Raw genomic sequence first — 72,089 nt, 5'->3', positions numbered from 1 at the left:
ATGAGAACCAGCCAGGGATGCATTTTCAACGCCCCTGGCTGGGCGCCAAAATTTCTCACACCCTACGCTGGGCGCTGAAGTTGCTGCCTGGCCTTTTGGTCAGGCACAGCAGCCTCGGTGCCCACGCATGATCGAAGAAAATGGGTAGTAAAAAAAACTTTTCGTGAAAAAATTGCTACGAGGGCGTATGAAAAAGCACTCGATTCCAAAAGCGACTCATATAAAAAAAAAATAACTCTTTGTGTCGTTGTTAGGCCTCCTACGACGACAATGCTCGGCATCAAAACCGAACATGTTAATAACTATGAATGTCACATGGGCAAAGTATTCAAAAAATAATGTTCAAATAGAGTTTTCAAGGAAAAATGATGTTCGAATAAAAAATAAATAAATCCGAGTCTAGACTAGGCTATGCCAAAGTACAATCTAAATCCTAAGTCTTAGTTGTCTTATCCATAGAATCGGTCCTAATGCTTGGTGTCGTTCTGCAAGTTAAAAGGTTAAACCATATTGAGTCTCCCTTCCTAACATTTAAATCAATAAGCACCCATATGTAATTGTCATCCCTTGCTAAGAATCTACGGCCTCAATACTCTCTCTCACCAATAAAAAGAATATATTATAGTATTTGCAAAATGGAAACAGTCACATTCTGAAAATCATTCCCCCATAGTCGCACAACCCCCAAAGTGAACCTAAGGTGTCAATACCAATTAGCAAAAATGAATGGCCTCAAGGCTTATGATCACATGGGGTCACGACTATCATAGTCCTCTTGAGCCACTCGCCCCTTGAATTATTCCTAAGTACGGACTAAAAGATTTTCCATGAATACAACATGACAAACCATGAAAATACCCAAATCGGCATGCCATAAGGCTACCATTGGGGTGAAGCAATACACACTAAGAGAGAAGCCGCACTAATGATTCTAGTCTTGCAAAAATAAAAATTCGATCTCCCCAATTAACTACCTTGCCAACATTAAGCAAAATGGCGCATGACAAACAAACACCCAAGGGTTAAAATCTAAAGTGTCAACCAACGAAAGTTATGGTCAAATTAGCCTAAGTCTGGGAGTTGCTTGGTCAAGTGTTATAGGCTTACGCCACGTCATTATTTTGAGTCTAGGCCACCTCCTTGTATTCATACACGGGTTATAATCAGAAAGATTAATAAAAGTTCGAGTCTAAATCACAACTTCCAATTAAATCCCGAAAACTGTAAAAAAATATTTTCGATGTAATTCTTTCGTTAAATTTCAATAAGGTAAAAATAACATTTTGAATCTACGCTATTTGCACATTTTAAAAAACGACTAAATACGCTTGCAAAGTAAGACAATTAAAAGGTCCACCCTAGGCCTATTAAAGCTAAAGGTCCACCCTAGGCCTACTAAAGTTAAAGGTCCACTATAGGCCTACCAAACGAGGCTCACTCAGTCTCGCCTCGTGACTCAAAGACCACAACCATCTACCTTTTAGCCTAAATAAAAAGGGGGGAAATCCCGAGCAAAGAAAGAAAAAAGACAAAGAGAAAAGAGAGAGCGAAAAGAGCGAGCCATGGAACACTTATCCCGTACCTCCCAAAGTGCAACATTTACCCAAGTAAACGAAGGAAAAGAATTGAGTCAACCAATCCAAATCATAAGATTCTACGATGTCTACCCTTTCCAATCCTTATTCTCTTAAACGCCTTCGCTCTAGGGCCCCTGTTCAGCTCATTTAACCCATCCATGTTCTCATTGCCATAACCCAAGAAACCATTACCTCGACTCTTGTTCTTGAACTTGTTATCAACTGCAAACCACGTACGGTCATTGACACGTGCGTCATACCCATTATTTCCAAAGCCCAAACCTGTGCTTACACCACCATTAGCATAATGACCATATAACTTGTGTGGATACATCGTGTTGATATACCCTTGAGCCGTCCCCATGCTACTCATTGGCCTTGATTGATGTAAACTCGTGACACTAGCTTGAGGCTGCAAATTGTGAGTCCTAGCAGATATAATCCTCACGCTTGACCAATACCTATACAAATTATCCTATCTCATTCAACCCATCTTTCAAACCGTCTTGAGTCACGAGTAAAAAAAAGAAGACAAATTAAAAGTACAAAAAGATAAAAAATAAAAAAGCAAACTTTGCAAAGCGCCCCTAAAAGTTCGTCTAAAAAGAAAAAGAACCATTTAGCGCACCAAAAAAGATCCGCCCAGAAATCATTTTCAGCGCCCAGGGCTGGGCGCCGAAATCTTCAGCGCCCCAGCCCGGGCGCTGACTCTCTACTTGCTAAAAATTTGTCCAGAAGTGCTCGTCATTTTATCCGCACATACACGGAACCATAACGAACACTTGGGGGGGTACAGCTGAAGGAAATAATGCCCTTGGTCCAAGTATGCATTCTATGTTAAGTCTAATAAGTGCGGTTCAGTATTAATTAATAAGTTAATATTTCAGTGAGATCAAGTGAGCTGAATGCCTAGCTAGAGGCCGCTTCAGTTCAAGTGGAATTAATTATATTAATCCACAGCTTACTCTTGACTGAACCCGTAGGGTCACACAAATAGTACGTAAACGGATCAAGTATTTAATAGGCATTAAATACTCCATCTATGGATATTCGGAATCGACGGATCTTGGTTTCAGTGGGAGCTGAGATCGTCACAGGCAAGAAATGAATACTCCGGAAACGATGATATTGCCGGAAACGGAAATATGGATTGTATCGGAAATATAAATATTATCCAAGTCGTAGATGTTGCCGGAAACGGAAACATGGTACGTATCGGAAAATATTATCGGAAATGGAAATATTGCCGGAATCGGAAATATTGCCGGAAACGGAAATATTATAAGAATCGGAAATATTATCGGAATCGGAAAATAATTCCGGAAACGGAAATATTAAATATTTGTTCGAAACGGAAATTAATTCCGGAATCGGAAATATTAAATGTTGTTCGTATCGGAAATGAATTCCGGAATCGGGAATTTAATCGGAAGCGTGTCGTACGAATTAGCATCGGACGAGGCCGGCTAGACGAAGGCCCAGCACGAAGCCAGGCCATCGCCCAGCGAGCCGCACGCAGCAACGCACGCCTCGACCAGGCCCAACGCAAGGCCAGGCCCAGCCAAGGGCGCGCGCGCGCAGCACCGCACATGGGCTGTGCGCTTGTCGTGGGCCGCAAGGCCTGCGCGGGTGCGCGGCTTGTACGATGCGTGTGCGGGAAATCCTAATCCTATTAGGATTCGTGCGAAGATTAAAATCCTAATCCTATTAGATTTGCTTTGTTATTTAGAGTCCTAATAAAGTTCTAATTAAAAAATCCACATCCTAGTAGGATTACAATTCCTTTTCCATACCTCTATAAATAAGGGCCTAGGGTCATTATTTGCATAGAGTAATTCAAGTATTCAAAGTGATTTTTGAGAGCAAAAATTCAGTCATTGCCTACAATAGCCGAAAATTCTAAGTACCTTAAGGGCGATCCTAGTTGGTCAAGCTTAAGGCGGATCCGGACGTGCTGTGGACTATCTACGGAGGGACGACACTTGGAGTCCTAAAGACTTGTTCTTGTTCGGTTCGGGCGCAGCTAGGGAAGGCACGCAACAAAGTGTATGCATCTAAACTATGCTAAATGATTATGTGTAAATAATATGCTTTCCTGGCTTTATGGTTTTTCGCATGATTTATGAATTGTCATATGTATTATAACCTAACACTGATGGCTCTAAGGTGCTTGTTCAACACATAGGAAATTTTTTCCAAGGAAATCAGATTGAACTGAATCATGTCTTACATGTCCCTGGTTTTCAATTTAATTTGATATCTGTTCCTAAACTGTGTAAGGATATGAACTGTACAGTAACCTTTACTGACAGTAAATGCTTACTTCAGGGCCTTTCAATAAACAAGCCTCTTGTGCTTGATGAATTGATATCTGGTCTATACAGCCTCTCGGAAGCTTTGATCAAGCCAAGGTCTTCTTCTATCCTTCCTGGTTCTTCTATTCATGCTTCAATAAATTCTGCTAGCTTCAATGCTGTACAAAATGCAAAATTGTGGCACTTGAGATTAGGTCACATGCCTTTTGACAAAATAAAGAGTGTCAACGGTTCGGGCGCAGCTAGGGAAGGCACGCTACAACATGTATGCATCAATACTATGCTAAATGATTATGTGTAAATAATATGCTTTCCTGGCTTTATGGTTTTTCCGCATGATTTATGAATTGTCATATGTATCATAACCTAACAGTGGTATCACGAGCCTCTTATTATTTTCATAATCTAAAATTGCATGAACATGGTTAAATATTACAAATTTGCAAGAATTAAAAGGGGTGATTAATTTTCGTAATTGTTAATTAATTGCAAATTGCGTTTATTTAATTATACGTACGCAGTTTTTCGGCAGTTTCTTCGTTACTCATCCAAATCGAGTGATTTTTGTTTCAATTCCGCATGTAAAAGGCATTCTAAAATTTAGCCTAACTATGACTTTTCGGAGGTTTTAGTTTTTCGAATGCAAAATTTCGTAAATTTAAGATGTTAAATTAAATATTTGCGATTCTTGTTGATAAATCTTGAATTTTTGATTGACCTACTGTATATGTTTAACAAGTTTGAATGCCTAGCCTTGTTAATTATGCAATCTAATTTGTAATTATAATTAATTTGTTGAAAATTCGAATAATTTAGAATAATTTGATTTTCATAATTAATTAATAATTTAATTAGATACCTATGATTAAAAACCACCATAAAAATTGTAAATTTATGTTAAATTTTAAATTTTTATGACCTAGACTTGAATCCATGGAATCGGAAATCAATTAATTAATAAATTTTCGATTTTTCGCCCTAAAATTATGAAATTAATATGATTTATTAATTTGTCATTAATTTTGAAAATAAAATTTTTAATTTTTATGCGATTCGCTCATATAACTTGCACGCACAAAGCAATGGACGCTACGTGTTACCCTTAAGGGGTGTTGTATAGTGCGGGTATGCGACGACGAGCAAGAGAGCTCGTCGCCCATGCGGTACGAATGCAGCGAGCAAGGGCATGGTGCACGAGCATAAGGCAGCAGCCCTGCCTTGTGTCGTGGGCTGTGAGCAATGGGCGTGTGGGCAGGGGCGAGAGCAAGGCATGAGCAGTCGCGTGTGGGCAGCAAGCGTGCTGCGCCACAGCGCGCACTGCCTCGCGCAACCATGCGGAGCCTGGCGCGCAGCGAGCGCAAGCTCGCGTGCCACGAGCGCTACGCACAGCGTCGATGGCTCGCGCGCAGCGAGCGCCAGCTCGCATACTGCTGCCTCGTGCGATGAGCGCAAGCTCGCGTGCGGGAAAGGCAGGCGCGCAGCGAGCGATGGCTCGCATAAATCGAGCGCTGGGGCGCGCAGCGAGCGATGGCTCGCGTGCATCGAGCGCTGGCGCGCGCAGCGAGCACCAGCTCGCGTGTTCGATTGATGCCTTGCGATGGTGAGCAGCAGCAATGCGACGCAGCGCATGGGCTGCGCGCACATGGCCAGCGATGGTTGTGTGCGTGTGGCCCATGGGCGTGCGTTGCGTGGGATTGTTGCGTTGTGATTAGATCGTTTTGAAATTTTAATTTGAAATTTTCAGTTTACGTAATTTTAATTAATTTTAAAATTAATAATTTAAATTATTTTCTTGGATTTTAATTTTGAATATTGTAATTATAATAAATTTTATTTTTTCTAATTATTTTACTAAAATTAAAATCATGAATTAATTTAAATACGACTGAAATTAAATTAAATTTATGGATTCAATTATAAATTTATATGAGCTTTAAATTTTAATTAAATTTGTATGTTTCCGGTTAGACTAGAAATACATTTTATGTTTAAAATTAGTAAAGCATATGAATTTATTGGTTTAAGTGGGAGCCCTTTTTAGTCATATACTCTTGATTAGGTCTACAAATCCTTAAGGTTAAAACAACTTGATTAGAATTAATAAGGACTGAATAATTTGTAGATTATTGGTGCCCTTGATTAATTGCTGCAAATGTTTATGTGATGCATAATGTGTTTTACTAACCAGCTATGTGGGCCATTCATGATAATGAATGGGTGAATGGTATATATTGTATATGTACTGTTTTGCAGGTTATGAAGTGACTAGTATGGCCCAAATAGGATAGAAAATATGGTCTGCGTACCATTAATTTGAATGTAATTGGTCTAAAGTACCAAAGTTGTTTTTAATTATAGCTTATCCTATTTGAAGAAAATGGTGCCTCCCACGGAGATTTTCAAGGCGGACTTTGAAGTTAAAGCTTCAAGATGAAGTCGGGCCATACTGGATCACATTTATCTTATGTATGTTTTAAGTTATTTATTGCTTTTAAATATGTCTTAAAATGCATGAGATCAAAGCTTGATTATGTTGCATGATTAAGGATTTTAGTTCACTTAAAATCTAACCAACATAGTAAGAGCCTTAAGTTCCAAACTTAAAAATTGAGTTAAAAGGTGCCATGCCAAAATATACACTTGCTTGGATATCCTTTACATCAATCTAGTAATAGTTTTCGCTCAGCGAGGTGTTACTTATTGGTCCTAAAGGGGCAAGGTACACAAATAATTGTGAGTACATGTTAGTTTTGGTGAAACTCAACGATATAAGTAAGGAGTCCTTTTATGTCGTGGCAAAATCGATAGGTTTACCTAATAAGTTCTTAGACGTACCTATCAACCAAGAATAGTTTCTAGACTATTAGCAAAAGGCTTTTGCTTACCTAAGATGTTTTAGAATTGAGTCGACAAACTGTGCTTAGTTCTTCGATGATTTTAGGATCTTGGAATCATTTTATTCACACCTGCCGGAACACATAACTTGAATAAAATGCTTAATGAACATTGAATTATGCATGTATGCTAGAATTTAAGTTTATTAAGAGAAACTGTGAATGGTTATTTATTTGTTTATTCTTTTCAATTGTAGTTTTAAATATGGCAAACAACAATTCATTCAACATTCGATCAATTCTCGAAAAGGAGAAGTTGAGCGGGAAAAACTTCCTTGACTGGCAAAGGAACTTGCAAATAGTTCTTATGCAGGAAGAAAAGGAGTATGTCCTAAAAGAGGCGATGCCCGAAGCCGCAGGCGACGGGGTCACTCAGGCAGCCCTCAATCGTTGGATTGATGCCAACAAGGATGTGAAATGTCTAATGCTCGCCACCATGAGTGCAGATCTGCAGAAAACGTTCATCAACTCAGATGCTTTCACAATCATCAGTGAGTTGAAGAACATGTTCCAAGATCTGGCTCGAGTCGAAAGATTCGAGACTCATAGGCAAATTCTTGAGACCAAGCTCAAGAAAGGCGAGCCCGTAAGTCCACATGTTCTCAAAATGATTGGACTCATTGAGAATATGAGTCGGCTGGATCAGCAATTTTCTCAGGAAATGGCTATAGACACCATCCTCCATTCTCTTCATAGCGGGTATGATCAGTTCAAGCTGAACTACAAGTATGAATAGTCTGGACAAAACGCTCACTGAGCTTCACGTTATGTTGAAAACCGCTGAAAAGACGCTCAAAAGTGATAAGCAGGATGTGCTTATGGTGCGTGGGGGAAAGTTCAAGAAATCTGGAAAGAAGAGGAATGCTAAGAAAGGTGGCAGCAAGGCCAGCCCAACTAAGCAAACTGGCGCCAAATCTGTAAAGAGGAAGGTCAGTCAACCCACTTCTGAATCCGAATGCTTCTACTGCAAGAAGAAGGGGCATTGGAAGAGAGATTGCTTGAAGCTAAAGGAAGATCAGAAGAATGGAACATTCGTTCCATCTTCAGGTATTTTTGTTATAGACTGTATACTTGCTAATCCAACTTCTTGGGTATTAGATACAGGTTGTGGCTCACACTTATGTTCCAATCCACAGGGACTAAGAAGAAGTAGAAAGTTAAGCAAGGGAGAAGTCGACCTACGAGTGGGAAATGGAGCACAGATTGCTGCATTAGCTGTAGGAACTTATTATTTGTCGTTGCCCTCCGGGCTAGTTTTGGAACTGGAAGAGTGTTTCCATGTTCCAAGTCTTATTAAAAACATCATTTCTGTTTCTTGCTTAGATGCTAAGGGATTTTCCTTTTTAATAAAAGACAATAGTTGTTCGTTTTATTTTAAAGAGATGTTTTATGGATCTGCTAGATTAGTCAATGGACTTTATTTATTAGATCACGACAAACAAGTATATAACATAAATACCAAAAGGGCCAAAAAGGATGATTCAGATCTCACCTATCTGTGGCATTGTCGATTAGGCCATATAAACTTGAAACGCTTAGAAAGACTTCAAAAGGAAGGAATTCTAGAACCATTTGACTTAGAGGATTATGGTAAATGAGAATCATGTTTACTTGGCAAAATGACAAAGCAACCTTTCTCTAAAGTTGGAGAAAGAGCAAATGAACTATTGGGTTTAATCCATACAGATGTATGTGGACCAATGAGTACAAATGCTAGAGGTGGTTTCAGCTACTTTATCACTTTCACTGATGACTTCAGTAGATATGGTTATGTCTACCTAATGAAGCATAAGTCTGAATCCTTTAACAAATTCAAGGAATTTCAGAGTGAAGTAGAGAATCAATTAGGCAAGAAGATTAAGGCACTGCGGTCTGATAGAGGCGGTGAATATCTGAGCTATGAATTTGATGACCATCTGAAAGAATGTGGAATTCTATCAGAATTGACTCCTCCTGGAACACCACAATGGAACGGTGTGTCGGAACGGAGGAACAGAACCTTGCTAGACATGGTCAGGTCAATGATGGGTCAGGCCAAACTTCCATTAGAATTTTGGGGACATGCACTAAATACAGCTGCACTCACTATAAATAGAGCTCCGTCTAAAGCTGTCGAAAAGACTCCATATGAGTTATGGTTTGGAAAGCCTCCAAATGTGTCTTTTCTTAAGATTTGGGGATGTGAAGTATACGTCAAACGATTAATTTCAGACAAACTTCATCCAAAATCTGACAAATGTATCCTTACAAAGGGGTATTACTTCTACAATACATCTGAGAACAAGGTGTTTGTTGCTCAAGATGGTGTCTTTTTGGAGAAAGATCACATTTCCAAAATGACAAGTGGGAGAAAAGTAGACCTCGAAGAAATTCGAGTCGAACAACAAACTCTAGAGAATGCTCAAGATGACATTCAGTATGAAACTCAGAGATCTTTAGAAGAATCTGGTGAGAATCATGGTCAATCTAGAAATGTTACCCCGCGTAGATCGCAAAGATATAGATCTCAACCGGAAAGGTACTTAGGTATTTTGACGAACGAGAGCTTTGACGTTCTATTACTTGAAAGTGATGAACCTGCGACTTACAAACAAGCTATGACGAGCCCTAGCTCCAAGCAATGGCAAGAAGCCATGCAATCTGAATAAGACTCCATGTCTGAAAACCAAGTATGGGATTTGGTCGATTTGCCAGATGGCTACCAAGCCATTGGAAGCAAATGGTTTTTCAAACTGAAAAAGGACAAGGATGGGAAACTTGAAGTTTTCAAAGCTAGATTGGTTGCAAAAGGTTACAGGCAAGTCCACGGTGTGGATTACGATGAAACCTTTTCACCAGTTGCAATGCTAAAGTCTATTCGGATAATGTTAGCAATCGTTGCATATTACGATTACGAAATATGGCAGATGGATGTCAAAACTGCTTTCTTAAACGGCGTTTTAACAGAAACTGTGTTTATGACACAGCCTGAAGGTTTTGAGGATCCAAAGAATGCTAAAAAGGTATGCAAGCTAAAGAAGTCAATCTACGGATTGAAGCAGGCATCCAGGAGCTGGAATATACGTTTTGATGAAGCAGTCAGTGACTTTGGTTTCATCAAGAACGCAGACGAATCTTGTGTATACAAGAAGGTCAGTGGGAGCAAAATTTCTTTCCTAGTATTATATGTCGACGACATATTACTTATCGGAAATGACATTCCTATGTTGAACTCTGTCAAGATTTGGCTTGGGAAATGTTTTTCGATGAAAGATCTAGGAGAAGCACAGTACATATTGGGCATCAAGATTTACAGAGATAGATCTAAAAGGATGATTGGACTTAGTCAAAGCACTTATATCAATAAGGTGCTTGATAGGTTCAAGATGGCAGACTCTAAGCGAGGCTACCTACCCATGTCTCATGGAATAACTCTAAGCAAGACTCAGTGCCCAAAAACACTTGATGAGCGTAGACGAATGAATGGGATTCCATATGCATCATTGATTGGTTCAATAATGTATGCTATGATATGTACACGCCCGGATGTTGCGTACGCACTCAGTGCTACGAGCAGATACCATTCAGACCCAGGAGAGGCGCATTGGACTGCTGCCAAGAATATTCTGAAGTACCTAAAAAGGCACAAAGATGACTTCCTGGTCTATGGTGGAGATGATGAATTAATTGTTAAAGGCTATACGGACGCAAGTTTCCAAACCGACAAAGATGATTTCAGATCACAGTCTGGGTTTGTCTTCTGCCTCAACGGAGGTGCAGTAAGCTGGAAAAGTGCTAAGCAAATCACCATTGCGGATTCTACAACTGAAGCGGAGTACATTGCTGCACATGAAGCAGCAAAGGAAGCTATATGGCTAAGGAAGTTCATAGGTGAACTTGGTGTAGTCCCCTCCATTAAAGGACTAATAGCCCTGTATTGTGATAATAACGGAGCTATCGCACAGGCAAAGGAGCCTAGACACCACCAGAGAGTCAAGCATGTACTTCGTAGATTTCACCTTCTACGAGAGTTCGTTGAAAGAAAAGAAGTCGAGATAAACAAGATTGGAACTGATGACAACATATCAGATCCATTGACTAAACCTCTGCCGCAGGCGAAGCACAACTCGCACACTGCAGCCATGGGAATCAAGCATATTGGAGTATGGCTTTGATATCCCTGTTTAATGTTTTAAAGTTTTAAAGTTTAAATCTTTGTAAAACATTATTGGTTAATCATTCACAATAAATGAAAAGAATTCATTTTTCCATTTAATTTGTGGTTTATTAAATGATGAGTCCCTTCAATTTGACGATATATTCAAGATAGACTGTCAGGACCAGTCCTGTGACTAAGAAATGTCTATCAAGTGAACTTGAATGTCAAAGGTTGAAAATGGTCCCTAGTCGGAGTTTTCTATAAAATTGGACACATAGAAAATGTTAGACGATTAGAATACAAGATGACTAGTAGTTCTGTTTCTTGAACTATGTGGACATGGCAATGTCATAATCATTTGCGTAGATACTTACTTTGGGAAGACTAGTATCGGACAAGACCTATGAAACTTTACTGTAAGAGATGAAAATCTGTCATAAGTAAATTTTATTAAAATTATTAGACACTAAATCCTCAATACCTGAGTGATTTGAGATTACTTGTTTGAGAACTGGTTGCTTTGACGTTGACCAACCGTCGCACCGTAAAAGGAGGCTATAAAGGCAACGCTCAGGTAATCACCTATCAAACGAAGTCTAATCTCAAGATCGCAAGATTGGGATTGTCCTCCCATAAATCGGGATGAGATGCTTAAAAGTTGTACAAGGCCACTCGGAGAGCTAGAAACTGTGAAATGCATGGCCGTGCTCGGATGAATAATAGGCTATGATTATCTGTCTATTTGTTCAGTTGAACTCTGAAACCGAGGAATACCTCTGGACATAATAAGGATGACAACTCTTACCTTATGTTCAAGAGCAAGCATCGAGCGACAAAGGAATTAGGAAATGCACACTTGTCCCTAAGGACAAGTGGGAGACTGAAGGAAATAATGCCCTTGGTCCAAGTATGCATTCTATGTTAAGTCTAATAAGTGCGATTCAGTATTAATTAACAAGTTAATAATTCAGTGAGATCAAGTGAGCTGAATGCCTAGCTAGAGGCCGCTTCAGTTCAAGTGGAATTAATTATATTAATCCACAACTTACTCTTGACTGAACCCGTAGGGTCACACAAATAGTACGTAAACGGATCAAGTATTTAATAGGCATTAAATTCTCCATCTATGGATATTCGGAATCGACGGATCTTGGTTTCAGTGGGAGCTGAGATCGTCACAGGCAAGAAATGAATACTCCGGAAACGATGATATTGCCGGAAACGGAAATATGGATCGTATCGGAAATATAAATATTATCCAAGTCGTAGATGTTGCCGGAAACGGAAACATGGTACGTATCGGAAAATATTATCGGAAATGGAAATATTGCCGGAATCGGAAATATTTGAGGAAACGGAAATATTGTCAGAATCGGAAATATTATCGGAATCGGAAAATAATTCCAGAAACGGAAATATTAAATATTTGTTCGAAACGGAAATTAATTCCGGAATCGGAAATATTAAATGTTGTTCGTATCGGAAATGAATTCCGGAATCGGGTATTTAATCGGAAGCGTGTCGTACGAATTAGCATCGGACGAGGCCCGCTAGACGAAGGCCCAGCACGAAGCCAGGCCATCGCCCAGCGAGCCGCACGCAGCAACGCACGCCTCAACCAGGCCCAGCGCAAGGCCAGGCCCAGCCAAGGGCGCGCGCGCGCGCAGCACCGCACATGGGCTGTGCGCTTGTCGTGGGCCGCAAGGCCTGCGCGGGTGCACGGCTTGTACGATACGTGTGCGGGAAATCCTAATACTATTAGGATTCGTGCGAAGATTAAAATCCTAATCCTATTAGATTTGCTTTGTTATTTAGAGTCCTAATAAAGTTCGCTTAAAGACCTTCTTTCTGAAGGAAATAATGCCCTTGGTCCAAGTATGCATTCAATGTTAAGTCTAATAAATGCCGTTCAGTATTAATTAACAAGTTAATAATTCAGTGAGATCAAGTGAGCTGAATGCCTAGCTAGAGGCCGCTTCAGTTCAAGTGGAATTAATGATATTAATCCACAGCTTACTCTTGACTGAACCCGTAGGGTCACACAAATAGTACGTAAACGGATCAAGTATTTAATGGCATTAAATACTCTATCTATGGATATTCGGAATCGACGGATCTTGGTTTCAGTGGGAGCTGAGATCGTCACAAGCAAGAAATGAATACTCCGGAAACGATGATATTGCCGGAAACGGAAATATGGATCGTATCGGAAATATAAATATTATCCAAGTCATAGATGTTGCCGGAAACGGAAACATGGTACGTATCGGAAAATATTATCGGAAATAGAAATATTGCCGGAAACGAAATATTGTCAGAATCGGAAATATTAAATATTTGTTCGAAACGGAAATTAATTCCGGAATCGGAAATATTAAATATTGTTCGTATCGGAAATGAATTCCGGAACCGGGAATTTAATCGGAACCGTATCGTACGAATAAGCATCAGACGAGGCCTGCCGGACGAAGGCCCAGCACGAAGCCAGGCCATCGCCCAGCAAGCAAAGACGCGCGCCAACGCCCAGCCCAAGGCAGCGCCAGGCCCACCGCAAGGCAGGCCCAGCGCGCCAAGGCAAGGCTGCCCAGCGCGGGCTGTGTGGGCCGAGCGCACGCGTGCGGGCGCCCTCGTGGCTCCGTGCTTGTGTGTTTGTGTCCATGCACAATTCCTAAATCTATTAGGATTTGGTGTATGATTAAATTCCTATTCCTATTAGGATTATTTAATTAATTAGAGTCTTTGTAGGATTCTAAGTTTAATTAAATCGTATCCTACTAGGATTCCAATTCCCTTTCCAAACCTCTATAAATAAGGGCCTAGGGTCATAATTTATAAAGACGATTGAAGTATTCAAAAAGGTAAGTTTTGAAAGAAAATTCAGCCACACTCTTGCACAATAATAGCCGAAAATTCCTAAGCACCTTAAGGGCGATTCTAGTTGGTCAATCTTGAGGCGGATCCGGACGTACTGTGGACTATCTACGGAGGGACGACACTTGGAGTCCTAAAGACTTGTTCTTGTTCGGTTCGGGCGCAGCTAGGGAAGGCACGCTACAAAGTGTATGCATCTATACTATGCTAAATGATTATGTGTAAATAATATGCTTTCCTGGCTTTATGGTTTTTCCGCATGATTTATGTATTGTCATATGTATCATAACCTAACAGTGGTATCACGAGCCTCTTATTATTTTCATAATCTAAATTGCATAAACATGGTTAAATATTACAAATTTGTAAGAATTAAAAGGGGTGATTAATTTTCGTAATTGTTAATTAATTGCAAATTGCGTTTATTTAATTATATGTACGCAGTTTTTCGGCAGTTTCTTCGTTACTCATCCAAATCGAGTGATTTTTGTCTCAATTCCGCATGTAAAAGGCATTCTAAAATTTTGACAAAAATAATAATTTTCGGCCGAACCCAAAATTCTCAAATTCGAAGCCTAACTATGACTTTTCGGAGGTTTTAGTTTTTCGAACGCAAATTTTTTGTAAATTTAAGATGTTAAATTAAATATTTGCGATTCTTGTTGTTAAATCTTGAATTTTTGATTGACCTACTGTATATATTTATCAAGTTTGAATGCCTAGACTTGTTAATTATGCAATCTAATTTGTAATTATAATTAATTTGTTGAAAATTCGAATAATTTAGAATTGATTTGATTTTCATAATTAATTAATAATTTAATTAGATACCTATGATTTAAACCACCATAAAAATTGTAAATTTGTGTTAAATTTTAAATTTTTATGACCTAGACTTGATTCCATGTTAATCGGAAATCAATTAATTAATAAATTTTCGATTTTTCGCCCTAAAATTATGAAATTAATATGATTTATTAATTTGTCATTAATTTTGAAAATAAAATTTTTAATTTTATGCGATTCGCTCATATAACTTGCACGCACAAAGTAATGGACACTACGTGTTACCCTTAAGGGGTGTTGTATAGTGCGGGCATGCGACGACGAGCAAGGGAGCTCGTCGCCCATGCGGTACGAATGTATTGAGCAAGGCTATGGTGCACGAGCACAAGGCAGCAGCCCTGCCTTGTGTCGTGTGCTGTGTGCGATGGGCGAGTGGGCAAGGGCGAGAGCAAGGCAGCGAGCAGTCGCGTGCAACGCACACTGCCTCGCGCAGCGATCGAAGCCTCGCGCGCAGCGAGCGCTGGCTCGCATGCGACGAGCGCTACGACTGCATCGAAGCCTCGCGCGCAGCGAGCGCTGGCTCGCGTGCGACGAGCGCTGGCGCGCGCCCAGCGATGATGAGCAGCGAGCGTGCTTCAACGATGCCTTGCGATGGTGAGCAACAGCAGATGCGACGCAGCACATAGGCTGCGCGCACATGGCCAGCGATGGCTGCGTGCGTGTGGCCTATGGCTGTGCGTTGCGTGGTGATGTTGCGTGCCTTGAGTTACGATTAGATCGTTTTAAAATTTTAATTTGAAATTTTCAGTTTACGTAATTTTAATTAATTTTAAAATTAATAATTTAAGTTATTTTCTTGGATTTTAATTTTGAATATTATAATTATAATAAATTTCATTTATTCTAATTATTTTACTAAAATTAAAATCATGAATTAATTTAAATACGACTGAAAATAAATTAAATTTGTGGATTCAATTATAAATTTATATGAGCTTTAAATTTTAATTAAATTTGTATGTTTCCGGTTAGACTAGAAATACATTTTTATGTTTAAAATTAGTAAAGCGTATGAATTTATTGGTTTAAGTGGGAGCCCTTTTAGTCATAAACTCTTGATTAGGTCTACAAATCCTTAAGGTTAAAACAACTTGATTAGAATTAATAAGGACTGAATAATTTGTAGATTATTGGTGCCCTTGATTAATTGCTGCAAATATTTATGTGATGCATAATGTGTTTTACTAACCAGCTATGTGGGTCATTCATGATAATGAATGGGTGAATGGTATATATTGTATATGTACTGTTTTGCAGGTTATGAAGTGACTAGTATGGCCCAAATAGGATAGAAAATATGGTCTGCGTACCATTAATTTGAATGTAATTGGTCTAAAGTACCAAAATTGTTTTTCAATTCAAATATGGTTTGCGTACCATCAAATAGTTGTAATTAGTTTAATTATAGCTTATCCTATTTGAAGAAAATGGTGCCTCCCACGGAGATTTTCGAGACGGACTTTGAAGTTGAAGCTTCAAGATGAAGTCGGGCCATACTAGATCACATTTATCTTATGCATGCTTTAAGTTATTTATTGCTTTAAATATGTCTTAATTATGCATGAGATTGTGGCTTGATTATGTTGCATGATTAAGGATTTTAGTTCACTTAAAATCTAACCAACATAGTAAGAGCCTTAAGTTCCAAACTTAAAAATTGAGTTAAAAGGTGCCATGCCAAAATATACACTTGCTTGGATATCCTTTACATCAATCTAGTAATAGTTTTCGCTCAGCGAGGTGTTACTTATTGGTCCTAAAGGGGCAAGGTACACAAATAATTGTGAGTACATGTTAGTTTTGGTGAAACTCAACGATATAAGTAAGGAGTCCTTTTATGTCGTGGCAAAATCGATAGGTTTACCTAATAAGTTCTTAGACGTACCTATCAACCAAGAATAGTTTCTAGACTATTAGCAAAAGGTTTTTGCTTACCTAAGATGTTTTAGGATTGAGTCGACAAACTGTGCTTAATTCTTCAATGATTTTAGGGTCTTGGAATCATTTTATTCACACCTGCCGGAACAATAAAATCGAATAAAATGCTAATAACTTGTTTGAATTGCATGATTGCTTTAATTTCAAGTTATTATTCATGATAAATGTTTAGACTTTGCATGCTTCAATGTATATTTTAATTATTGTTTATAATTAAATATCTTGCACTGCAATAAATCCTTTTAGAAAGGTAACAGTAAATTTCCTCGATTGGTAGTGAATCCAAGAACGATTCACGGAAATGAGAGAAAATGAGCAATTTAAAATGTACGTTTCTTATAGCGACTTTATGGTTGTTTTCGAGTATCAAAATCGAATGGCAAACCAATTGGTGCTTGTGAATTCAAAATACATTGTAGTTTTGAGATCATAAAGCATTGAGCTTAAACGCTCAGCTTTACCAATGGTTAACAACCTAAAATCTTTTTCCATTTAATTCTCGAATGAGTCTAGTCCCTAGACATTCGAATAGATCGATGCTTAGAGAACTTTAGAAGCTTCTGGTAAGATCATCTAGTTGAAACAGAATATTCAACATAAATTAAATGGTAAGAACCTTGTTGGAGTGACATTGGACATGTCTAACAAAGTATAAAAGTCAACACAAAAGAATTCAATTCTTAAGACTATAAGAAAGGGTACAAGAAATAGGAAAACGAGGAACAAATGAAAGGAATTTACGATTCCGTTTCTACCTATAAGTTTATGTTTAAAGAGAAGTGACCTAGCAATCAAACTTCCTTGGTATCATATACCGCTTGAGGTTCTTACTTCGGTAATAACTCAAACAATGGAAGCTAGGATACACTAATGACCTACAAGTGGGAAATGAAGCATGGCAATGCTACATTAGTTGTAGGGTCATCTAGTTTGTTTTAAGTCCTTTCAAAGGCTGGAACTTAATGGCTATTTTGTTCCATAATCAACATACCTAAATTTTTGTTTTCAAACACAGAAAGACTCACATTCAAGAAAAACAACTCTTTAAAGAACTTTACTAGGTTCAAATCAACCCCTTGATTTGAGTTCCACAAATCTTTGGCATTGTTGCTTAGACCATATCAACAAGTTAACATTCAAAAGCTCTATTTTGATGGACTTTAGAAAGTTTATTGATTTCTAGATCAATTTAAGACGAATAGTCTTACTTGTTGAAAGTAACAAAAGATATGAACTATTGTTAGAACACCTAGACAATAGAGTTTAAAGCTAAAGAAAGATTTTATGACTTTATTATTTCACATGGATTTGAGTGAATATAGGTTTATTTACTCAAATGTGATATAAGTTGAATCTGTTTGGCTAGCAAGACCCTTTGGAGTTAACCATTGACAAGGACGAGCTATAGAGCATCGTGATTTGAAATTGCAACATGGATTGGAGGCCATGAGTTGTTGCGTGGAAAATTAAATATTAATTTCTATGTTCTAAGATACAACTGGAAAGTCTTCCACATATCTGTGAACTGCTTGGATAAGTAAATCCAAACAAAGCATCACTAGCAACCTAAACAGTTGAAGTAAAAGTACTTATTGCCTGAGAAGCAATAAAACATGGTTGTTTATGTTAAAGAGTTCTTTACTGAACTTGGGTGGATCATATGTCTGCTGACTTGATAGTTCTTCATTGCAAAATGCGTAGAACCACTCTTGTAGCTAGACAGAATAGATCAAAAACTAAACACACTCGAAAGATCTTATCATCCTATCTCGAAAAGACATTCGATGAAAAGGATATTAAGATTGGCAAAGAATGATAACTAAACCTATGCAACAAGTGAGAAGCAACACTCACATTGTAGCACTGGAAATCAAGCATAGCTTTGAAATTCCATGAACTGTTTTAAAGATGGGTTTGAGGCCCATGGTTGTAAAACAATGGGGTTGAACATTTATCATATATGAAATGTATTTTCATATTCCATTTAATCTTGGTTTAGTATTAAATGATGAGTCCCTTCAATTTGACGATATATTCAAGATAGACTGTCAGGACCAGTCCTGTGACTAAGAAATTTCTATCAAGTGAACTTGAATGTCAAAAGTTGAAAATGGTCCCTAGTCGGAGTTTTCTATAAAATTGGACGCATAGAAAACGTTAGACGATTAGAATGCAAGATGATTAGTAGTTCTGTTTCTTGAACTATGTGGACATGGCAATGTCAATAATCATTTGCATAGATACTTACTTTGGGACGACTAGTATCGGACAGACCTATGAAACTTTACTGTCAGAGATGAAAATCTGTCATAAGTAAATTTCATTAAAATTATTAGACACTAAATCCTCAATACCTGAGTGATTTGAGATTACTTGTTTGAGAACTGGTTGCTTTGACGTTGACCAACCGTCGCACCATAAAAGGAGGCTATAAAGGCAACGCTCAGGTAATCACCTATCAAAGAAGTCTAATCTTAAGATCGCAAGATTGGGATTGTCCTCCCATAAATCGGGATGAGATGCTTCAAAGTTGTACAAGGCCACTCGGAGAGCTAGAAACTGTGAAATGCATGGCCGTGCTCAGATGAATCATAGGCTATGATTATCTGCTTATTTGATCAGTTGAACTCTGAAACTGAGAAACACCTCTAGACATAATAAGGATGACAGCTCTTACCTTATGTTCAAGAGCAAGCATCGAGCGACAAAGGAATTAGGAAATGCACACTTGTCCCTAAGGACAAGTGGGAGACTGAAGGAAATAATGCCCTTGGTCCAAGTATGCATTCAATGTTAAGTCTAATAAATGCGGTTCAGTTTTAATTAACAAGTTAATAATTCAGTGAGATCAAGTGAGCTGAATGCCTAGCTAGAGGCCGCTTCAGGTCAAGTGGAATTAATGATATTAATCCACAGCTTACTCTTGACTGAACCCGTAGGGTCACACAAATAGTACGTAAACGTATCAAGTATTTAATGGCATTAAATACTCTATCTATGGATATTCAGAATCGACGGATCTTGGTTTCAGTGGGAGCTGAGATCGTCACAAGCAAGAAATGAATACTCCGGAAACGATGATATTGCCGGAAACGGAAATATGGATCGTATCGGAAATATAAATATTATCCAAGTCGTAGATGTTGCCGGAAACGGAAACATGGTACGTATCGGAAAATATTATCGGAAATGGAAATATTACCGGAATCGGAAATATTGCCGGAAACGGAAATATTTTCAGAATCGGAAATATTAAATATTTGTTCGAAACGGAAATTAATTCCGGAATCGGAAATATTAAATATTGTTCGTATCGGAATGAATTCCGGAACCGGGAACTTAATCGGAAGCGTACGAATAAGCATCGGACGAGGCCTGCCGGACGAAGGCCCAGCACGAAGCCAGGCCATCGCCCAGCAAGCAAAGACGCGCGCCAACGCCCAGCCCAAGGCAGGCCCAGCGCGCCAAGGCAAGGCTGCCCAGCGCGGGCTGCGTGGGCCGAGCGCACGCGTGCGGGCGCCCTTGTGGCTCCGTGCGTGTGTGTTTGTGTCCATGCACAATTCCTAAATCTATTAGGATTTGGTGTATGATTAAATTCCTATTCCTATTAGGATTATTTAATTAATTAGAGTCCTTGTAGGATTCTAAGTTTAGTTAAATCGTATCCTACTAGGATTCCAATTCCCTTTCCAAACCTCTATAAATAAGGGCTAGGGTCATAATTTATAAAGACGATTGAAGTATTCAAAAGGGTAAGTTTTGAAAGAAAATTCAGCCACACTCTGGCACAATAATAGCCGAAAATTCCTAAGCACCTTAAGGGCGATTCTAGTTGGTCAATCTTGAGGCGGATCCGGACGTACTGTGGACTATCTACGGAGGGACGACACTTGGAGTCCTAAAGACTTGTTCTTGTTCGGTTCGGGCGCAGCTAGGGAAGGCACGCTACAAAGTGTATGCATCTATACTATGCTAAATGATTATGTGTAAATAATATGCTTTCCTGGCTTTATGGTTTTTCCGCATGATTTATGTATTGTTATATGTATCATAACCTAACACTTTCACCACTAGACACAGTCATAATCGCCAACAAGTAGTAAAGGCAGTAAGCTTGCAATAAAGAGAATTGTTCTACGGCATTGCCCCATCGTTCCTTCAAACTCAGGGCACCCGTTCATGGTAATTCAAATGCTTGCTAATCCCCTTTGAAAAAAAATCAGACATTGTCAATAGGACTTGGCACTTAACCAAGGCTCACCCTACTCAGACATATGACACGGGCATCTAAAATCAAAATCTAAAAGCATCATTAATGAGAAGACATAATAGCAATTGGGGTCTAAAAATTGAAATGAAAGAGCTGGGGAAAGAACTAAGTATACCTTGACCTTTCGTGCAGACATACACCAGGTAAGTCTAAGTCAATTTGAAAACGAGATATATTCCCGCAATTATGGAAAAGATGGCCCTAAAAGCCCAAAGCATGTGCCACACGGGCACAAGTAATATCTTGACGCGTGCACCCTGGCTTCCAGCAAATCCTTAGACACCATTCCAAAAATCGTAACAGTATTTTTTCACTCATGTAATCCTGTACGAACCCTTCTATAAGTCAACTTACTTAGGACACCTCGGATTGTACACAGTAGGACTCGGATTTCAACTAATTTTCAAAGACTTCTTCGAACATAATAAAGTATCGTTGGTTTAAGCTAAGTATATCTCGATGTTGCAAGTGAGTCAAAAGATTTCTAAATATGGTTATGGGTAAAGAAAGACACCTAGCTTTTGGTCAAGGCACACTTCAACATGTGACTACCTTAACCATGGCAATGTCGCACAATACGACATTTACAAGAGAAGTAGCAAATCACTACTCGAACATACCTCGCACTAAACGAGTCTGGTTCAAACTATTCATGATCCATGTCACCATGAATGCATAAAAACGTATGCAAAGCATTATAGCACCAAGCCCATACCGTAGCTATAGTTGGAGGCTCGAGAAAAACACTCTAAAAATGCTCGAAATGTCGATTTTATCACAAATTCTTAACGTTAATGCTATACACACGTCATTGGGGCACAACCCTAAGGTCAATCGTGTAAAACGAACCTTAGAATGGCTACAAACCCTCTCAAATTCTAAGCACTACTTAGAATATATAAAGTCACCCCACTAACAAGGGTAACTGAAAATCGCGAGTCACCAAAACTCTGATCAAACTACTGCACCTAACGCTCGCCCTATGAGCGCCCGTTACACAGTCTACGTCGTTCCAAAGCAAAAGCGAAAGAAAAATCAAGGATAAAAACAAGAAAGAAACATCTATGAATCCTCGCATTGAACGAAGTAATAAGCCGTGCAAACCCACGCAGAAGGTGCTACACTTGTTCGAACACCTGAACGAGGCGTGATGAAGTACTCCAATGCAAAAAATAATAATGATATCCCAACACCTGGAGGAATGTTCTAAGACACGCTGTTAGGCCACACAAGCCTACGTTGCACCATAAGTTCAACCATCCCACGGTACAAGTCTAAAAAAAAGAGAGTAAGGCATATTGCTCTAATGCGGGCACGACCAAAGAGCCTGTGTAAAAGAGGCAAAGACTACTTATCGCCCAAATTCAAAATTCAAGCCACACGACTTCTACATTTAAAGGTAGAAAAATATTACCTGCCACGGAAGGGATAGCTCGCACCTACACGAGCGGAACCCCAAGGAATCTTTCTCGAAAGAACCTACAAAAATCGTACGCCAACAGGAAGCATCCCAGCATGCATACTTGGGGGCTCCAAGCTTCGAAACGACCATAGCAAAATAAAAATCTCGAAGCAAATGTTTGAACGATAAAAAAGGGCACGATGCTTGAGCCCACTTCATGAATGGGCCTGAACCCTATCAAGCTTCTAAGCAAACTATTCAAAATCAGTCATTGCTCAAAAAAAAAAATGGTTCAAACAAATTGATTAATGGACCGCACACAACGTCCATTCTATGAATGCTCGTTCGCACATACATATCATCTTTTCTAAGTATCGAACATTTACGAACGCGTTCAAAAGAAAAAAAAAAAGGAGAATGAACGAACAAGAGGCCAACTGTGTCATCAAGAAACCTCGCCAGAAATTATTTTCAGCGCCCAGCGCTGGGCGCCGAAATCTTTAACGCCCAGGCATGGGCGCCGATAATGATCCCAGACCCAAAAAAACAGCTCTGACTTCTATAGGGCCCTGCCATATTCATTCGGCTTGAAAATTGCCGATTTCTTAACTGAAGTCGCACTCCACGACTTCTCCAAAATAGCACACCACTATAAAGGTCACTCGCACATACGAGCATGACCCCAGACATGATTAAAAGACGTTATAAGCTACGTACCTCTCTTGGCAAAAAATGACCGACGAGCCCAATTGCTTGGGGGCTCGCGAAAAAATATATACTCCAACAAAGAGTGTGCAAGGTTAAAATCATGTTCCCGGACTACGCTATACACAGTCCCGTGTTTGGATAATCTAAAAAAAACGGTATTTTAAAAAAATATCGTTAACAGAAATATACACAGTGTGGGCCCACTTATAGGACACACTTAATCAGGAAATATTGCGACCCACCAACAGGTTGCAAACACAAAAGCCCTTCTACATAGGCAAAATGAAAAGAAAGTAAGAAATTCAAAATGGGCTCGCCCACCTTCAACGGGCGGGGTCTGCGTTACTAGCCGCGCAGGTCCTCAGTTTTCGAAAAATAAAGTCTTCAAATTTAAAATAGGCTCGCCATCTTCAGCCGGCGGGGTCTACGTCACAAACCGCGTAGGTCCTTATTTTCAAAAAAGCACAAACAAATTTCAAAATAGATTCGTCCACTTCTATCGGACGGGGTGTCCACCCTTAGCGGACAGGTTCGCCATCTTCAGCCGGCGGGGTCTACGTCACAAACCGCGTAGGTCCTTATTTTCAAAACATCAAAACAGATTCGTCCACTTCTATCGGACGGGGCGTCCACCCTCAACGGACAGGCTCGCCCACCTTCAACGGGCGGAGTCTACGTCACAAACCGCGTAGGTCCTTATTTTCAAAACATCAAAACAGATTCGTCCACTTTTATCGGACGGGGCGTCCACCCTCAACGGACAGGCTCACCCACCTTCAACGGGCGGGGTCTGCGACACTAACCGCGCAGGTCCTTAGTCGCTGCAGCGATAACTTTTTCTGGTTTTCCCTTTTCCAAAAAATCAAAGGATTGGTTTTTTCGTTTTTCTACAAAAGAACGATGTGCTGGATTTTCCTTCGTTTTACGTCCCATAAAAACAAGGGGGTTTTCTCGTTTAGCTAGCCCTGAAAATGAGAATCTTTTAAAACATTTTTACCTCGTGGTTGGGCTTGGCCAGGCCCAATTACACTTTATAGCTTTGATTTCGAAAACATCTGTAGCTGCTCCCAATGACAAAGTGAGGGGGGTTTCTAGGCTTCTTTAGATACTTCCAATGACAAAGTGAGGGAGTTTCTATACTATTCGTTGACAAATCCCAATGACACGTGAGGGATATGTCGACACTTCAAGTGATGACCCTTAAGTCAAATGTTATCACTCGGGGGCTCGTGAGACCCTCGCAAAAGCAGGTCACCATGACTTGTGTGGCGCACTCCGTCTAATACTTTGACCATCGTCTTACTCCAAGACTCAATCAAAGTGGGGGCTAACTGTAGACACCTACTTTTGTCCCCATTCCCGAAAGGGAAGGTTCGATGATGAGAACGTAAATCTCCACTTGACAACGCATCTCCTATAAAATAACGAATCTCAATTCCCCTTTTCATTTCACCCGAAACCTGCTATTTATAGAAACCTGCTATTTATGGAAACATGCTAAAAATAGTAACTGCCGTAATGGGTAGTTGTTAAAAGTGGCAAGTCATAAAAGATAGAAACCTGTCAGAATTAGGTGTTGCCCTCCAACATAAATCCTAAATGAGATAGAAATTGCGAGAGACTCGTATTCCTAATACGATTCGAAAATAAGAGTCACGTATTGATTGAAATCCTAACGAGCCTAGAGTTCGTAACGGGCCCAGATGCATTCCATCATAAAATTAATACGCACTAAAAGAATCGATTAAGTCTCATACACTCCGGATTCTAAGAGTCCGAATCTGACAAAGAAACGGCCCAAACATCAATTTCAACGCCCGGTCCTGGGCGCTGAAATTGCCTGGATCGTATTTCCAAGGCCCAGTGCTGGGCGCCGAAATCTTTAACGCCCAGCCCTGGGTGCTGAAAATACCTGGGACGTATTTTTTCCTAAGTCTTCGTGGATTAGAGTTCTACAATTCTATCTTTCCACGAACTCTTTTCTATAAATAGGGCCCTAAGTTCGACGTGAAACGCAACACACAATTATTATTCTGAGTATTGACTCTAAACCCCTAAGCCTAAGCCTCACGCTGCCAAACTGATCACGCGTTCTGTCGCAATCGATCCATAAATGGAACAGAACGTATCCTGTCCCATAACTTGAGATTCGTTAAATAAAAGGAGAAATAGCAAAGTCAAAGTGGTTAGTTTTCTGAGAACCGTGACGCACCTCTCAAGGGTATGATTTAATTGCTTTCCTCGCCTTTTATGAACTGTTAAACTAATTAAAACTGATTGTTCTATCACGCCTAATAAAGATAATATGTTGGGAAATTGGATTATCATGCTAGGTCCCTTAAAACAACCTAAATCAGATAATCGCGTTCGATCTAGTACTATATGTTGCATGTTGTTAAAATCAACTCAGATTAGTTTAATAGTTAACTCATGTCCCTTCAATTATTTATGCTGAGCTAGTAAGGATATCCTGCCTCTGGAGTTATCGAATAGCGAGTACTCCTCTCGGTAGTTACAGTCCCCCGAACCCTCAATCTCTACCTTGCGGGTGTATGTTGAGAGATTCCCACACCAGGGATCACAAGGGAACCTACGGCCGTCGTGGTCAAACATAATTGCACTCCCTTTATGTCACGATAACCGGATTTTGTCAGTTTTTCTCATTGTCATTAAAAACTGAATGGCGACTCCTATGTTACTAGTCAATTGGGTGTAAACTCACAGGAAATCCAATTACACTTGATTTGACAAAAAGAAACGCCACACCCACGAGGGACAAGGTCACGCATTAGCCTCGTGCTTTTTCGACCCCCTCACAAGGGCATCGTGCGAATTAGCATCGGACGAGGCTTGCCAGTCGAAGGCATGCGCCCAGCAAGCCAAGCGCCCAACACGAAGGCCACAGCCTCGCCAGGCCCAGCGCAAGGCCAGGCCCAACAAGGCCGTAGGCGCGCGCGCTGGAGCGTATGCTCGTGGGCTGCGAGGCAGCGCCCACTTGTGTGAGCAGCAAGGCCTGCGCGGGTCCGTGCGTCCCTCGTGGTCGTGTGACATTCGTGTTCGTAACGAATCCTAATCCTATCGGAATTCGTGCAATGATTAAAATCCTAATCCTAATAGATTAAAATTTATTATTTAGAGTTCAAATAGGATTCTAATTAATAAATCCATATCCTAATAGGATTATAATTCCTTTTCATAAACTCTATAAATATAGGCCTAGGGTCACATATTTAACAGACGATTATTGAAGTATTCAAGGTAAGATTTTAAGCAAAAATCAGCCAAACACTTGCACCCAAATAGCCGAAAATCTAAGAACCTTAAGGGCGATTCTAGTTGGTCAGTCTTAAGGCGGATCAGGACGTGCTGTGGACTATCTACGGAGGGACGACACTTGGAGTCCTAAAGACTTGTTCTTGTTCGGTTCGGGCGCAGCTAGGGAGGGCGCGCTACAAAGTGTACGCATCTAAATTATGCTATATGATTATGTGTAAATAATATGTTTCCTAGAATTATGGTTTTTCCGCATGATTTATGTTTATTCATATGTATCATAACCTAACAGATCGGCCACTGATCTAGCTTGCATGGAAATCAGATAATAGCACCACATACGCACATATTGAAAATAAGTAAATCCCACTAAAAGTAAAACCCGGAGCAATGCCCGAGCCACAAACTAGTTTACCCTGAAAAGTGGCCTCAATCATCGGTTTTTTTGACGGCCATAAATAGAATTTATTGTGTGTAGTGTTCAAGACACGAAACCGTAAATTCCTCGCATTCCCTTATCTCTTCTTTTTTAAAGCACAAAGTTACAAAAAAAGACTTCTTCCTTATTACCAAATTCCCTCTCTTTTCTAGCCTTTCGGTGCAACCAACCAATCCCTATTCCTACTCACTTTAATCCATGCCATAAATCATGACATCTTGTATTTTTAACCTTTAACTCCTCATAAAACAAACTTACTTGTTTGGTTCCATAAATAATTACACAATATGTACGTTACATAGACGAGTAAACTCATGTCTAATGCATGTATGTATCTAAGTGTTTCACTCTATTGATTTATGGAAAAAAAGAAGTAAGGATTGTAGTTGTAAGGCCAAAATAAAGTGTCCCTCACTCCTATTTATGTCAAAACGGCGAAAATTGAAAACACCTAAACTTAGTAACATACATAAGGATTATCCTACCTTCTCATGATTATGAATGACCCTCAATATTGCTCAACTCGTTCGCCTTACTAACACTACGTAGTATGATCATCACGATATATTTTCCATACTTAATATATCTTAGTGGTAACTACCTAACAATAAAACTAGATCATAGATCATTACAAAATATGTTTATCGTATGTAATATTATCTAATCAAATTTGATAATTTTTTCGCAACTATTATACTTGCACCGGAAAAATTATCCTATTTACCTTTTTTCAAAAGGTCTTACCCATAAGTTTATATTAAATTTATTGTACATTGATGTAACTTTCACCCAATTTTTAACATGTTTTAATTAATTTTTGATATTATGAAAAAGAGTGATACGGATAATAACATTTTAAAGGGTTACATAATTACCTTTCTACATAATTACCATTAAAATATAGATAATATATCGAAATAACTTTTTAGCATTTAAGTTCATTTTAACTCCACCTGACCCCTGAGTCTTGACCGTTTTTATTATACACTCCTAAATACGAATTGTGATATATATGTATTTTTTTAATTGATTTTTTACGGTGTCTTCCTATTGTTTCGTTTAAAAAAAATGAAAGAAATTGTGCGGTTGAGCAATAAATAATTATTCCTCATGTCTTTTCTTGAAAGTGAGTGTTTTCACTGTGGCAAGTCGCAACCTTAATATTCCCTCCAATGCTTCAAAATCCAATCATAGCATTTACCCAACTTCATTATTGTTCGATCTTCTCCTTGTTCAATTATCATTTCCTCTCTCTCTCTCTCTCTCTTTTCCCTCTTTTGTTAGTTTACAACAATGGCAGTAGATGTGTATTCCGATAACTTTGCAGTAGGCATGATTAGTCCCAGACTCTCTTTTTCTCGAGATCTGGACGAAAATGAATCAAGTAGTAGTACTACTACTACTAATCCAATATTAATCAACGACGACTACCCCTGTAAATTGGATCTCTCGCTTCTTGATTCGACGTTCGATTTCGCTTTCAATGTAGATACCAATGTCACATTCCAATCTTCATCAGCAGATGAGCTCTTCTCCGATGGCAAAATCATACCCACTTCCTTAAAGAAGGAAGATGAGATAATAAAAGAATGGGAATCTCAAGTTGTTTTTCAAGATAAGTTAGTAACAACGCCTTGTTTGTATCACCAACCTACAACATTGAAGAAGAAGAGCCTGAAAGAGTTCTTAGAAGACAGTATTGAAGAAGAAGAAGAAGAAGAAGAGGAACCGGCCGCTACGGTGAAACCGTTTTGGAAGTTTAGGAGGAGTAATAGTCTAAACTGTGATAGAAATCAAAGAAAAGGGTTAATTGGTTCTTGGAAAATACTAACTAGGAGTGGTTCAACAGGTAAGTTTTTGGAGAAAATAGTCGAGGAAGAAAAGCCTAATCTTAAATTTCAGTCAAAGTTGTTTTCAAGATTTACCAGAAATAACAGCTTGAATTCTGAGAATGTTACTAACAATAATAATAAGAAAGGGCTAATTCGGTCGTCTTCAAAGATCTTGAGAAGAAGCCATTCAACTAGTGATTATTATTTCTCCAAATCAGATTCGAGTTTGTTTAGAAGGAGTAATTCAACTGGTTCTGCACCAAACAAGCTGAAGAAACAACAATCTTTGAGACAACAACAACAACAACAACAACAATTTGATGGCAATGGTAAATTGGCTCAAAAAGGAAAGGTAAAGGATAATAGTACAAGTTATAATGGTTATGGTAATAATTATAATCATAGTAATAATAATAATAATAGTTTGAAGATTAATCCATTGTTAAATCTTCCATCTCCATACATTTGTAGAGTTAGTGTAGATTTGTTTAGTTTTGGTTCATTATTTTGTAATAATGGTACCAAAGATAGAAAGAAGAAGAAATGATTTTTTATTTATTTATAATTTTACTACTTATTCTATGTATAGTTATTTCTATTTTCTAGTGCATGCCACGACTACGAAAATGTTTATATATAAAACTTACTAGTTTTGTTGTTTACAATTTACAAACGACAGTGGCAACGTGAGGCCTTAAATGACAGCCTGAGCCCTGAGGTTTCCATCAGTTTTTTTTGTCAATTGAGTGAACCATTGAATTATTTTTAATGGAGGTTAAACTTGAATTGAATAGGGAGATGATATTTGGCCAAGAAATTACTCTTACCGCAAAGTATAATATCAAGATTGCCCCAATTTTGTTAATACCGCAATGATATTCGCATAAGCCTCGAGACTCTCAAGTCTCAACTATACTTGGGGCCTTGGAGGTCGATCGACGTGAGTCTCACCATGGTTGGGGGGCCCAATCCGTGAAAGGGCAAACATTCCTGGTCCATTATCAATGACCTGAAAAATGCAAGATGAGAGCTTTGAAAATTTGTTTGAAGCAAGTAACCCAACTGAGTTGTTGTTTTCCCAAGTACAAGTCATTTGACCATATGTTTCAAGTTCAAAAAGGGTGTGTCGCGATGAAATGTAACATACAAATTATCTTAAATACAAGATCAAAAGTGGCTCATATTACTAATTAGTTTAATTTTTAAATGAAATCTTATTGGACTTGTTTTAATACCTCATATTAGTGTCCCTAATTGATGGAGGGGATTAAAAATCGGATCTGAATCAGAAGCATTTTAGATTTTTAAGGGAAACATTATTTGCTGCTGACCAGTTTACAACAAACAAACAATAATTTCATTTGCTAGTTAGAAATTGGTAAAGTAGTAGAATTAGTATAATACCCGTGCGATGCACGGTTTATGATATGAATATTAAATTTGCATATCTAAACTGCAGCTATATATAGACAGTTATCATTAACATACAACTTATAGGTAATTTTCTTATTAAAATTAATAATGGATAGATATGTTACTCCCCATACCGTTTGTTATTTATTTAAGCAAAAATTGTTTTTTACCACTAAAAAAGTTGAAAATTTGTTTTTTACCACCTAAAAAAATAAAAATTGTGTTTTATCACCTAAAAAGAATTAAAGTTACTTTTTACCACCCGAAAACGGAAAAAAAGATGAAATCGTTATGAGGGGCTTACTAATTCAATTTTCCTCCAATTTTATACACCCCCCTATGATTTTCTTTAACTCCTTCACCCTCCTCTCTTCATTTCCATAGAATTTTGTTAATTTTGTGAATTAATGAGAGAAAAAATCATGTGAATTCATAAAAAGAATGAATTAGGGGAAGAGAAGAGAGTTAAATACATGAAATTGAGGAAAAATAAAATAAAATATTAGATATATTACCGTTATTGTGGCCCTCCACATAACAGTTTCATCTATTTTTCCAACTTTAAGTGATAATTAATATTTTTTTTAGGTGGTAAAAACAAATTTTCAATTTTTTTAGGTGCTAAATAACAATTTGTCCTTTATTTAAAAATTTGAATTTTTTTTTTTGGGTACGTAAATAAATTTACTTTCTTCCCCTTTCATCACTTGTTTCAAGCATAAAGTTATTCTCATCTGCTCTTTACTTCAATAGTATTTTACCCACTTAATACTCCCCCCATCATCTAAATCATTACCTAGATCATTTTACTCTAACCCCCACCATATATACTTTAAGCATCTAGAGATAACTTCAAATCGAGGTGGGGTTGGTCCCTAAATTCTCGCATCCTCTGCCCGCCACCAGCATAGGTACGTTACTCATTCATGTCCTAATCCCCGCCTAGCGGGCGAAAAATAAATTTATCCCCGTTTCATTACCGTTCATGTATCCACACCCTCCTCAAACCTAGCTTTATCCCTAGGGGAGGAGGCTAGTGTTTAAGATGCGGGGTCATTAATTTGACCCCATTTGAATGTAGATGTTTGATAAAATTTAAAAAAAATCAGAAAAATGGTAGTTTTTCAATAATAAAATCAATTCTGGCAATTTGCACCCACTAAAATAAAGTTTTTTTTTCTTCTACCCACTACTATATTATTTTTGATCCGCCACTGCCTAGACGCGACATCATTTTTTTGGTAAGAGAATTTTGAATTTTTAAACTCTTTTCTGGAGTAGTTGGCAATTTGGTTGTCTGATTAAAGTAATCGAGTAAATAAACCAAACATTATCATATGTAAGTTAGTAGTACTTTTGTTTTACTATAATAGCTATTATCTTAAACTACAAATTAAATTAATATTTAGAATGAGTAAATATGTGTCGCAGGTGAGTTTGGAACCTTAAAATCCATACAATATTTTATTATAGGAGTACGTCAACCACAAATTATTCACTCACAATACTTTAATATTAGTTTTCACCCACTTGTATTATTGATTTATTTAGGCTCCATTCTATTCAACTTATTTTGTCTGAACTTATATTATCTGAACTTATATGAACACATATGAACTTATCTGAACTCACTGAACTTATACGAACTGAAAAAAACTTATTTTTATGAACTTATCTTAATTGGGTTTATCTTAATTGTACTTATATTATCTAAAATAAGTTAAAATAAATCGAATAAAACAGAGCCTTATAATCACTCATTTTCCTATTTGTTACATGCATATATCATCACATACTCACCAAAGTTCTTTAATTATAGTTCAAATAGTTAACGTAAAGATCATTCGGGAACGGAGGTTGGAATATAAAGTATGTCTAATTCAAATAAAAGTATATACTTATTGAAGCAAAAATGTATTTTGAGTTATATAAATCTGTTGGTCCTTGTAAATAAATAAACATACTTCATTTGTTTCAAAATAATTATACAGTCACATGCCATAATAAATGGAGTATGTTTATTGTTCTGTAATAATTATTCTATTTTTTTTTTTTATTAAATGGAGTAACATATAAAGTAGTGAGACTTTTAGTTTTTGGAAAAAATAGCAGACATAGATTCTTTTTTTTGGGTAGATAAGATATAGAACATTTAACATAATATATAACATTTACTTATGGTGCAAATAGTTAACGTAAAAATCATTCAGGAGCAGAAATAGGAATACGAAGTATGTCTAATTCAATTAAAAGTATATATTGATTTAAGGAAAGTGTAAATTGGGTTAGATAATATGTTGGTCCTTGTATATAAATAAACATACTTCATTTGTTTCAAAATAATTGATATAGTCACATGTCTGTGACGGGGTCGAAAAAAACACGAGGCTAATGCGTGACCTTGTCCCTCGTGGGTGTGACGTTTCTTTTTGTCAAATCAAGTGTAATTGGATTTCCTGTGAGTTTACACCCAATTGACTAGTAATATAGGAGTCGCCATTCAGTTTTTAACGACAATGAGAAAAACTGACAAAACCCGGTTATCGTGACATAAAGGGAGTGCAATTATGTTTGACCACGACGGCCGTAGGTTCTCTTATGATCCCTAGTGTGGGGATCTCTCAACATACACCCGCAAGGTAGAGATTAAGGGTTCGAGGGACTGTAACTACCGAGAGGAGTACTCGCTCATCGATAACTCCAGAGGCAGGATATCCTTACTAGCTCAGCATAAATAATTGAAGGGACATGCGTTAACTATTAAACTATTCTGAGTTAATTTTAACAATATGCAACATATAGTACTAGATCGAGCGCGATTATCTGATTTAGATTGTATTAAGGGACCTAGCATGATAATCCAATTTCCCAAAAATATCATATTTATTAGGCGTGATAAAACAATCAGATTTAGTTAGTTTAACAGTTCATAAAAAGGGCGAGGAAAGCAATTAAATCATAGAAAAGGGACACATTACGACGCACCCTTGAGAGGTGCGTCACGGTTCTCAGAAAACTAACCACTTTGACTTTGCTATTTCTCCTTTTATTTAACGAATCTCAAGTTATGGACAGGATACGTTATGTTCGATTTATGGATCAATTGAGACAGAACGCGTGATCAGTTTTGCAGTGTGAGGCTTAGGCTTAGGGGTTTAGAGTCAATACTCAGAATAATAATTGTGTGTCGTTCTTTTTTCACGTCGAACTTGGGCTATATTTATAGAAAAGAGTTCGTGAAAAGATAGAATTGTAGAACTCTAATCCACGAGGAATTAGGAAAGAACACGTCCCAGGTATTTTCAGCGCCCAGGGCTGGGCGCCGAAGATTTCGGCGCCCAGAGCCAGGCGTTGAAAATAGGATCTGGGCTGTTTTTTTTAGTCAGATTCGGATTCCTAAAATTCGGAGTGTTTGAGACTTAATCGAGTCTTTTAGTGCGTATTAACCTTGTGACGGAATGCGTCTGGGCCCGTTACGAACTCTAGGCTCGTTAGGATTTTAATTAATACGCGACTCTTATTTTCGAATCATATTAGGAATAGGATTCTCTCGTAATCTCTATCTCATTTAGGATTTATGTTGGAGTGCAACACCTAATTCTGACAGGTTTCTATCTTTAATGACTTGCCACTTTTAACAACTACCCATTATGGCAGTTACTATTTTTAGCAGGTTTCCATAAATAGCAGGTTTCGGGTGAAATGAAAAGGGGTGATCGAGATTCGTTATTTTATAGGAGATGCGTTGTCAAGTGGAGATTTATGCTTTCATCATCGAACCTTCCCTTTCGGGAATGGGGACAAAAGTAGGTGTCTACAGTTAGCCCCCACTTTGACTGTGTCTTGGAGTAAGACGATGGTCAAAGTATTAGACGGAGTGCGTCGCACAAGCCATGGTGACCTGTTTTTGCGAGGGTCTCACGAGCCCCCGAGTGATAACATTTGACTTAAGGGTCATCACCTGAAGTGTCGACATATCCCTCACGTGTCATTGGGATTTGTCAACGGATAGTATAGAATACTCCCTCACTTTGTCATTGGAAGTATCTAAAGAGGCGTAGGAACTCCCTCACTTTGGCTCCCTTAGGGAGTTTGGACTAAGGATACCCATCGCCAACCGGGGGGTATATACGCTTCGAATGTTGTCCACTCGGCACTTTCGCTAGTAGTACACCCGTCCCAAACCCAATCGCTCGCCCATTAGGTCCCTCTCATTGGTGCATGCCCCCTTGGCTTACATCGTGATTGGCCTCTTGGGCGAAATTCGTCTGTTGAAGACATTACCTCGACCGGGGCATGTGTTGGATCTGCGATAGAAGCGGTAGCAAGCCAGGCGCAAATAACTACCCATAGAAGCCTATCATAAACTACATGACTGTTAGGTTATGATACATATGACAATTCATAAATCATGCGGAAAAACCATAAAGCCAGGAAAGCATATTATATTCACATAATCATTTAGCATAGAATTGATGCATACATGTTGTAGCGTGCCTTCCCTAGCTGCGCCCGAACCGAACAAGAACAAGTCTTTAGGACTCCAAATGTCGTCCCTCCGTAGATAGTCCACAGTACATCCGAATCCGCCTCAAGTTAGACCAACTAGAATCGCCCTTAAGGTTACTAGGAATTTCGGCTAGTGTTTGCAAGTGTATGGTTAATTTTATTTCAAAAACTTACCCTTTGAATACTTCAATCGTTTCTACAAATAATGACCCTAGGCCCTTATTTATAGAGGTATGGAAAAGGAACTGGAATCTTATTAGGATACTAATTAGTTAAACTAGAATCCTAGTAGGACTCTAATTAATTAATTTTATCCTTTTAGGATTAGGAATTTAATCATCAAACAAATCCTACACAATTTTAGGTTTCGTATGTGAACACAAACTCTACACGAGCAAGACCCACGAGCGTGCAGGCCATGCCCGCGCACAGCCCACACGGCCGCTCGGCCCACGCGAGCCGCAAGCCCACGCGAGCAGCAGCACAGCTCGCAGCCCATCGATGCGCGTACTGCGCGCGCTGCCATGGCCTGCTGGGCCTGGCCTTGCGCTGGGCCTGGCGTCGCCTTGGCTGTTCGTGTGGCGCGCTTGGCTTGCCGGGCGATGGCCTGGCTTCGTGCTGGGCCCTCGTCCGGCAGGCCTCGTCCGATGCTTATTCGTACGATACGCTTCCGATTAAATTCCCGGTTCTGGAATTCATTCCCGATACGAACAATATTTAATATTTCCGATTCCGGAATCAATTTCCGTTTCGAACAAATATTTAATATTTCCGTTTCCGGAATTATTTTCCGAATCCGATAATATTTCCGATTCTGACAATATTTCCGTTTCCGGCAATATTTCCGATTCCGGCAATATTTCCATTTCCGATAATATTTTCCGATACGTACCATGTTTCCGTTTCCGGCAACATCTACGACATGGATAATATTTATATTTCCGATACGATCCATATTTCCGTTTCCGGCAATATCATCGTTTCCGGAGTATTCATTTCTTGCTTGTGACGATCTCAGCTCCCACTGAAACCAAGATCCGTCGATTCCGAATATCCATAGATAGAGTATTTAATGCCATTAAATACTTGATCCGTTTACGTACTATTTGTGTGACCCTACGGGTTCAGTCAAGAGTAAGCTGTGGATTAATATCATTAATTCCACTTGAACTGAAGCGGCCTCTAGCTAGGCATTCAGCTCACTTGATCTCACTGAATTATTAACTTGTTAATTAATACTGAACCGCACTTATTAGACTTAACATAGAATGCATACTTGGACCAAGGGCATTATTTCCTTCAGTCTCCCACTTGTCCTTAGGGACAAGTGTGCATTTCCTAATTCCTTTGTCGCTCGATGCTTGCTCTTGAACATAAGGTAAGAGCTGTCATCCTTATTATGCCCAGAGGTGTTCCTCGGTTTCAGAGTTCAACTGATCAAATAAACAGATAATCATAGCCTATGATTCATCCGAGCACGGCCATGCATTTCACAGTTTCTAGCTCTCCGAGTGGCCTTGTACAACTTTTAAGCATCTCATCCCGATTTATGGGAGGACAATCCCAATCTTGCGATCTTGAGATTAGACTTCGTTTGATAGGTAATTACCTGAGCGTTGCCTTTATAGCCTCCTTTTACGGTGCGACGGTTGGTCAACGTCAAAGCAACCAGTTCTCAAACAAGTAATCTCAAATCACTCAGGTATTGAGGATTTAGTGTCTAATAATTTTAATGAAATTTACTTATGACAGATTTTCATCTCTTACAGTAAAGTTTCATAGGTCTTGTCCGATACTAGTCTTCCCAAAGTACGTATCTATGCAAATGATTATGACATTGCCATGTCCACATAGTTCAAGAAACAGAACTACTAGTCATCTTGCATTCTAATCGTCTAACTGTTAGGTTATGATACATATGACAATTCATAAATCATGCGGAAAAACCATAAAGCCAGGAAAGCATATTATTTACACATAATCATTTAGCATAGTTTAGATGCATACACTTTGTTGCGTGCCCTCCCTAGCTGCGCCCGAACCGAACAAGAACAAGTCTTTAGGACTCCAAGTGTCGTCCCTCCGTAGATAGTCCACAGCACGTCCGGATCCGCCTTAAGCTTGACCAACTAGGATCGCCCTTAAGGTACATAGAATTTTCGGCTAATGTAGGCAATTGTATGACTGAATTTTTGCTCTCAAAAATCACTTTGAATACTTGAATACTCTATTCAAAATAATGACCCTAGACCTTTATTTATAGAGGTATGGAAAGGGAATTGTAATCCTATTAGGATACGAATTAATTAAACTAGAATCCTAATAGAATTCTTATTTAATTAATTCATCCTTTTAGGTTTAGGAATTTAATCATATGTCGAAACCTGATAGCTTTAGGATTCGTATAGCACACAAACACACACACGCAGGCACAGCAGCCCACGAGGGGCGCCATGCGCGCGCGCGCAGCCCGCGAGCTCGCAGCCCATTGCCACGAGGCCCACACGCTGCCGCAGCGTTGGCGCGCGCTGGGCCTGCCTTGCGGTGGGCCTGGCGCAGCCTTGGCTGGTGCGTTGTGGCGCGCTGGCTTGCTGGGCGATGGCCCGGCTTCGTGCTGGGCCTTCGTCTGGCAGGCCTTGTCCGATGCTAATTCGTACGATACGCTTCCGATTAATTTCCCGATTCCGGAATTCATTTCCGATATGAACAATATTTAATATTTCCGATTCCGGAATTAATTTCCGTTTCGAACAAATATTTAATATTTCCGTTTCCGGAATTATTTTCCGATTCCGATAATATTTCCGATTCTGAGAATATTTCCGTTTCCGGCAATATTTCTGATTCCGGCAATATTTCCATTTCCGATAATATTTTCCGATACGTACCATGTTTCCGTGTCCGGCAACATCTACGACTTGGATAATATTTATATTTCCGATACGATCCATATTTCCGTTTCCGGCAATATCATCGTTTCCAGAGCATTCATTTCTTGCCTGTGACGATCTCAGCTCCCACTGAAACCAAGATTCCGAATATCCATAGATGGAGTATTTAATGCCATTAAATACTTGATCCGTTTACGTACTATTTGTGTGACCCTACGGGTTCAGTCAAGAGTAAGCTGTGGATTAATATCATTAATTCCACTTGAACTGAAGCGGCCTCTAGCTAGGCATTCAGCTCACTTGATCTCACTGAATTATTAACTTGTTAATTAATACTGAACCGCACTTATTAGACTTAACATAGAATGCATACTTGGACCAAGGGCATTATTTCCTTCAGTCTCCCACTTGTCCTTAGGGACAAGTGTGCATTTCCTAATTCCTTTGTCGCTCGATGCTTGCTCTTGAACATAAGGTAAGAGTTGTCATCCTTATTATGTCCAGAGGTGTTCCTCGGTTTCAGAGTTCAACTGATCAAATAAACAGATAATCATAGCCTATGATTCATCCGAGCACGGCCATGCATTTCACAGTTTCTAGCTCTCCGAGTGGCCTGGTACAAATTTTAAGCATCTCATCCCGATTTATGGGAGGACAATCCCAATCTTGCGATCTTGAGATTAGACTTCGTTTGATAGGTGATTACCTGAGCGTTGCCTTTATAGCCTCCTTTTACGGTGCGACTGTTGGTCAACGTCAAAGCAACCAGTTCTCAAACAAGTAATCTCAAATCACTCAGGTATTGAGGATTTAGTGTCTAATAATTTTAATGAAATTTACTTATGACAGATTTTCATCTCTTACAGTAAAGTTTCATAGGTCTTGTCCGATACTAGTCTTCCCAAAGTAAGTATCTATGCAAATGATTATGACATTGCCATGTCCACATAGTTCAAGAAACAGAACTATTAGTCATCTTGCATTCTAATCGTCTAACGTTTTCTATGCGTCCAATTTTATAGAAAACTCCGACTATGGACCATTTTCAACCTTTGACATTCAAGTTCACTTGATAGACATTTCTTAGTCACAGGACTGGTCCTGACAGTCTATCTTGAATATATCGTCAAATTGAAGGGACTCATCATTTAATAAACCACAAATTAAATGGAAAAATGAATTCTTTTCATTTGTTGTGAATGATTAACCAATAATGTTTTACAAAGATTTAAACTCTAAAACTCTAAAACTTTAAAACATTAAACAGGGATATCAAAGCCATTCTCCAATATGCTTGATTCCCATAGCTGCAGTGTGCGAGTTATGCTTCGCCTGCGGCAGAGGTTTAGTCAATGGATCTGATATGTTGTCATCAGTTCCAATCTTGTTTATCTCGACTTCTTTTCTTTCAACGAACTCTCGTAGAAGGTGAAATCTACGAAGTACATGCTTGACTCTCTGGTGGTGTCTAGGCTCCTTTGCCTGTGCAATAGCTCCGTTATTATCACAATACAGGGCTATTGGTCCTTTAATGGAGGGGACTACACCAAGTTCACCTATGAACTTCCTTAGCCATATAGCTTCCTTTGCTGCTTCATGTGCAGCAATGTACTCCGCTTCAGTTGTAGAATCCGCAATGGTGCTTTGCTTAGCACTTTTCCAGCTTACTGCACCTTCCGTTGAAGCAGAAGACAAACCCAGACTGTGATCTGAAATCATCTTTGTCGGTTTGGAAACTTGCGTCTGTATAGCCTTTAACAATTAATTCATCATCTCCACCATAGACCAGGAAGTCATCTTTGTGCCTTTTCAGGTACTTCAGAATATTCTTGGCAGCAGTCCAATGCGCCTCTCCTGGGTCTGACTGGTATCTGCTCGTAGCACTGAGTGCGTACGCAACATCCGGGCGTGTACATATCATAGCATACATTATTGAACCAATCAATGATGCATATGGAATCTCATTCATTCGTCTACGCTCATCAAGTGTTTTTGGGCACTGAGTCTTGCTTAGAGTTATTCCATGAGACATGGGTAGGTAGCCTCGCTTGGAGTCTGCCATCTTGAACCTATCAAGCACCTTATTGATATAAGTGCTTTGACTAAGTCCAATCAGCCTTTTAGATCTATCTCTGTAAATCTTGATGCCCAATATGTACTGTGCTTCTCCTAGATCTTTCATCGAAAAACATTTCCCAAGCCAAATCTTGACAGAGTTCAACATAGGAATGTCATTTCCAATAAGTAATATGTCGTCGACATATAACACTAGGAAAGCAATTTTGCTCCCACTGACCTTCTTGTATACACAAGATTCGTCTGCGTTCTTGATGAAACCAAAGTCACTGACTGCTTCATCAAAACGTATATTCCAGCTTCTGGATGCCTGCTTCAATCCGTAGATTGACTTCTTTAGCTTGCATACCTTTTTAGCATTCTTTGGATCCTCAAAACCTTCAGGCTGTGTCATAAACACAGTTTCTGTTAAAACGCCGTTTAAGAAAGCAATTTTGACATCCATCTGCCATATTTCGTAATCGTAATATGCAGCGATTGCTAACATTATCCGAATAGACTTTAGCATTGCAACTGGTGAAAAGGTTTCATCGTAATCCACACCGTGGACTTGCCTATAACCTTTTGCAACCAATCTAGCTTTGAAAACTTCAAGTTTCCCATCCTTGTCCTTTTTCAGTTTGAAAACCCATTTGCTTCCAATGGCTTGGTAGCCATCTGGCAAATCGACCAAATCCCATACTTGGTTTTCAGACATGGAGTCTAATTCAGATTGCATGGCTTCTTGCCATTGCTTGAAGCTAGGGCTCGTCATAGCTTATTTGTAAGTCGCAGGTTCATCACTTTCAAGTAATAGAACGTCATAGCTCTCGTTCGTCAAAATACCTAAGTACCTTTCCGGTTGAGATCTATATCTTTGCGATCTACGCGGGGTAACATTTCTAGATTGACCATGATTCTCACCAGATTCTTCTAAAGATCTCTGAGTTTCATCCTGAATGTCATCTTGAGCATTCTCTAGAGTTTGTTGTTCAACTCGAATTTCTTCGAGGTCTACTTTTCTCCCACTTGTCATTTTGGAAATGTGATCTTTCTCCAAAAAGACACCATCTCGAGCAACAAACACCTTGTTCTCAGATGTATTGTAGAAGTAATACCCCTTTGTTTCCTTTGGATAGCCCACAAGGATACATTTGTCAGATTTTGGATGAAGTTTGTCTGAAATTAATCGTTTGACGTATACTTCACATCCCCAAATCTTAAGAAAAGATACATTTGGAGGCTTTCCAAACCATAATTCATATGGAGTCTTTTCGACAGCTTTAGACGGAGCTCTATTTATAGTGAGTGCAGCTGTATTTAGTGCATGTCCCCAAAATTCTAATGGAAGTTTGGCCTGACCCATCATTGACCTGACCATGTCTAGCAAGGTTCTGTTCCTCCGTTCCGACACACTGTTCCATTGTGGTGTTCCAGGAGGAGTCAATTCTGATAGAATTCCACATTCTTTCAGATGGTCATCAAATTCATAGCTCAGATATTCACCGCCTCTATCAGACCGCAGTGCCTTAATCTTCTTGCCTAATTGATTCTCTACTTCACTCTGAAATTCCTTGAATTTGTCAAAGGATTCAGACTTATGCTTCATTAGGTAGACATAACCATATCTACTGAAGTCATCAGTGAAAGTGATAAAGTAGCTGAAACCACCTCTAGCATTTGTACTCATTGGTCCACATACATCTGTATGGATTAAACCCAATAGTTCATTTTCTCTTTCTCCAACTTTAGAGAAAGGTTGCTTTGTCATTTTGCCAAGTAAACATGATTCGCATTTACCATAATCCTCTAAGTCAAATGGTTCTAGAATTCCTTCCTTTTGAAGTCTTTCTAAGCGTTTCAAGTTTATATGGCCTAATCGACAATGCCACAGATAGGTGAGATCTGAATCATCCTTTTTGGCCTTTTTGGTATTTATGTTATATACTTGTTTGTCGTGATCTAATAAATAAAGTCCATTGACTAATCTAGCAGATCCATAAAACATCTCTTTAAAATAAAACGAACAACTATTGTCTTTTATTAAAAAGGAAAATCCCTTAGCATCTAAGCAAGAAACTGAAATGATGTTTTTAGTAAGACTTGGAACATGGAAACACTCTTCCAGTTCCAAAACTAGCCCGGAGGGCAACGACAAATAATAAGTTCCTACAGCTAATGCAGCAATCCGTGCTCCATTTCCCACTCGTAGGTCGACTTCACCCTTGCTTAACTTTCTACTTCTTCTTTGTCCCTGTGGATTGGAACATAAGTGTGAGCCACAACCTGTATCTAATACCCAAGAAGTTGAATTAGCAAGTATACAGTCTATAACGAAAATACCTGAAGATGAAACGACTGTTCCGTTCTTCTGATCTTCCTTTAGCTTCAAGCAATCTCTCTTCCAATGCCCCTTCTTCTTGCAGTAGAAGCATTCGGATTCAGAAGTGGGTTGACTGACCTTCCTCTTTACAGTTTTGGCGCCAGTTTGCTTAGTTGGGCTGGCCTTGTTGCCACCTTTCTTAGCATTCCTCTTCTTTCCAGATTTCTTCAACTTGCCTTCACGCACCATAAGCACATCCTGCTTATCACTTTTGAGCGTCTTTTCAGCGGTCTTCAGCATACCGTGAAGCTCAGTGAGCGTTTTTTCCAGACTATTCATACTGTAGTTCAGTTTGGACTGATCATACCCGCTATGAAGAGAATGGAGGATGGTGTCTATAGCCATTTCCTGAGAAAATTGCTGATCCATCCGACTCATATTCTCAATGAGTCCAATCATTTTGAGAACATGTGGACTTACGGGCTCGCCTTTCTTAAGCTTGGTCTCAAGAATTTGCCTATGAGTCTCGAATCTTTCGACTCGAGCCAGATCTTGGAACATGTTCTTCAACTCACTGATGATTGTGAAAGCATCTGAGTTGATGAACGTTTTCTGCAGATCTGCACTCATGGTGGCGAGCGTTAGACATTTCACATCCTTGTTGGCATCAATCCAACGATTGAGGGCTGCGTGAGTGATCCCGTCGCCTGCGGCTTCGGGCATCGCCTCTTCTAGGACATACTCCTTTTCTTCCTGCATAAGAACTATTTGCAAGTTCCTTTGCCAGTCAAGGAAGTTTTTCCCGTTCAACTTCTCCTTTTTGAGAATTGATCGAATGTTGAATGAATTGTTGTTTGCCATATTTAAAACTACAATTGAAAAGAATAAACAAATAAATAACCATTCACAGTTTCTCTTAATAAACTAAAATTCTAGCATACATGCATAATTCAATGTTCATTAAGCATTTTATTCAAGTTATGTGTTCCGGCAGGTGTGAATAAAATGATTCCAAGATCCTAAAATCATTGAAGAACTAAGCACAGTTTGTCGACTTAATCCTAAAACATCTTAGGTAAGCATAAGCCTTTTGCTAATAGTCTAGAAACTATTCTTGGTTGATAGGTACGTCTAAGAACTTATTAGGTAAACCTATCGATTTTGCCACGACATAAAAGGACTCCTTACTTATATCGTTGAGTTTCACCAAAACTAACATGTACTCACAATTATTTGTGTACCTTGCCCCTTTAGGACCAATAAGTAACACCTCGCTGAGCGAAAACTATTACTAGATTGATGTAAAGGATATCCAAGCAAGTGTATATTTTGGCATGACACCTTTTAACTCAATTTTTAAGTTTGGAACTTAAGGCTCTTACTATGTTGGTTAGATTTTAAGTGAACTAAAATCCTTAATCATGCAACATAATCAAGCTTTTGATCTCATGCATTTTAAGACATATTTAAAAGCAATAAATAACTTAAAACATGCATAAGATAAATGTGATCTAGTATGGCCCGACTTCATCTTGAAGCTTTAACTTCATAGTCCGTCTTGAAAATCTCCGTGGGAGGCACCATTTTCTTCAAATAGGATAAGCTATAATTAAAAACTAATTACAACTATTTGATGGTACGCAGACCATATTTGAATTGAAAAACAACTTTGGTACTTTAGACCAATTACATTCAAATTAATGGTACGCAGACCATATTTTCTATCCTATTTGGGCCATACAAGTCACTTCATAACCTGCAAAACAGTACATATACAATATATACCATTCACCCATTCATTATCATGAATGGCCCACATAGCTGGTTAGTAAAACACATTATGCATCACATAAACATTTGCAGCAATTAATCAAGGGCACCAATAATCTACAAATTATTCAGTCCTTATTAATTCTAATCAAGTTGTTTTAACCTTAAGGATTTGTAGACCTAATCAAGAGTTTATGACTAAAAAGGGCTCCCACTTAAACCAATAAATTCATATGCTTTACTAATTTTAAACATAAAAATGTATTTCTAGTCTAACCGGAAACATACAAATTTAATTAAAATTTAAAGCTCATATAAATTTATAATTGAATCCAAAAAGTTTAATTTAATTTCAGTCGTATTTAAATTAATTCATGATTTTAATTTTAGTAAAATAATTAGAATAAATAAAATTTATTATAATTACAATATTCAAAATTAAAATCCAAGAAAATAATTTAAATTATTAATTTTAAAATTAATTAAAATTACGTAAACTGAAAATTTCAAATTAAAATTTCAAAACGATCTAATCGCTACGCAACAATCCCACGCAACGCACGCCCATGGACCACACGCACACAGCCATCGCTGGCCATGTGCGCGCAGCCCATGCGCTGCGTCGCATCGCTGCTGCTCACCATCGCAAGGCATCAAGCGAGCTGGTGCTCGCTGCGCGCGCCAGCGCTCGACGCAACAAGCATGCTGCCGCAGCCCATCGCTGGGCGCAGCGCTCGTCGCACGTCGCAACAAGCAAGCGGCTCGCCATCGCTGGGCGCAGCGCTCGTCGCACGTCGCAACAAGCACGCTGCACGCCATCGCTGGGCGCAGCGCTCGTCGCACGTCGCAACAAGCACGCTGCACGCCATCGCTGGGCGCAGCGCTCGTCGCACGCACACTAGCGCTCGCTGCGCGCGAGGCTCCGCATGCTTGCGCGAGGCAGTGCGCGCTGTGGTGCAGCACGCTTGCTGCCCACACGCGACTGCTCGCTCCTTGCTCTCGCCCTTGCCCATGCGCCCATTGCTCACAGCCCACGACACAAGGCAGGGCTGCTGCCTTGTGCGCGTGCACCATGCCCTTGCTCGCTGCATTCGTACCGCATGGGCGACGAGCTCCCTTGCTCGTCGTAGCATGCCCGCACTATACAACACCCCTTAAGGGTAACACGTAGCGTCCATTGCTTTGTGCGTGCAAGTTATATGAGCGAATCGCATAAAAATGAAAAATTTATATTCAAAATTAATGACAAATTAATAAATCATATTAATTTCATAATTTTAGGGCGAAAAAATCGAAAATTTATTATTTAATTGATTTCCGATTAACATGAATTCAAGTCTAGGTCATAAAAATTTAAAATTTAACATAAATTTACAATTTTTATGGTGGTTTTTAATCATAGGTATCTAATTAAATTATAACTAATTATGAAAATCAAATTAATTCTAAATTATTCCAATTTTCAACAAATTAATCATAATTACAAATTAGATTGCATAATTAACAAGGCTAGGCATTCAAACTTGTTAAACATATACAGTAGGTCAATCAAAAATTCAAGATTTATCAACAAGAATCGCAAATATTTAATTTAACATCTTAAATTTACGAAATTTTGCATTCGAAAAACTAAAACCTCCGAAAAGTCATAGTTAGGCTTCGAATTTGAGAATTCTGGGTTCGGCCGAAAAATCTTTTTTTTTTGTAAAAATTTTAGAATACCTTTTACATGCGGAATTGACACAAAAATCACTCGATTTGGATGAGTAACGAAGAAACTGCCGAAAAACTGCGTACGTATAATTAAATAAACGCAATTTGCAATTAATTAACAATTACGAAAATTAATCACCCCTTTTAATTCTTGCAAATTTGTAATATTTAACCATGTTCATGCAATTTAGATTATGAAAATAATAAGAGGCTCGTGATACCACTGTTAGGTTATGATACATATGACAATTCATAAATCATGCGGAAAAACCATAAAGCCAGGAAAGCATATTATTTACACATAATCATTTAGCATAGTTTAGATGCATACACTTTGTTGCGTGCCCTCCCTAGCTGCGCCCGAACCGAACAAGAACAAGTCTTTAGGACTCCAAGTGTCGTCCCTCCGTAGATAGTCCACAGCGCGTCCGGATCCGCCTTAAGCTTGACCAACTAGGATCGCCCTTAAGGTACTTAGAATTTTCGGCTAATGTAGGCAATTGTATGACTGAATTTTTGCTCTCAAAAATCACTTTGAATACTTGAATACTCTATTCAAAATAATGACCCTAGACCTTTATTTATAGAGGTATGGAAAGGGAATTGTAATCCTATTAGGATACGAATTAATTAACCTAGAATCCTAATAGAATTCTTATTTAATTAATTCATCCCTTTAGGTTTAGGAATTTAATTATATGTCGAAACCTGATAGCTTTAGCATTCGTATAGCACACAAACACACACACGCACGCACAGCAGCCCACGAGGGGCGCCATGGGCGCGCGCGCAGCCCGCGAGCTCGCAGCCCATTGCCACGAGGCCCACACGCTGCCGCAGCGTTGGCGCGCGCTGGGCCTGCCTTGCGGTGGGCCTGGCGCAGCCTTGGCTGGTGCGTTGTGGCGCGCTGGCTTGCTGGGCGATGGCCCGGCTTCGTGCTGGGCCTTCGTCTGGCAGGCCTCCTCCGATGCTAATTCGTACGATACGCTTCCGATTAATTTCCCGATTCCGGAGTTTATTTCCGATACGAACAATATTTAATATTTCCGTTTCCAGAATTATTTTCCGATTCCGATAATATTTCCGATTCTGACAATATTTCCGTTTCCGGCAATATTTCCGATTCCGGCAATATTTCCATTTCCGATAATATTTCCGATACGTACCATGTTTCCGTTTCCGGCAACATCTACGACTTGGATAATATTTATATTTCCGATACGATCCATATTTCCGTTTCCGGCAATATCATCGTTTCCGGAGCATTCATTTCTTGCCTGTGACGATCTCAGCTCCCACTGAAACCAAGATCCGTCGATTCCGAATATCCATAGTTGAGTATTTAATGCCATTAAATAGTTGATCCGTTTACGTACTATTTGTGTGACCCTACGGGTTCAGTCAAGAGTAAGCTGTGGATTAATATCATTAATTCCACTTGAACTGAAGCGGCCTCTAGCTAGGCATTCAGCTCACTTGATCTCACTGAATTATCAACTTGTTAATTAATACTGAACCGCACTTATTAGACTTAACATAGAATGCATACTTGGACCAAGGGCATTATTTCCTTCACTAACGTTTTCTATGCGTCCAATTTTATACAAAACTCCGACTAGGGACCATTTTCAACCTTTGACATTCAAGTTCACTTGATAGACATTTCTTAGTCACAGGACTTGTCCTGACAGTCTATCTTGAATATATCGTCAAATTGAAGGGACTCATCGTTTAATACTAAACCAAGATTAAATGGAATATGAAAATACATTTCATATATGATAAATGTTCAACCCCAATGTTTTACAACCATGGGCCTCTAACCCATTTTTAAAACATTTCATGGAATTCAAATCTATGCTTGATTTCCAGTGCTACAATGTGAGTGTTGCTTCTCACTTGTTGCATAGGTTTAGTTATCATGCTTTGCTAATCTTAATATCCCTTTCATAGAATGTTTTTCGAGATAGGATGATAAGATCTTTTGAGTTTGTTTATTATGTGATCTAGTCTTTCTTACTTAAATAGTGGTTCTACGCATTTTGCAATGAAGAACCATCAAGTCAGCAGACATGTGATCCAGCCAAGTTCAGTGAAGAACTTTTAATGTAAACAACTCAGTTTTATTGCTTCTTAGGCAATAAGTACTTCTACTTCAACTGTATAGGTTGCTAGTGATGCTTTGGTTTGGATTTACATATCCAAGCAGTTCACGGATATGTGGAAGACTTTCCAGCTGTATCTTAGAACATAGAAATTAATATTTAATTTCCCACGCAACAACTCATGGTCTCCAATTCATGTTGCCATTTCAAAACACGATGCTCTATAGCTCGTCTTTGTCAATGGTTAACTCCTAAGGGTCTTGCTTAATCCTTTGCCAGTGTTTATGCGTGTAGCATCAATATTTAGCATATCTTTATTTCCTTGAATCAAGAACTATTCCTATGTACCTTTTCAAGTACCATAAGTATTCTTGATCTCAATCTAGTTGATCTTCACTTAGATCAATAGAGATTGGTATATGTTCGTTATGCCTAAAGCCATACGATACATTTTGGCGATCCTTAGATTATATCATACATGATAAATTCTTTTGCAGAATAATTCCCAATTGAATTCTATTCATGTAACTTTAGCTCATCTAGTTTCAGTTGATACTAAATCCAGCTAAATTCTTTGACATATAATATAGGTTAAGAATCTTACTTAGATTCTTTGATGTTTAACTTAGTAAATGCTTATACATAGTTCAAACATCCTTTACTTAGATTTATTCATATGGGTCGAATATCTCCAATGGAGTCTTTCGTGTTTGATTTAGTAAATGCCATCACTTAATCCAAAACAATATCATAAGATCTTTGTAAATAGATCTTAATACCCAGTATGTACTAAGTTTCGCCATGGTCCATCATTGATGAATAATTTCAAATCTAAGTCATTAGCATTTGAATTTTATTTCACAATAGAGAGATATGTGTGATACACATAGGACCAATTGAGTTTTACGTACTCCCACTAAACTTCTTATATATCTATAAGAATCATGTACATTTTATGAAACTAAAATACTTATTAGCTTTACTAAAATACATTTTCAATTTCCCAGTTGCTTGCTTAAATCCATACTTAGATTTCATAAGCTAGCATTCATTTCAAGCATTATTTGGATCCACAAATCCTATGACATGCCATGTACATAGTTTTCTTCCAACATTTGATTGAGGAATACGTTTTGTCATCCATTTGCCATATGTACCAATATGCAATCATTGCTTGAATTTATAGACTTGAGCATTACGATTATGCATGAGGTTTCAACATAATCCATGCCATGAATTTGCTTGTAACCTTTAGCAACTAATCTAGCTTTGTGTGTTAACACAATTTCATGTTTGATGGTTTTTATCCTTAAAATAAACTTGCAACCAATAGGTGTGAAACTATTCTTGCAAATAAACAAAATTTCAATTTTGTCATCAAAACATTGAGTATGTTTTATGGCCTCTAACCATTTAAAACATTTGAGTCTATATATGGCCTCTAACCATTTTAGGGAATCTATATTTCGTCATAGCTTTCTTGCAAGTCACAAACTCATTAATGACAATAGTTTTGACTGCAAGTTGTAGGTTTCTTCACTATCTAATAGAAGAATTTCATAGTTTCATTGACCTGAACTCTATGTTTCTTCACTATCTAATAGAAGAATCTCATAGTTTCAATGACTTGAACTCCATGCCTACTTGGGTATAGAACATCAAACAATAGAATATCAACAGACATTTGAAAGTCCTTTGAATATTCTGTTCTCCTTGAAGCACTTGTAAAAGTCTTTATGATTTTGGTGGTAGTTGAGCATTTTGTTTTAGAAATTATAGGAAAAGTCTTTATGATTCATCATTAATCGAATCAAGTACTAATTGACTTCGATTATTCCAACTCAGATATGCCATATCTTATGGACCTAGATTGTGAAATTACAACACACAATCATTGATGATCATATTTGGTCTCAAGTAATTATCAACATGATCTAACCTAGATCTTTATGATTTCTTGCCAAGTGGATTTTATACTTCTGAATCTTTGAACTAGTCAAACAGATTCAAACTTATATCACTTTGAGTAAATAAACCTATATTCACTCAAATCCATGTGAAATAATAAAGTCATAAAATCTTTCTTTAGCTTTGAACTCTATTGTCTAGGCGTTCTAACAATAGTTCATATCTTTTGTTACTTTCAACAAGTAAGACTAGTCGTCTTAAATTGATCTAGAAATCAATGAACTTTCAAAAGTCCATCAAAATAGAGGTTTTGAATGTTAACTTGTTGATATGGTCTTAGCAACAATGCCAAAGATTAGTGGAACTCAAATCAAGGGGTTGATTTGAACCTAGTAAAGTTTTTATTGTTAAAGAGTTGTTTGTTTTAATCAAGCATATTGACTCAACCCGTAATTGACCATTTCACTCAAATAAACAAACAAACATTGTTTTTGTTTTTCTTGAATGTGAGTCTTTCTGTGTTTGAAAAACAGAAATTTAGGTATGCTGATTATGGAACAAAATAGCCATTAAGTTCCAGCCTTTGAAAGGACTTAAAACAAACTAGATGACCCTACAACTAATGTAGCATTGCCATGCTTCATTTCCCACTTGTAGGCCATTAGTGTAGCCTAGCTTCCATTGTTTGAGTTAATCCCGAAGTAAGAACCTCAAGCGGTATATGATACCAAGGAAGTTTGATTGCTAGGTCACTTTTCTTTAAACATAAACTTACAGGTAGAAACGGAATTGTAAATTCCTTTCATCTGTTCCTTTGTTTTCCTATTTCTTGTACCCTTTCTTATAGCCTTAAGAATTTAATTCTCTAGTGTTGACTTTTATATTTTGTTAGACATGTCCAATGTCACTCCAAAAAGGTTCTTTCCATTTAATTTATGTTGAATATTCTGTTTCAACTAGATGATCTTACCAGAAGCTTCTAAAGTTCTCTAAGCATCGATCTATTCGAATGTCTAGGGACTAGACTCATTCGAGAATTAAATGGACAAAGATATTAGGTTGTTAACCATTGGTAAAGCTGAGCGTTTCAGCTCAATGCTTTATGATCTCAAAACTACAGTGTATTTTGAATTCACAAGCACCAATTGGTTTGCCATTCGATTTTGATATTCGAAAACAACCATAAAAGTCGCTAAAAGAAACGTACATTTTAAATTGCTCATTTTCTCTCATTTGCGTGAATCGTTCTTGGATTCACTACCAATCGAAGAAATTTACTGTTACCTTTCTAAAAGGATTTACCGCAGTGCAAGATATTTAATTATAAACAATAATTAAAACATACATTGAAGCATGCAAAGTCTAAACATTTATCATGAATAATAACTTGAAAATTAAAGCAATCATGCAATTAAAACAAGTTATTAGCATTTTATTCGAATTTATTGTTCCGGCAGGTGCGAATAAAATGATTCCAAGATCCTAAAACCATTGAAGAATTAAGCACAGTTTGTCGACTCAATTCTAAAACATTTTAGGTAAGCAAAAGCCTTTTGCTAATAGTCTAGAAACTATTCTTGGTTGATAGGTACGTCTAGGAACTTATTAGGCAAACCTATCGATTTTGCCACGACATAAAAGGACTCCTTACTTATATCGTTGAGTTTCACCAAAACTAACATGTACTCACAATTATTTGTATACCTTGCCCCTTTAGGACCAATAAGTAACACCTCGCTGAGCGAAAACTATTACTAGATTGATGTAAAGGATATCCAAGCAAGTGTATATTTTGGCATGGCACCTTTTAACTCAATTTTTAAGTTTGGAACTTAAGGCTCTTACTATGTTGGTTAGATTTTAAGTGAACTAAAATCCTTAATCATGCAACATAATCAAGCTTTGATCTCATGCATATTTAAGACATATTTAAAGCAATAAATAACTTAAAGCATGCATAAGATAAATGTGATCTAGTATGGCCCGACTTCATCTTGAAGCTTTAACTTCAAAGTCCGTCTTGAAAATCTCCGTGGGAGGCACCATTTTCTTCAAATAGGATAAGCTATAATTAAAACTAATTACAACTATTTGATGGTACGCAGACCATATTTGAATTGAAAAACAACTTTGGTACTTTAGACCAATTACATTCAAATTAATGGTACGCAGACCATATTTTCTATCCTATTTGGGCCATACTAGTCACTTCATAACCTGCAAAACAGTACATATACAATATATACCATTCACCCATTCATTATCATGAATGGCCCACATAGCTGGTTAGTAAAACACATTATACATCACATAAATATTTGCAACAATTAATCAAGGGCACCAATAATCTACAAATTATTCAGTCCTTATTAATTCTAATCAAGTTGTTTTAACCTTAAGGATTTGTAGACCTAATCAAAAGTTTATGCCTAAAAAAGGCTCCCACTTAAACCAATAAATTCATATGCTTTACTAATTTTAAACATAAAAATGTATTTCTAGTCTAACCGGAAACATACAAATTTAATTAAAATTTAAAGCTCATATAAATTTATAATTGAATCCATAAATTTAATTTAATTTCAGTCGTATTTAAATTAATTCATGATTTTAATTTTAGTAAAATAATTAGAATAAATAAAATTTATTATAATTACAATATTCAAAATTAAAATCCAAGAAAATAATTTAAATTATTAATTTTAAAATAAATTAAAATTACAAAAACTGAAAATCTCAAATTAAAATTTCAAAACGATCTAATCGCTACGCAACAATCCCACGCAGCGCACGCCCATGGGCCACACGCACACAGCCTTCGCTGGTCATGTGCGCGCAGCCCATGCGCTGCGTCGCATCGCTGCTGCTCACCATCGCAAGGCATCACGCGAGCTGGTGCTCGCTGCGCGCGCCAGCGCTCGACGCAACAAGCATGCTACCGCAGCCCATCGCTGGGCGCAGCGCTCGTCGCACGTCGCAACAAGCAAGCTGCTCGCCATCGCTGGGCGCAGCGCTCGTCGCACGTCGCAACAAGCACGCTGCACGCCATCGCTGGGCGCAGCGCTCGTCCCACGTTGCAACAAGCATGCTGCACGCCATCGCTGGGCGCAGCGCTCGTCGCACGCACACTAGCGCTCGCTGAGCGCGAGGCTCCGCATGCTTGCGCGAGGCAGTGCGCGCTGTGGCGCAGCTCGCTTGCTGCCCACACGCGACTGCTCGTGCCTTGCTCTCGCCCTCGCCCATTCGCCCATCGCACACAGCCCACGACACAAGGCAGGGATGCTGCCTTGCGCTCGTGCACCATGGCCTTGCTCATTGCATTCGTACCGCATGGGCGACGAGCTCCCTTGCTCGTCGTCACATGCCCGCATTATACAACACCCCTTAAGGGTAACACGTAGCGTCCATTGCTTTGTGCGTGCAAGTTATATGAGCGAATCGCATAAAAAATTTAAAATTTATATTCAAAATTAATGACAAATTAATAAATAATATTAATTTCATAATTTTAGGGCGAAAAATCGAAAATTTATTATTTAATTGATTTCCGATTAACATGGATTCAAGTCTAGGTCATAAAAATTTAAAATTTAACATAAATTTACAATTTTTGTGGTGGTTTTTAATCATAGGTATCTAATTAAATTATAACTAATTATGAAAATCAAATTAATTCTAAATTATTCCAATTTTCAACAAATTAATCATAATTACAAATTAGATTGCATAATTAACAAGGCTAGGCATTCAAACTTGTTAAACATATACAGTAGGTTAATAAAAAATTCAAGATTTATCAACTAGAATCGCAATTATTTAATTTAACATCTTAAATTTACGAAATTTTGCATTCGAAAAACTAAAACCTCCGAAAAGTCATAGTTAGGCTTCGAGTTTAAGAATTCTGGGTTCGGCCGAAAAATATTAATTTTGTCAAAATTTTAGAATGTCTTTTACATGCGGAATTGACACAAAAATCACTCGATTTGGATGAGTAACGAAGAAACTGCCGAAAAACTGCGTACGTATAATTAAATAAACGCAATTTGCAATTAATTAACAATTACGAAAATTAATCACCCCTTTTTAATTCTTGCAAATTTGTAATATTTAACCATGTTTATGCAATTTAGATTATGAAAATAATAAGAGGCTCGTGATACCACTGTTAGGTTATGATACATATGACAATTCATAAATCATGCGGAAAAACCATAAAGCCAGGAAAGCATATTATATTCACATAATCATTTAGCATAGAATTGATGCATACATGTTGTAGCGTGCCTTCCCTAGCTGCGCCCGAACCGAACAAGAACAAGTCTTTAGGACTCCAAATGTCGTCCCTCCGTAGATAGTCCACAGTACGTCCGGATCCGCCTCAAGTTAGACCAACTAGAATCGCCCTTAAGGTTACTAGGAATTTCGGCTAGTGTTTCTGCAAATAATGACCCTAGGCCCTTATTTATAGAGGTATGGAAAAGGAACTGGAATCTGATTAGGATACTAATTAGTTAAACTAGAATCCTAGTAGGACTCTAATTAATTAATTTTATCCTTTTAGGATTAGGAATTTAATCATCAAACAAATCCTACACAATTTTAGGTTTCGTATGTGAACACAAACTGTACACGAGCATGACCCACGAGCGTGCAGGCAATCCCCGCGCACAGCCCACACGTCCGCTCGGCCCACGCGAGCCGCAAGCCCACGCGAGCAGCAGCACAGCTCGCAGCCCATCGCTGCGCGCGCTGCCATTGCCTGCTGGGACTGGCCTTGCGCTGGGCCTGGCGTGGCCTTGGCTGTTCGTGTGGCGCGCTTGGCTTGCTGGGCGATGGCCTGGCTTTGTGCTGGGCCCTCGTCCGGCAGGCCTCGTCCGATGCTTATTCGTACGATACGCTTCCGATTAAATTCCCGGTTCCGGAATTCATTTCCGATACGAACAATATTTAATATTTCCGATTCCGGAATCAATTTCCGTTTCGAACAAATATTTAATATTTCCGCTTCCGGAATTATTTTCCGATTCCGATAATATTTCCGATTCTGACAATATTTCCGTTTCCGGCAATATTTCCGATTCCGGCAATATTTCCATTTCTGATAATATTTTCCGATACGTACCATGTTTCCGTTTCCGGCAACATCTACGACTTGGATAATATTTATATTTCCGATACAATCCATATTTCCGTTTCCGGCAATATCATCGTTTCCGGAGTATTCATTTCTTGCTTGTGACGATCTCAGCTCCCACTGAAACCAAGATCCGTCGATTCCGAATATCCATAGATAGAGTATTTAATGCCATTAAATACTTGATCCGTTTACGTACTATTTGTGTGACCCTACGGGTTCAGTCAAGAGTAAGCTGTGGATTAATATCATTAATTCCACTTGAACTGAAGCGACCTCTAGCTAGGCATTCAGCTCACTTGATCTCACTGAATTATTAACTTGTTAATTAATACTGAACCGCACTTATTAGACTTAACATAGAATGCATACTTGGACCAAGGGCATTATTTCCTTCAGTATAGCGTAGTCCGGGAACATGATTTTAGCCTTGCATACTCTTTGTTGGAGTATATATTTTTTTCGCGAGCCGTCAAGCAATTAGGCTCGTCGGTCATTTTTGCCAAGAGAGGTACGTAGCTTATAACGTCTTTTAATCATGTCTGGGGTCATGCTCGTATGTGCGAGTGACCTTTATAGTGGTATACTATTTTGACGAAGTCGTGGAGTGCGACTTCATTTTAGAACTCCAATTTTCGAGTCGAGTGGATACGGCAGGGCCCTATAGAAGTCAGAGCCTTTTTTTGAGCCTGGGTTCTTTTTCGGCGCCCAGGCCTGGGCGTTGAAATAATTCACGCCCAAGGTTGGGCGTTGGAAATGTTGTTTGGGCTGGTCTTTTGATGACATAGTTGGCCTCTCGTTCGTTCGTTTGCTTCACTTGGAAATTCTACGTATTTGCTTTTTGTTTTTCTTTATTTTTAGAACTTGATGATTTTCTTGAGAAGCCGTAGCCGATTGGTAGACTACGGTGTTCGTCTCTTTGGGGCGCTTATTTAAAGGAACTGTCGCTCTTAAGGCGTGCAGTTATTGCAATAGTCGGGCGAGTCTATATGGCCTGAAGAACATACCTTGAGGCGTAAGATTTTGGTCGCTCTTGTATATATTTTTTCTTTTGAACGCGTTCGTGAATGTTCGATACTTAGAATGATGATATGTATGTGCGAACGAGCGTTCATAGAATGGCCGTTGTGTGCGGTCCATTAATCAGTTTGCTTGAATCATTTTTTTTTTGAGCAATGAATAGTTTGGTTAGAAGCTTGATAGGGTTCAGGCCTATTCACGAGGTGGGCTCAAACATCGTGCCCTTTCGATTGTTCAAACATTTGCTTCGAGATTTTTTTTATTTTGCTATGGTTGTTTCGTAGCTTGGAGCCCCCAAGTATGCATGTTGGGATGCTTCCTTTTGGCGTACGATTTTTGTAGGTTTTTTCGAGAAAAGATTCCTTGGGGTTCCGCTCGTGTAGGTGCGAGCTATCCCTTTTGTGGTAGGTAATATTTTGATACCTTTGATCCTTAATGTAGAAGTCGTGTGGCTTGCATTTTGAATTTGGGCGATAAGTAGTCTTTGCCTCTTTTACACATGCTCTTGGTCGTGCCCGCATTAGTGCGATATGCCTCACTCTTTTTTAGGCTTGTACCATGGGATGGTTGAACTTATGGTGCGACGTAGGCTTGTGTGGCCTAACAGCGTGTCTTAGAACATTCCTCCAGGTGTTGGGATATCATTATTATATTTTGCATTAGAGTACTTCATCACACCTCGTTCAGGTGCTTGAACAAGTGTAGCACCTTCTACGTGGGTTTGCACGGCTTATTACCTCGTTCGATGCGAGGATTCATAGGTGTTTCTTCCTTATTTTTATATCTGGGCAAAACTTGACTAGCAGAAAGATTCAGCGCCCAGGCTGGGGCGTTAAAGATATCGGCGCCCAGCTTTGGGCGTTGAAAATGATTTCTGGGTATATTTTGAGAGTTCTTATCCTTGATTTTTTCTTTTGCTTTTGCTTTGGAACGAGGTAGACTGTGTAACGGGCGCTTATAGGGCGAGCGTTAGGTGCAGTAGTTTGATCGGAGTTTTGGTGACTCGCGATTTTCAGTTACCCTTGTTAGTGGGGTGACTTTATGTATTCTAAGTAGTGCTTAGAATTTGGGAGGGGTTGTAGCCATTCTAAGGTTCGTTTCACACGATTAAAGCTTATGATTGTGCCCCTATGACGTGTGTATAGCATTAGCGTCGAGAATTTGCGATAAAATCGTCATTTCGAGTATTTTTAGAGTGTTTTTTCTCAAGCCCCCAATTGTAGCTACGGGATTGGCTTGGTGCTATAATGCTTGGCATACGTTTTTATGCATTCATGGTGACATGGATCATGAACTGTTTGAACCAGACTCGTTTAGTGCGAGGTACGTTCGAGTAGTGATCTGCTACTTCTCTTGTGAATGTCGTATTGTGCGACATTGCCATGGTCAAGGTAGTCACATGTCGAAGTGTGCCTTGACCAAAAGCTAGGTGCCTTTCTTTACCCATAATCATATTTAGAAATCTTTTCGACTCACTTTGCAACATCGAGATAAACACATACTTAGCTTAAACCAACAACATCTGAGTATTACTGTGTACAATCCGAGGTGTCCTAAGTAAGTTTGACTTATAGAAGGGTTCGTACAGGATTACATGAATGAATCAAAATACTGTTACGATTATTGGAATGCTGTCTAAGGATTTGCTGGAAGCCAGGGTGCAGGCGTCAAGGTTTTACTTGTGCCCGTGTGGCACATGCTTTGGGCTTTTAGGGCCATCTTTTCCGTAATTGCGGGAATATAAACCGCTTTCAAATTGACTTAGATTTACTTGGTGTAGGTCTGTACAAAAGGTCAAGGTATACTTATTTCTCTCCCTAGTTCTTTCATTTCAATCTTTTAGCCCCCAGTTGTTATTATGTCTTCTCATTAATGATGCTTTCAGATTTTGATTTTAGATGTCCGCGTCATATGTCTGAGTAGGGTGAGCCTTGGTTAAGTGCGAAGTCCTATTGACAATGTCTGATTTTTATAAAGGAGATTCGCAAGCATTTGAATTACCACGAACGGATAGCCTGAGTTTGAAGGAACGATGGGGCGATGCCGTAGAATAATCCTCTTTATTGCAAGCTTACAGCCTTTACTACTTGTTGGCGATTATGACTGTGTCTAGTGGTGAAAGAAGGTCTTTAAGCGAACGACTATGTCTAGTGGTGAAAGAAAGTCTTTAAGTGAGTTAGTTCGCTTTAGGGTGGGTCAAGTCGAGTACTTTAGAGGTCGTGGACGCTTGCGCTAGCCCCCATTCAATTGAGGCAAAGCGATCTTTTGAGTCTTGGCTAAGTGCCTAGGAGTGTGAGTACTCCTTCTGGCAAGGGTATGTGCCCTTATTATTTTTTCGATGTGTGCTCATTTTGGCATCTTGATGACTTGGATTCTTCCTTTGACTTAAATTTTTCTTTCGACTTGGGTTGCAAGTAATTAAATTTCAATAAGGGACTCTATTTTTTATTCTTGTTATTCTATAGGCTTTGACATTTTTGCAAATTGATTGGACCGAATCATGGATTGCCTACGTATCCGCCTTAAATAGATTTAATTTGGAATCAGGTCTTGCGTAGTTCTTAGCCTAGAAAATGGTTTCTTAGAATGCTGATTTTAAACAAGTACGTTCTGAGGTGGAAACATATTATTTGAAACGGTGGAAAAAGTGAAGTTAATTATTATTTTAATCTGCCTCCTTGCCGTAAGCCAAAAAATTTGTTTTATATTTGTTTTATTTTTTGAGTACATGTATATTTTTTGGTGGTACGTATATCTGAATACGTGCTGTACCCCTCCAAGTGTTCGCTATTTTTCCGTGCATGTGCGGATAAAATGACGAGCACTTCTGGACAAATTTTAGCTAGCAGAGAGATTCAGCGCCCAGGCTGGGGCGCTAAAGATTACGGCGCCCAGCTCTGGGCGCTGAAAATGATTTCTGGGCGGATCTTTTTTGGTGCGCTAAATGCTTCTTTTTCTTTTTAGACTAACTTTAGAGGCGCTTTGCAAAGTTTGCTTTTTTATTATTTATTAATTTTTTTGTACTTTTCATTTGTCTTCCTTTTTTATTCGTGACTCAAGACGGCTTGAAAGATGGGTTGAATGAGATAGGATAAGTTGCATAGGTATTAGTCGAGCATGAGGATTACATCAACCAAGGCCAATGAATAGCATGGGGACGGCTCAAGGGTATATCAACAGGATGTATTCAAACAAGTTATATGGTCATTATACTAATGGTGATGTAAGAGCAGGTTTTGGAAATAACGGGTATGACGCACGTGTCAATTGCCGTACGTGGTTTGCAGTTGACAACAAGTTCAGGAACAAGAGTCGAGGTAACGGTTTCTTGGGTTATGGCAATGAGAACATGGATGGGTTAAATGAGCTGAACAGGGGCCCCAGAGCGAAGGCGTCTAAGAACATAAGGATTGGAAAGGGTAGACATCGCAGAACTTTATGTAGTTTTTGTAGCATGATTTGGATTGGTTGACTCAATTCTTTTCCTTCGTTTACTTGGGTAAATTTCGCACTTTGGGAGGTACGGGCTAAGTATTTCATGGCTCGCTCTTTCCTCTCTCCCTTTTCTCTTTCTTTTTAAGTATTTCATGGCTTGCTCTTTTCGCTCTCCCTTTTCTCTTTCTATTTTTTTTGCCTGGGATTTCTCCCCAACATAAATCCTTCAACAATTTTTTATTTGGGCTAAGAGGTAGATGGTTGTGGTCTTTGAGTCACGAGGCGAGACTGAGTGAGCCTTGTTTGGTAGGCCTATAGTGGACCTTTAACTTTAGTAGGCCTAAGGTGGACCTTTAAATTGTCTTACTTTGCAAGCGTATTTAGTTGTTTCTTAAAATGTGCAAATAGCGTTGATTCAAAATGTTGTTTTTACCTTATTTGAAATTGAACGAAATAATTACATCGAAAATAATTTTTTGCTTCTTTTTCAGATTCCAGTTTCTCGGATTTTAACTGGAAGTTGTGATTTAGACTCAAACTTTCATTAATTTTTCTGATTATAACCCGTGTATGAATACAAGGAGGTGGCCTAGACTCAAAATAATGACGTGGCGTAAGCCTATAACACTTGACCAAGCGACTCTTATTAGGCTAATTGGACCATAACTTTCGTTGGTTGACACTTTAGATTTTAACCCTTGGGTGTTCATTTGTCATGCGCCATTTTGCTTAATGTTGGCAAGGTAGTTAATTTGGGAGATCGAATTTTTAATTTTGCAAGACTAGAATCATTAGTGCGGCTTCTCTCTTAGTGTGTATTGCTTTACCCCAATGGTAGCCTTATGGTATGCCGATTTGGGTATTTTCATGGTTCGTCATGTTGCATTCATGGAAAATCTTTTAGTCCGTACTTAGGAGTATTTAAAGGAGCGAGTGGCTCGAGAGGACGTATAGTCGACTATGATAGTCGTGACCCAATGTGATCATGAGCCTTGAGGCCATTAATTTTTTGCTAATGGTATTGACACCTTAGGTTCACTTTGGGGGTTGTGCGACTATGGGGGAATGATTTTTAGGATGTGACTGTTTCCATTTTGCAAATACTATAATATATTCTTTTTATTGGCGAGAGAGAGTATTGAGGCCGTAGATTCTTAGCAAGGGATGACAATTACATATGGGTGCTTATTGATTTAAATGTTAGGAAGGGAGACTCAATATGGTTTAACCTTTTAACTTGCAGAACGACACCAAGCATTAGGACCGATCCTATGGATAAGACAGCTAAGACTTAGGATTTAGATTGTACTTTGGCATAGCCTAGTCTAGACTCGAATTTTTTTTATTCGAACATTATTTTTCTTTGAAAACTTCATTTGAACATTTATTTTTTGAATACTTTGCCCATGTGACATTCAAGGTTATTTAATTAGCATGCTCGGTTTTGGTGCCGAACATTGTCGTCATAGGAGGCCTAACAACGACACAAAGAGTTATTTATTTTATATTTTTTTTAGTCGCTTTTAGAATCGAGTGCCCTTCATACGCCCTTGCAGCAACCTTTAAAAATAGTTTTTTTTTTGCTACGTATATTTTTTATGCGCAGGCACCGAGGCTGCTGCGCCTGACCAAAAGGCCAGGCAGCAACTTCAGCGCCCAGCATAGGGCGTGAGAAATATCGGCGCCCAGCCAGGGGCGTTGAAAATGCGTCCCTAGCTGGTGCTCGTTTTCTTGTTTGCGTATATTTTTTGTTTATGCGACTTTGATTTTGCGTGCTTGCCTAATAACGTCCTTTACGCGTTACAGCGTTTTGTGGGATTCGTTACGGGCCATCCCGAGCGTCACTTATTTTTGAGGCGATCGTTCGGGTTTGCGGAACACGTATTTTGGTATAACTCTTTGGCCAATTGGTTTATGAATGTTTGGGCAATTTTTAAGGCCGTTGGTTTTCTAGCATTATTTGTCACACACAATCACGTATTTCGCTACACATAACTAACATTACATCATGAGGCAAGATAATAATATGTCAGTGAAGGAAATAATGCCCTTGGTCCAAGTATGCATTCTATGTTAAGTCTAATAAGTGCGGTTCAGTATTAATTAACAAGTTAATAATTCAGTGAGATCAAGTGAGCTGAATGCCTAGCTAGAGGCCGCTTCAGTTCAAGTGGAATTAATGATATTTATCCACAGCTTACTCTTGACTGAACCCGTAGGGTCACACAAATAGTACGTAAACGGATCAAGTATTTAATGGCATTAAATACTCTATCTATGGATATTCGGAATCGACGGATCTTGGTTTCAGTGGGAGCTGAGATCGTCACAAGCAAGAAATGAATACTCCGGAAACGATGATATTGCCGGAAACGGAAATATGGATCGTATCGGAAATATAAATATTATCCAAGTCGTAGATGTTGCCGGAAACGGAAACATGGTACGTATCGGAAAATATTATCGGAAATGGAAATATTGCCTGAATCGGAAATATTGCCGGAATCGGAAATATTGTCAGAATCGGAAATATTATCGGAATCGGACGAGGCCTGCCGGACGAGGGCCCAGCACGAAGCCAGGCCATCGCCCAGCAAGCCAAGCGTGCCACACGAACAGCCAAGGCCACGCCAGGCCCAGCGCAAGGCCAGGCCCAGCAAGCCATGGCAGCGCGCGCAGCGATGGGCTGCGAGCTGTGCTGCTGCTCGCGTGGGCTTGCGGCTCACGTGGGCCGAGCGGCCGTGTGGGCTGTGCGCGGGCATGGCCTGCACGCTCGTGGGTCATGCTCGTGTAGAGTTTGTGTTCACATACGAAACCTAAATTGTGTAGGATTTGTTTGATGATTAAATTCCTAATCCTAAAAGGATAAAATTAATTAATTAGAGTCCTACTAGGATTCTAGTTTAACTAATTAGTATCCTAATAAGATCCAGTTCCTTTTCCATACCTCTATAAATAAGGGCCTAGGGTCATTATTTGCAGAAACGATTGAAGTATTCAAAGGGTAAGTTTTTGAAATAAAATTAACCATACACTTGCAAACACTAGCCGAAATTCCTAGTAACCTTAAGGGCGATTCTAGTTGGTCTAACTTGAGGTGGATCCGGACGTACTTTGGACTATCTACGGAGGGACGACATTTGGAGTCCTAAAGACTTGTTCTTGTTCGTTTCGGGCGCAGCTAGGGAAGGCACGCTACAACATGTATGCATCAATTCTATGCTAAATGATTATGTGAATATAATATGCTTTCCTGGCTTTATGGTTTTTCCGCATGATTTATGAATTGTCATATGTATCATAACCTAACAGTGGTATCACGAGCCTCTTATTATTTTCATAATCTAAATTGCATAAACATGGTTAAATATTACAAATTTGCAAGAATTAAAAAGGGGTGATTAATTTTCGTAATTGTTCATTAATTGCAAATTGCGTTTATTTAATTATACGTACGCAGGTTTTCGGCAGTTTCTTCGTTACTCATCCAAATCGAGTGACTTTTGTGTCAATTCCGCATGTAAAAGGCATTCTAAAATTTTGACAAAAAAAAAGATTTTTCGGCCGAACCCAGAATTCTCAAATTCGAAGCCTAACTATGACTTTTCGGAGGTTTTAGTTTTTCGAATGCAAAATTTCGTAAATTTAAGATGTTAAATTAAATATTTGCGATTCTTGTTGATAAATATTGAATTTTTGATTGACCTACTGTATATGTTTAACAAGTTTGAATGCCTAGCCTTGTTAATTATGCAATCTAATTTGTAATTATGATTAATTTGTTGAAAATTGGAATAATTTAGAATTAATTTGATTTTCATAATTAGTTATAATTTAATTAGATACCTATGATTAAAAACCACCATAAAAATTGTAAATTTATGTTAAATTTTAAATTTTTATGACCTAGACTTGAATTCATGTTAATCGGAAATCAATTAAATAATAAATTTTCGATTTTTCGCCCTAAAATTATGAAATTAATATGATTTATTAATTTGTCATTAATTTTGAATATAAATTTTTCATTTTTATGCGATTCGATCATATAACTTGCACGCACAAAGCAATGGACGCTACGTGTTACCCTTAAGGGGTGTTGTATAGTGCGGGCATGCGACGACGAGCAAGGGAGCTCGTCGCCCATGCGGTACGAATGCAGCGAGCAAGGGCATGGTGCACGCGCACAAGGCAGCAGCCCTGCCTTGTGTCGTGGGCTGTGAGCAATGGGCGCATGGGCAAGGGCGAGAGCAAGGAGCGAGCAGTCGCGTGTGGGCAGCAAGCGTGCTGCACCACAGCGCGCACTGCCTCGCGCAAGCATGCGGAGCCTCGCGCGCAGCGAGCGCTAGTGTGCGTGCGACGAGCGCTGCGCCCAGCGATGGCGTGCAGCGTGCTTGTTGCGACGTGCGACGAGCGCTGCGCCCAGCGATGGCGTGCAGCGTGCTTGTTGCGACGTGCGACGAGCGCTGCGCGCAGCGATGGCGAGCAGCTTGCTTGTTGCGACGTGCGACGAGCGTTGAGCCCAGCGATGGGCTGCGGCAGCATGCTTGTTGCGTCGAGCTCTGGCGCGCGCTGCGAGCACTGGCTCGCGTGTTCGATTGATGCCTTGCGTTGGGGAGCAGCAGCGATGGCCAGCGATGGCTGTGTGCGTGTGGCCCATGGGCGTGCGTTGCGTGGGGTTGTTGCGTTGCGATTAGATCGTTTTGAAATTTTAATTTGAGATTTTCAGTTTACGTAATTTTAATTAATTTTAAAATTAATAATTTAAATAAATTTTAATATATTGTAATTATAATAAATTTTATTTATTCTAATTATTTTACTAAAATTAAAATCATGAATTAATTTAAATACGACTGAAATTAAATTAAATTTATGGATTCAATTGTAAATTTATACGAGCTTTAAATTTTAATTAAATTTGTATGTTTCCGGTTAGACTAGAAATACATTTTTATGTTTAAAATTAGTAAAGCATATGAATTTATTGGTTTAAGTGGGAGCCCTTTTAGTCATATACTCTTGATTAGGTCTACAAATCCTTAAGGTTAAAACAACTTGATTAGAATTAATAAGGACTGAATAATTTGTAGATTATTGGTGCCCTTGATTAATTGCTGCAAATGTTTATGTGATGCATAATGTGTTTTACTAACCAGCTATGTGGGCCATTCATGATAATGAATGGGTGAATGGTATATATTGTATATGTACTGTTTTGCAGGTTATGAAGTGACTAGTATGGCCCAAATAGGATAGAAAATATGGTCTGCGTACCATTAATTTGAATGTAATTGGTCTAAAGTACCAAAGTTGTTTTTCAATTCAAATATGGTCTGCGTACCATCAAATAGTTGTAATTAGTTTTAATTATAGCTTATCCTATTTGTAGAAAATGGTGCCTCCCACGGAGATTTTCAAGACGGACTTTGAAGTTAAAGCTTCAAGATGAAGTCGGGCCATACTAGATCACATTTATCTTATGCATGTTTTAAGTTATTTATTGCATTTAAATATGTCTTAAAATGCATGAGATCAAAGCTTGATTATGTTGCATGATTAAGGATTTTAGTTCACTTAAAATCTAACCAACATAGTAAGAGCCTTAAGTTCCAAACTTAAAAATTGAGTTAAAAGGTGCCATGCCAAAATATACACTTGCTTGGATATCCTTTACATCAATCTAGTAATAGTTTTCGCTCAGCGAGGTGTTACTTATTGGTCCTAAAGGGGCAAGGTACACAAATAATTGTGAGTACATGTTAGTTTTGGTGAAACTCAACGATATAAGTAAGGAGTCCTTTTAAGTCGTGGCAAAATCGATAGGTTTACCTAATAAGTTCTTAGACGTACCTATCAACCAAGAATAGTTTCTAGACTATTAGCAAAAGGCTTTTGCTTACCTAAGATGTTTTAGGATTAAGTCGTCAAACTGTGCTTAGTTCTTCAATGATTTTAGGATCTTGGAATCATTTTATTCACACCTGCCGGAACACATAACTTGAATAAAATGCTTAATGAACATTGAATTATGCATGTATGCTAGAATTTAAGTTTATTAAGAGAAACTGTGAATGATTATTTATTTGTTTATTCTTTTCAATTGTAGTTTTAACTATGGCAAACAACAATCAAAACATCATGGGTTCTGAGCTTATGGTCAAGCTGAACCTGGCAAATTTTCTTGAATGGGAAGCTAAGCTAGTTGAAATAGTCAGACTCAATGGACTTGAGTATGTACTATCACATCCCATGCCAAGCTACTATGCCAGAGACATGACCCCTGAGAGATTTTTCGCCTGGGATGCGGATCTCAAAAAGGTTATGAGTCTCATGCTGAACAATATCCCTGATGATTGGGCTAGATGGTTTGTAGCCTATGAACCTTTTACGCTCATCAAGAATCTGAGGGATATCTGTCGTGGAAACACGGAGGACAGGGACCTGAACGTCCATGAGTTGATTGAATCAATATCTGGTCTAAAGGTTAGTTCTCCCAACAGGTGTTATAGGATGGAAGTCCAAGAAACACATGTTCAGCTCCTTCGCACTAAACAGAGGGTAGGCGTCCCACTGAGGTTCCATGTGGATCTTATGCGTTCATACTTTGATCGCCTAAGTCTACTAGGAACACCAATAAGCGAAAGGATGGCAGTCTCTATCTTGCTCAATTCACTACACAGTGGGTTTGGTCGCTTCAAGCAACTATACCTAAGTGAACCAAGAGAAGAAACAGTTAAAGAATTTGTTCACCTTGTCAGAAAGGCTGAGATAATACTGGACTGTGAAGCCAAAGATTTACTCAAGGCTAGAAGGAGACCGTTCAAGAAAAGTGGAAAGTCCAAGGGCAATGCTAAATCAAAGCAGGACAAGTCCACATCAAGCTGTCTTTATTGTGATGGAATAGGCCATTACAAAAGAGAATGTCCAAAGCTAAAGGAAGATCAGAAGAACGGAACAGTCGTTCCATCTTCAGGTATTTTCGTTATAGACTGTATACTTGCTAATTCAACTTCTTGGGTATTAGATACAGGTTGTGGCTCACACTTATGTTCCAATCCACAGGGACTAAGAAGAAGTAGAAAGTTAAGCAAGGGTGAAGTCAACCTACGAGTGGGAAATGGAGCACGGATTGCTGCATTAGCTGTAGGAACTTATTATTTGTCGTTGCCCTCCGGGCTAGTTTTGGAACTGGAAGAGTGTTTCCATGTTCCAAGTCTTACTAAAAACATCATTTATGTTTCTTGCTTAGATGCTAAGGGATTTTCCTTTTTAATAAAAGACAATAGTTGTTCGTTTTATTTTAAAGAGATGTTTTATGGATCTGCTAGATTAGTCAATGGACTTTATTTATTAGATCACGACAAACAAGTATATAACATAAATACCAAAAGGGCCAAAAAGGATGATTCAGATCTCACCTATCTGTGGCATTGTCGATTAGGCCATATAATCTTGAAACGCTTAGAAAGACTTCAAAAGGAAGGAATTCTAGAACCATTTGACTTAGAGGATTATGGTAAATGCGAATCATGTTTACTTGGCAAAATGACAAAGCAACCTTTCTCTAAAGTTGGAGAAAGAGCAAATGAACTATTGGGTTTAATCCATACAGATGTATGTGGACCAATGAGTACAAATACTAGAGGTGGTTTCAGCTACTTTATCACTTTCACTGATGACTTCAGTAGATATGGTTATGTCTACCTAATGAAGCATAAGTCTGAATCCTTTAACAAATTCAAGGAATTTCAGAGTGAAGTAGAGAATCAATTAGGCAAGAAGATTAAGGCACTGCGGTCTGACAGAGGCGGTGAATATCTGAGCTATGAATTTGATGACCATCTGAAAGAATGTGGAATTCTATCAGAATTGACTCCTCCTGGAACACCACAATGGAACGGTGTGTCGGAACGGAGGAACAGAACCTTGCTAGACATGGTCAGGTCAATGATGGGTCAGGCCAAACTTCCATTAGAATTTTGGGGACATGCACTAAATACAGCTGCACTCACTATAAATAGAGCTCCGTCTAAAGCTGTCGAAAAGACTCCATATGAGTTATGGTTTGGAAAGCCTCCAAATGTGTCTTTTCTTAAGATTTGGGGATGTGAAGTATACGTCAAACGATTAATTTCAGACAAACTTCATCCAAAATCTGACAAATGTATCCTTGTGGGCTATCCAAAGGAAACAAAGGGGTATTACTTCTACAATACATCTGAGAACAAGGTGTTTGTTGCTCGAGATGGTGTCTTTTTGGAGAAAGATCACATTTCCAAAATGACAAGTGGGAGAAAAGTAGACCTCGAAGAAATTCGAGTCGAACAAAAAACTCTAGAGAATGCTCAAGATGACATTCAGGATGAAACTCAGAGATCTTTAGAAGAATCTGGTGAGAATCATGGTCAATCTAGAAATGTTACCCCGCGTAGATCGCAAAGATATAGATCTCAACTGGAAAGGTACTTAGGTATTTTGACGAACGAGAGCTATGACGTTCTATTACTTGAAAGTGATGAACCTGCGACTTACAAACAAGCTATAACGAGCCCTAGCTCCAAGCAATGGCAAGAAGCCATGCAATCTGAATTAGACTCCATGTCTAAAAACCAAGTATGGGATTTGGTCGATTTGCCAGATGACTACCAAGCCATTGGAAGCAAATGGGTTTTCAAACTGAAAAAGGACAAGGATGGGAAACTTGAAGTTTTCAAAGCTAGAATTGTTGCAAAAGGTTACAGGCAAGTCCACGGTGTGGATTACGATGAAACCTTTTCACCAGTTGCAATGCTATAGTCTATTCGGATAATGTTAGCAATCGCTGCATATTACGATTACGAGCTATGGCAGATGGATGTCAAAACTGCTTTCTTAAACGGCATTTTAACAGAAACTGTGTTTATGACACATCCTGAAGGTTTTGAGGATACAAAGAATGCTAAAAAGGTATGCAAGCTAAAGAAGTCAATCTACGGATTGAAGCAGGCATCCAGAAGCTGGAATATACGTTTTGATGAAGCAGTTAGTGACTTTGGTTTCATCAAGAACGCAGACGAATCTTGTGTATACAAGAAGGTCAGTGGGAGCAAAATTGCTTTCCTAGTATTATATGTCGACGACATATTACTTATCGGAAATGACATTCCTATGTTGAACTCTGTCAAGATTTGGCTTGGGAAATGTTTTTCGATGAAAGATCTAGGAGAAGCACAGTACATATTGGGCATCAAGATTTACAGAGATATATCTAAAAGGATGATTGGACTTAGTCAAAGCACTTATATCAATAAGGTGCTTGATAGGTTCAAGATGGCAGACTCCAAGCGAGGCTACCTACCCATGTCTCATGGAATAACTCTAAGCAAGACTCAGTGCCCAAAAACACTTGATGAGCGTAGACGAATGAATGGGATTCCATATGCATCATTGATTGGTTCAATAATGTATGCTATGATACGTACACGCCCGGATGTTGCGTACGCACTCAGTGCTACGAGCAGATACCACTCAGCCCCAGGAGAGGCGCATTGGACTGCTGCCAAGAATATTCTGAAGTACCTGAAAAGGCACAAAGATGACTTCCTGGTCTATGGTGGAGATGACGAATTAATTGTTAAAGGTTATACGGACGCAAGTTTCCAAACCGACAAAGATGATTTCAGATCACAGTCTGGGTTTGTCTTCTGCCTCAACGGAGGTGCAGTAAGCTGGAAAAGTGCTAAGCAGAGCACCATTGCGGATTCTACAACTGAAGCAGAGTACATTGCTGCACAAGAAGCAGCAAAGGAAGCTATATGGCTAAGGAAGATCATAGGTAAACTTGGTGTAGTCCCCTCCATTAAAGGACCAATAGCCCTGTATTGTGATAATAACGGAGCTATTGCACAGTCAAAGGAGCCTAGACACCACCAGAGAGTCAAGCATGTACTTCGTAGATTTCACCTTCTACGAGAGTTCGTTGAAAGAAAGGAAGTCGAAATAAGCAAAATTGGAACTGATGACAACATATCAGATCCATTGACTAAACCTCTGCCGCAGGCGAAGCACAACTCGCACACTGCAGCTATGGGAATCAAGCATATTGGAGAATGGCTTTGATATCCTTGTTTAATGTTTTAAAGTTTTAGAGTTTAAATCTTTGTAAAACATTATTGGTTAATCATTCACAATAAATGAAGAGAATTCATTTTTCCATTTAATTTGTGGTTTATTAAATGATGAGTCCCTTCAATTTGGCAATATATTCAAGATGAACTTGAATGTCAAAGGTTGAAAATGGTCCCTAGTCGGAGTTTTCTATAAAATTGGACGCATAGAAAACGTTAGACGATTAGAATGCAAGATGACTAGTAGTTCTGTTTCTTGAACTATGTGGACATGGCAATGTCATAATCATTTGCATAGATACTTACTTTAGGAAGACTAGTATCGGACAAGACCTATGAAACTTTACTGTAAGAGATGAAAATCTATCATAAGTAAATTTCATTAAAATTATTAGACACTAAATCCTCAATACCTGAGTGATTTGAGATTACTTGTTTGAGAACTGGTTGCTTTGACGTTGACCAACCGTCGCACCGTAAAAGGAGGCTATAAAGGCAATGCTCAGGTAATCACCTATCAAACGAAGTCTAATCTCAAGATCGCAAGATTGGGATTTTCCTCCCATAAATCGGGATGAGATGCTTAAAAGTTGTACAAGGCCACTCGGAGAGCTAGAAATTGTGAAATTCATGGCCGTGCTCGGATGAATCATAGGCTATGATTATCTGTTTATTTGATCAGTTGAACTCTGAAACCGAGGAACACCTCTGGACATAATAAGGATGACAACTCTTACCTTATGTTCAAGAGCAAGCATCGAGCGACAAAGGAATTAGGAAATGCACACTTGTCCCTAAGGACAAGTGGGAGACTGAAGGAAATAATGCCCTTGGTCCAAGTATGCATTCTATGTTAAGTCTAATAAGTGCGGTTCAGTATTAATTAACAAGTTAATAATTCAGTGAGATCAAGTGAGCTGAATGCCTAGCTAGAGGCCGCTTCAGTTCAAGTGGAATTAATGATATTAATCCACAGCTTACTCTTGACTGAACCCGTAGGGTCACACAAATAGTACGTAAACGGATCAAGTATTTAATGGCATTAAATACTCTATCTATGGATATTCGGAATCGACGGATCTTGGTTTCAGTGGGAGCTGAGATCGTCACAAGCAAGAAATGAATACTCCGGAAACGATGATATTGCCGGAAACGGAAATATGGATCGTATCGGAAATATAAATATTATCCAAGTCGTAGATGTTGCCGGAAACGGAAACATGGTACGTATCGGAAAATATTATCGGAAATGGAAATATTGCCGGAATAGAAAATATTGCCGGAAACGAAAATATTGTCAGAATCGGAAATATTATCGGAATCGGAAAATAATTCCGGAAACGGAAATATTAAATATTTGTTCGAAATGGAAATTGATTCCGGAATCGGAAATATTAAATATTGTTCGTATCGGAAATGAATTCCGGAACCGGGAATTTAATCGGAAGCGTATCGTACGAATAAGCATCGGACGAGGCCTGCCGGACGAGGGCCCAGCACGAAGCCAGGCCATCGCCCAGCAAGCCAAGCGCGCCACACGAACAGCCAAGGCCACGCCAGGCCCAGCGCAAGGCCAGTCCCAGCAGGCAATGGCAGCGCGCGCAGCGATGGGCTGCGAGCTGTGCTGCTGCTCGCGTGGGCTTGCGGCTCGCGTGGGCCGAGCGGCCGTGTGGGCTTTGCGCGGGCATGGCCTGCACGCTCGTGGGTCATGCTCATGTAGAGTTTGTGTTCACAGCCGAAATTCCTAGTAACCTTAACGGCGATTCTAGTTGGTCTAACTTGAGGCGGATCCGGACGTACTGTGGACTATCTACGGAGGGACGACATTTGGAGTCCTAAAGACTTGTTCTTGTTCGGTTCGGGCGCAGCTAGGGAAGGCACGCTACAAAATGTATGCATCAATTCTATGCTAAATGATTATGTGAATATAATATGCTTTCCTGGCTTTATGGTTTTTTCGCATGATTTATGATTTGTCATATGTATCATAACCTAACAGTCATGTAGTTTATGATAGGCTTCTATGGGTAGTTATTTGCGCCTGGCTTGCTATCGCTTCTATCGCAGATTAACCACATGCCCCGGTCGAGGTAGTGTCTTCAACAGACGAATTTCGCCCAAGAGGCCAATCACGATGTAAGCCAAGGGGGCATGCACCAATGAGAGGGACCTAATGGGCGAGCGATTGGGTTTGGGACGGGTGTACTACTAGCGAAAGTGCCGAGTGGACAACATTCGAAGCGTATGCACCCCCTGGTTGGCGATGGGTATCCTTAGTCCAAACTCCCTAAGGGAGCCAAGATTCATTATGCGGTTCTGCCCGTTCACATTAATATGCTGATTTTCAGGTCGTCCCAACTTGATGGGCTATTTTGATTACCTACAAGCACGAGTATTTCCTTCACTATCCCCAGTGGAGTCGCCACTGTGAGGGGGTCGAAAAAAGCACGAGGCTAATGCGTGACCTTGTCCCTCGTGGGTGTGACGTTTCTTTTTGTCAAATCAAGTGTAATTGGGTTTCCTGTGAGTTTACACCCAATTGACTAGTAATATAGGAGTCGCCATTCAGTTTTTAACGACAATGAGAAAAACTGACAAAACCCGGTTATCGTGACATAAAGGGAGTGCAATTATGTTTGACTACGACGGCCGTAGGTTCCCTTGTGATCCCTGGTGTGGGGATCTCTCAACATACACCCGCAAGGTAGAGATTGAGGGTTCGGGGGACTGTAACTACCGAGAGGAGTACTCGCTCATCGATAACTCCAGAGGCAGGATATCCTTACTAGCTCAGCATAAATAATTGAAGGGACATGCGTTAACTATTAAACTATTCTGAGTTGATTTTAACAATATGCAACATATAGTACTAGATCGAGCGCGATTATCTGATTTAGATTGTATTAAGGGACCTAGCATGATAATCCAATTTCCCAAAAATATCATATTTATTAGGCGTGATAGAACAATCAGATTTAGTTAGTTTAACAGTTCATAAAAAGGGCGAGGAAAGCAATTAAATCATAGAAAAGGGACACATTACGACGCACCCTTGAGAGGTGCGTCACGGTTCTCAGAAAACTAACCACTTTGACTTTGCTATTTCTCCTTTTATTTAACGAATCTCAAGTTATGGGACAGGATACGTTATGTTCGATTTATGGATCGATTGAGACAGAACGCGTGATCAGTTTTGCA

The 72,089-nt window shown here is 39.0% G+C and overlaps 1 protein-coding gene across 1 annotated transcript; it reads left to right on the top strand.

Annotated features, from left to right (window-relative positions):
• The first annotated feature begins 27,799 nt into the window (after positions 1 to 27,799).
• LOC110804012 (uncharacterized) lies at positions 27,800 to 29,068 on the top strand. Its single transcript, XM_022009559.2, has one exon. The coding sequence runs from the start codon at positions 27,965 to 27,967 to the stop codon at positions 29,048 to 29,050; it is 1,086 nt and encodes a 361-aa protein (XP_021865251.2). The 5' UTR covers positions 27,800 to 27,964; the 3' UTR covers positions 29,051 to 29,068.
• Positions 29,069 to 72,089: the final 43,021 nt, after the last annotated feature.

Source organism: Spinacia oleracea, chromosome 3 (assembly GCF_020520425.1).
Source record: "Spinacia oleracea cultivar Varoflay chromosome 3, BTI_SOV_V1, whole genome shotgun sequence".
NCBI classification, from domain to species: Eukaryota; Viridiplantae; Streptophyta; class Magnoliopsida; order Caryophyllales; family Amaranthaceae; genus Spinacia; species Spinacia oleracea.
Note: the sequence above shows the minus strand (reverse complement) of the source record. Positions and strands in the feature narration are given on the sequence as shown.

What these genes read in the sequence shown, in the direction of transcription:
- LOC110804012 (XM_022009559.2), top strand. Translation starts at nt 27,965, where the DNA reads ATGGCAGTAGATGTGTATTCCGATAACTTTGCAGTAGGCATGATTAGT.